The sequence below is a fragment of the Scyliorhinus canicula genome, chromosome 7 (genome assembly GCF_902713615.1).
Source record: "Scyliorhinus canicula chromosome 7, sScyCan1.1, whole genome shotgun sequence".
NCBI lineage: Eukaryota > Metazoa > Chordata > Chondrichthyes > Carcharhiniformes > Scyliorhinidae > Scyliorhinus > Scyliorhinus canicula.
Genome location: NC_052152.1, coordinates 121,616,049 through 121,687,772, shown reverse-complemented (window position 1 = coordinate 121,687,772; position 71,724 = coordinate 121,616,049). Strand labels below are relative to the sequence as shown.

General features: G+C 49.5%; 1 protein-coding gene across 2 annotated transcripts; it reads left to right on the top strand.

Annotated features, from left to right (window-relative positions):
* The first annotated feature begins 14,702 nt into the window (after positions 1-14,702).
* On the top strand, positions 14,703-68,069 carry plcxd2 (phosphatidylinositol-specific phospholipase C, X domain containing 2). 2 transcript variants are annotated; one of them, XM_038802841.1, is made up of 4 exons: positions 14,703-14,980; positions 52,636-53,099; positions 60,493-60,738; positions 66,817-68,069. In XM_038802841.1, exons 1-4 carry the CDS (start codon positions 14,803-14,805, stop codon positions 66,889-66,891), a joined length of 963 nt encoding a protein of 320 aa, XP_038658769.1. In that variant the 5' UTR covers positions 14,703-14,802; the 3' UTR covers positions 66,892-68,069. The 2 variants fall into 2 exon arrangements, with proteins under 2 accessions (XP_038658769.1, XP_038658767.1); XM_038802839.1 differs by having other exon boundaries at positions 14,709-14,980; positions 60,493-60,734.
* The last annotated feature ends 3,655 nt before the right edge of the window (positions 68,070-71,724 follow it).

Here is a 71,724-nt window from a genome sequence, read left to right as displayed (position 1 = left end):
TATGTTCTATGTAAAGAACCTACCTCTGACATCTCCCCGATACTTTCCTCCAATCACCTTAAAATTATGTCCACTCATGACAGCCATTTCCGCCCTGGGGAAAAGTCTCTGGCTATCCACTCTCTCCATGCCTCTCATCACCTTGTACACCTCTATCAAGTCACCTCTCTTCCTTCTTTGCTCCAGTGAGAAAAGCCCTAGCTCCCTCAACCTTTCTTCATAAGACATACCCCCCAGTCCAGGCAGCATCCTGGTAAATCTCCTCTGCACCCTCTCCAAAGCATCCACATCCTTCCTATAATGAGGCGACCAGAACTGGACACAATATGGTAACCAGAACTGGACACAATATTCCAAGTGTGATCTAACCAAGGTTTTATAAAGCTGCAGCAAAACCTCGCGGCTCTTAAACTCAATCTCCCAGTTAATGAAAGGCAGCACACCATACGCCTTCTTAACAACCCTATCAACCTGGGTGACAACTTTGAGGGATCTATGTACGTGGACACCAAGATCCCTCTGTTCCTCCACACTTTCAAGAATCCTGCCTGTAACCCTGTATTCAGCATTCAAATTTGACCTTCCAAAATGAATCACTTCACATTTATCTAGGTTGAACTCCCATCTGCCACTTCTCAGCCCAGCTCTGCATCCTGTCAATGTCCTGTTGTAACCTGCAACAGCCCTCGAGACTATCTACAATTCCCTCAACCTTCGTGTCATCAGCAAACTTACTAACCCACTTCCTCATCCAAGTCATTTATAAAAACCACAAAGAGCAGAGGTCCCAGAACAAATCCTTGCGGGACACCACTGGTCAGCGACCTCCAGGCGGAATACTTTCCATCCACTACCACTCGCTGTCTTCTTTCGGCCAGCCAATTCTGTATCCAGACAGCCAAATTTCCCAGGGAAATTATACAATTTTGTCTTTTACAAAGCATTTAGACAGTTATATGGGAAGATGAGTATAGAGGATATGGGCCAAATGCGAGCAATTGAACTACCTTAGTGGTAAAAACAAACATGGACAAGTTGGGCCAAAGGGCCTGTTTTCATGCTGTAAACATCTATGACTATGACTGGAGTAAGAGAAGAAGAGACAAGTGAGAGGGAGACTGGAGAGAGAGAGCAACTGGAGAGAGAGAAACTAGACCGAGGGAGAGAGAAAATGGACTGAGAGTGAGAGAGAGAAGCTGGACTGTAGGAGAGAAAAAACTGGACAGAGAAAGAGAGAATGAAACTGGACTGAGAGAGCGATAAAGAGAGAGACAGAGACTGGAGTGAGAAAGGAAGAGAGAGACTAGCGTGATGTCAGCTCATTCAGACAATGTCACTTGTCCCAATGTTTCTCACACATGGGTGAGGGGCGGTAGGAGGAGGAGGTGTCTGAGGGGGAGGAGGTGGAGGTCTGAGGGGGAGGAAGGGGAGGGAAGAGGTGTGTGAGGGGAGGGAGGTGTGGGGAGAGAGGAGGAGTTAGGGGAGGGGGAGAAAAGAGGTGTGTGAGGGGAGGTACGAGGTGTGAGGGAGGTGAGGAGGAGGTGCGGGAACGAGGAGTTAGGGGAGGTGTGTGAGGGGAGGGAGGTGGTCTGTGGGGGTTGGATGTAGGAGGAGGAGGAGGTGTGTGTGGGGAGGGAGGTGGTCTGTGGGGGTTGGATGTAGGAGGAGGAGGAGGTGTGTGTGGGGAGGGAGGAGGAGACAGTGTGTGGAGGGAAGAGGTGGAGAAGGTGTGCGAGAGGGTGGAAGTGGTGCGTGGGGGGAGGAAGGGGAGACATAATTCCTGCTGAAGAATCCATTTGGTTCTGGAAAAGGAATGTTATATTTGTGTAATGCGTTATAAAACTTCCCAAGTGAATTCCATCCAGGGAAACGGTGAGCATTCAATCATACTCCTAATTTGAGCCTGTAGATTGTGCATAGATAGTTTCACGAACAAATTGTTTTGAAATTTGGCATTCTTGTCGTAGCCTTGTTGAGTCCAATGTACTTCTGAGAAAATGTCCCTCTTTTCAGCAATATTCTAATTCTCTCCTCCCCTGAACCATTTTGAAATACAATTAAAATTAATTTGCTTATGATATTTCAAATTCTAACAAAGACGTCCCAATTTTTTCATCTGCACAGTTTACAGAGCAGGGTGGCTCAGCGGAAGCACGCTGGGCCCATAATCCAGAGGTTGATGGGTCAAAACCATTCTCTGCTATCCAATCAGCCATCCACTTTGCGATGTCTCTCTGTGGTGGCACTACTGCCACACAGCCCCAGGGACCCAGGTTCAATTCTGGCCTTGGGTGAGTGTGTGGAGTTTGCACTTTTCGAGCGACACGTGGCAGGGAGGGGACTTTTAGGATGGTGGAGGAGAAGAGTTGATGACGGTAGCTGCCAGAGGGTGGGCCAGTTGAGGTGCGGGGCATGGGCCAAGGGCTGCCCTAAGAGAGGCTATGGCTGATTGATAGGGGAGGGTGGTAGGGTGCCCCCGACCAGCTTGGTCATGTGGAATGTTCATGGATTGAATGGGCCAGTCAAAAGAGCCCGTGTGTTCACACAGTTGAGGCAACTGAAGGCGGACGTGGCCATGCTGCAGGAGACACACTTAACGCTGGGAGACCAGGTTAGATTGAGGAAGGGATGGGTCGGGATTGGACTTTAAAACAAGGTGGGTGGCAATTCTGGTCAACACCAAGATGGCATTCGAGGTGGGGAAGATAGAGGTAGACCCGTGGGGGGGGAGGGGGGGGGGGGGTAGATTTATTATGGTTAGCGGGAAGCTGGAGGGAATGGCCGTGGTGCTGCTGAATATATACGCTCCAAACTGGGATAATGTTGAGTTCATTAGGAGGGTGCTGGGAAACATTCTGGACCTGGACTCGCACCGGCTGATTATGGGGGGGTGGATTTCAAAACAGTCCTGGATCCGAGACTGGACAGGTCGAGTCCCAGGTCTGGAAAGGTGTTAGCAATGGCGAAAGAGCTGCGGGAGTTTATGGAGTGCATGGGAGGGGTGGATCCATGGCGATTCGGGAGGCCAAGGAGAAAGGAGTTTTCATTCTATTCCCATGTGCACACAGTGTATTCCCGGATAGACTTCTTTCTGCTGGACAAAACGCTGCTGGCAGAGCTGGTGGATACTGAATATTCAGCTATTGTGGTGTTGGACCGCGCCCCACACTGGGTAGACCTGCGAGTGAATAAAGGAAAGGCCCAGCGGCCGCAATGGAGGTTAGATGTAGGACTAGTAGCGGAGGATGAGGTTTGTGAGCAGGTTAGGGAGGCCATTCAGGGGTGCATAAAGAGTAATGATACAGGTGAGATCTCGGGAGGGGTGGTGTGGGAGGCACTGAAGGCGGTTATCGGGGGGAATTTGTCTCGATTCGGGCTCACAGGGAGAAGACTGAACGGGTGGAGTTGGACAGGCTGGTAGGTGAAATTTTACAGGTGGACAGGACACATGCGGAGTCTCCGGATGAGGATCCTGTAGGAGCTCAAGACATACTACCAAGTTTCCACCAACACGTCACCTGATCCACCAGAGGCCCAAACATCCTGGACCACTGCTACACAAATATCAAACATGCATACCGCTTTATCGCCCGTCCACACTTTGGCAAATCTGACCACAAGGTCCACTTGCTCCCAGCTTATAAGCAAAAACTGAAGCAGGGAGAATCCGTCAAAGAAAGTTGTGCATTGGTGGTCTGAGGAATCAGATGATCTCCTACGGGACTGCTTAGAGTCACTGGACTGGTCAGTATTTTAGAACTCTGCAACCAGCCTGAACGAGTATGCCACTACAGTAACTGACTTCATTGGTAAGTGTGTAGAAGACTGTGTGCCAAAGAAACAAATCCGAGTGTTTCCCAACCCGAAACCCTGGATGAACAGGGATATCCACTGCTTGCTGAAGTCTAGGTCTGAGGCGTTCAGGTCAGGCGACCCTGATTTATACAAGAAAGCCAGATATGATCTAAGGCAGGGGTGGGCAAACTTTTCCGTGCAAGGGCCACATTCAGAAATTCACAATTTTAAAGGGCCGCATAATATATTAAGTAAAATAATTAATATTTAAAATAGCCAAAATAAAAGGTTTTTAAAGAAAAAAAAGCAATTAATTTTTATTAATTAATATTTTAAAGTAGAAACTTTACATGAAACACATTTATTTGAAAAACAAAGTAACTCAGTTTAAAGAAAAAAAAGCAATTAATTTTTATTAATTAATATTTTAAAGTAGAAACTTCACATGAAACACATGTTGTGCCGAGCAATGATCACCCTACTCAAGTCAACGTATCCACCCTATACCAGTAACCCAACAGCCCCCCCCCCCCCCCCATTAACCTTAAAATTAAAAAAAATGTTTTTAAAAAAAACATTTTTTTCTTCTTTTTTATGACTTGATCTTGGTGGACCGCATAAAGACCTTTGGCGGGCCGCACGCGGGCAGTAGTTTGCCCACCCCTGATCTAAGGAGATCCATCAAAGATGCTAAAGACAAGCTCGATTCCCAGACTGGCCACACGGACCCCCAATGAGCTCAACGCATTCTATGCCCGCTTTGAACAAGAGGTCAGCGAGAGCAAGCCTTCCACCCCAGAAGCCTCGGATGAACTTGTATCTAAAATCACCATAGCAGACGTTAGAGCAGCTTCTCAAAGGTCAACCTTCTGAAAGCCACTGACTCGGATGGGGTACCCGGACGGGCACTCAGGTCTTGGCAGATCAGCTGGCAGGGATATTCGCAGACATCTTCAACCTCTCTTTACAGCAATCTGAGGTCCCTATCTGCTTCAAGAAGACGACCATCATCCCTGTACCAAAAAAAAGCCAAGCAGCGTGCCTTAATGACTATCGTCCAGTGACTCTGACATCCATCATCATGAAGTGCTTCGAAAGGTTAGTCATGGGACAAATCAACTCCAGACTCCCGGATTGCCTTGATCCACGACAGTTCGCCGCTGCAACAGGTCCACAGCAGACGCCATCTCCATGGCCCTGCACTCTACCCTGGAACATCCAGATAACAAAGACACCTATGTCAGATTCCTATTTATAGACTACAGCTCAGCCTTCAACACCATCATTCCTACGAAACTCATCTCCAAACTCTGTGGCTTTGGCCTCGGCTCCTCCCTCTGCGACTGGATCTTGAACTTTCTAACCCACAGGCCGCAATCAGTAAGGATAGGCAACAACACCTCCTCCACAATCATCCTTAACACTGGTGCCACACAAGGCTGTGTCCTCAGCCCCCTACTATACTCCTTATACACCTATGACTGTGTGGCCAAATTCCCCTCCAACTCGATTTTCAAATTTACTGATGACACCACAGTAGTGGGTCGGATTTCAAACAATGACGAGACAGAGTACAGGAATGAGATAGAGAATCTGGTGAACTGCTGTGACGATAATAATCTCTCCCTCAATGTCAACAAAACCAAGGAGATTGTCATCGACTTCAGGAAGTGTAGTGGAGAACATGCCCCTGTCTACATCAATGGGAACGAAGTAGAAAGGGTCGAGAGCTTCAAGTTTTAGGTGTCCAGATGACCAACAACATGTCCTGGTCCCCCCCATGCTAACACTATAGTTAAGAAAGCCCACCAACGACTCTACTTTCTCAGAAGACTAAGGAAATTTAGCATGTTACCTACGAGTCTCACCAACTTCTATAGATGCACCATAGAAAGCATTCTCTCTGGTTGTATCACAGCTTGGTATGGAGCCTGCTCTGCCCAAGACCGCAGGAAATTACAAAAGGTCGTGAATGTAGCCCAGTCCATCGCGCAAAACAGCCTCCCATCCATTGACTCTATTCATAATTCCCGCTGCCTCAGAAAGGCAGCCAGCATAATTAAGGATGCCATGCACCCCGCACATACGCTCTTCCACCTTCTTCCGTCAGGAAAAAGATATCAAAGTTTGAGGTCACGTACCAACTGACTCAAGAACAGCTTCTTCCTGACTGCCACCAGACTTTTGAATGGACCTACCTCGTATTACCTTTTAGCCTTACTTAAAACTCCTACACACCACTTTGAACGGTAACTCCCTCAGTCTCCTCTCCTGCCCCCATGCCTGGATCGCGAACACTTCGCTCTTAGCCAAATTTAACTTGTAGCCTGAGAACCGACCAAATTCTTCCAGTATCTCCATAATTCCAGCCATCCCCCCCAGTGGGTCTGTTATGTACAGGAGCAAATTGTCTGTGCAGAGCGAGACCCTATATTCCACCCCCGCCTCTCACTAACCCCTGCCAAACATTCAATGACCTAAGGGCCATTAGTGAGAGGGGGGATGGAATATAGGGTCTCGCTCTGCACAGACAATTTGCTCCTGTACATAACAGACCCACTGGAGGGGATGGCTGGAATTATGGAGATACTGGAAGAATTTGGTCGGTTCTCAGGCTACAAGTTAAATATGGCTAAGAGCGAAGTGTTCGCGATCCAGGCATGGGGGCAGGAGAGGAGACTGAGGGAGTTACCGTTCAAAGTGGTGGGTAGGAGTTTTAAGTATCTGGAGATTCAGGTGACTAGGGACTGGGGTCAGCTCCAGAAGTTAAATCTGGGCAGGGCTGTCGAGCAAATGGAAAAAGTCTTCCACAGGTGGGACATTCTCCCACCGTCATTGGTGGGGAGGGTACAGACTTTGAAGATGACAGTCTTCCCGAGATTGCTGTTCATTTTTCACTGTTTTCCAAATTTTATCCCTAAGGTTTTTTTCAGGAAGATGAACACGGCGATCTTGGGTTTTGTATGGGCTGGTAAGACCCCGAGGGTGAAGAAGGTACTTTTGGAACGGGGGCACAGAAAGGGGGGTTTAGCCCTTCTGAATTTTATAAACTATTACTGGGCGGCCAACATATCGATGGTTAGGAATTGGGTAGTGGGGGAGGGGTCGGTGTTGGAGTGAATAGAGGTAGCATCGTGTAAGGGTACGAGTTTGGAGGCTTTGCTAATGGTGCCGCTGCCGTTCTCGCCGGCTCGGTATTCCACAAGCCCAGTGGTACTGGAAGCCCTGAGGGTGTGAGGACAATGGAGACGGCACATGAGATTGGAGTGATCACCATGGTCTCCGATCTGTGATAATCACCGGTTTGTTCCGGGAGGGGCTGGCCGGGGGCTTTAGGAGGTGGCAGCGGGCAGGGATTGAGAGATTTGGGGATCTCTTCATTGAGGAGGGCTTTCCGAGCCTGGAGGCATTAGAGGAGGAGCTGGAGTTGCTGGGTGGGAACGGGTTTCAGTACCTGCAGGTATGGGACTTTGTCCGGAGGCAGGTTCCAAACTTTCCTCTCCTCCCCCTGAGGGGACTACAGGATAAGGTGATGTCTAAAACGGGGTTGGGGAGGAGTGGGTCTCGGAGATATATAAGGAATTGGGGGAGTGGGAAGGGGTCCCAATCGAGGAGGTGAAGAGGAGGTGGGAGGAAGAGTTGGGAGGGGAGCTGGAAGTCGGACTATGGGAAAAAGCCTTGAGGAGAGTTAATGCATCCTCGTTGTGTGCCAGGCTCAGCCTGATCCAGTTCAAGGTGGTTCATAGGGACCACATGATGGTAGCCCAGATGAGTAGGTTTTTCGAGGGAGTAGAGGACAAGTGCGGACACTGTGGGGAAGTCTGGAAAATCACGTGCATATGTTCTGGGCATGTCCGAAGTTGAGAGGACTCTGGCAGGGATTTGCGGACGTCATGTCAGAGGTCCTGGAAGGGAGGGTGACTCCGAGTCCAGAATTGGCAATGTTTGGTGTATCGGAAGATCCGGGGGCCCGGGGGGGGGGGGGGGGGGGGGGGGGGGGAGAGAGGCTGATGTTCTGGCCTTCTCCTCCCTGGTGGCCCAGAGATGGATTTTGCTGGGATGGAGGGACTCGGAGCTCCCGAAGTCAGGAGTGTGGGTCAGCGATAGGGCAAGGTTTCTCAGGCTGGAAAGGATTAAGTTCACCTTGAGAGGTTCAACGCGGGTTTTCTCGGAGGTGGCAGCCGTTCATTGACTTCTTTAAGGAAAACTGAATGTCAGACAGAAAGCGCGGGGGGGGGGGGGGGGGGGGGAGAGAAAATGGGAGCCATGGCTGTGTCCAATAAAGATGGAATCTAATATACGGGTAGTTAGGAGCTAGGGCGGAGAGGGGGTAGTTGGTTATGTTATTGTGATGTGGTTGCGTGCGTCGGGGCCACGAGGTTGTTTAGAATGTTAATTTGTTAAACTGTGAAAATTACAAATGCTTCAATAAAATATTTTCGGGAAAAAAATGTGGCGGTGGGTAAAGGGTCTACCTTGCCTGCCCAGTGGTCAACGGACCAACTGGTAGACTTTTCAAACAAAATGTTTAGTCAACAGAGGAGGGAGGCCCAGGAGGACCTAGCCAAGGGAGTGGAACCATTGAAAGCGGAATTGACCGTGTGGAGCAGGGTCTGGAATCCCAGGGTCAGGCTATTGGGAAAGTGAAGGAGGCGGTGGGGGAGCACAAGGAGCAGCTGGCCTTGTTGGAGACCGAAATAGGTGTGATGTGGGAGACCTAGAAGCACTGAAGGGAGAACCGCTCGCTCCTGGAGGCTGAACTAAGAATTGTGGGGATGCCTGAAGACATCGAGGGAGCGGAGGCTGGCACCGTATGTGGCAAGGATGTTGGAGAAGTTGATGGGGGAGGGGACCTTTAACTGGCCCCTGGAGGTCGACCGGGCGCTGATGAGGAAGCCTCAGGTGAATGAGCCGCTGGTGGTGGTGGTGGTGCGTCTTTATCAGTTCCTGGACAAGGAGAAGATGCTAAGATGAGCGAGGCAGACTCACCTGGGAGGGGAGCGAGCTTCGGGTGTATCAGGACCTGGGCGCGGACCTGGCGAAGAGGAGAGCTGGGTTTAATCGGGTGAAGGCCGCCCTTTTTAAAAAGAGGGTGAAGTTTTGGATGTTGTACCCGGCTCGCCTCGAGGTGACTTTTAACACCCAAGAATATTTTTTGGAACAGCAGAGGAGGTGATGGAGTTTTTAACAGACAATGGACTGGCAGGAGAAAGAGGACATTGAACTGTGGAGGAGGTGTGAGGGGATGGGTGCTTTTTCTGTCCATTTTTCCCTGTATCTTTCTTTTCTGTTGGTTGTTAGAGAACTTTTCTCCTTTTGAGATGTTTTGGTGCAATCGAGGGTGAGTGCACCTTTTTTTTCTCTCGTTGCATTGTTGTTTGTGAGGTGTGCGAGCTGGGGGGAGGGGAATCAGCAGGGGATTGGAGGCTTAGGTGCCTTGGACGGAGGCTGACAAGCTAGCTGGGTGGGCTAGTTAACAGGAGCGCAGTAGGGGCTGATCAGGTGGTTACTGTAGCAGAGTGGAATGGGGTGTTTGGTTGAAGGGAGAGGGGGAAGGGGGCTGCTGACAAAGTGTTGTTTCTGTGGTGTAGCATGGGGGGGGGGGGGGGAAGTGGTGATGTGGACATCTGAGGGTGGGCCTGGAGGGTCGTGTGGCATGGGATAGGAACTGGCCGAAGAAGAGGCATGGTTGATCGGCAGGGAAGTGGGGCAGGGTGCCCTACGACCAGGTTGGTCACATGGAATGGGCCAGTTAAGCAGTTGCGTGTTTTTGCGCAGCTAAGGAACTTGAAGGCGAACGTGGCCTTTTTACAAGAAACACATTTGAAGATTGGGGATCAGACAAGCTAAGGAAAGGGTGGGTAAGTTTTCCATTCGGGATTAGACCTGAAGACACGGGGGTGGCAGTGCTCGTAAATAAACGGGTGGCGTTTGAGGTGGGGAATATAGTGGCAGATTCAGGGAGAAGATTTATGATAGTGAGTGGGAAGTTGGAGGGGATGCCAGTGGTCCTGGTAAACGTTTATGCCCTGAACTGGACAATGTGGTTTATGAGGATTCAAGAGCCGGTTGATTCTGGGAGATATTTTAACACGGTCATTGATCCAGGTTGGACTGGTCGAGCTTGAGGTTGGGGAGGATGTCGGCGGTGGCAAAGGAGATGAAGGAATTCATGGAGCGTGTTGCGGGGGGGAGGGGGGGGGGGGATGGACCTGTGTCGGCTTGGGAGGCCGCTTTTTGAGGTTGGAAGGATTGGAAGAGGAATGTGAGCTGCCCTTGGGAAAGGGATCCGGTATTTACAGGTGCAGGGTTATGTGAGGAAGCAGGTGCTGTCCTTTCCCCACCTGCCGCTCCGGGGTTCAGGACAAGGTGGTATCGAAAGCAGGAGTGGGTGAGGGCAAGGTATCCGAGATTTACAAGTAATTAATGGACTGGGAGAGAGCTCTGATAGGAGAAGTTAAATAGAAGTGGGAGGAGGAGGTGGAGGGGAAGGGGGGAATGGAGGCTGGGTTGTGGGAGGAGGCTTTGAGGAGGGTGAATGCATCTTCCTCTTGTGCTCGGCATAGCCTTATTCAATTTAAGGTAGTGCATGGGGCACATATGACGGTGACCAGGATGTGTAGGTTCTTTGAAGGGGTAGAAGGGCAGGTGTGTACAGTGCGCAGGGAGGCCCATGAAACATGTTCACATGTTTTGGGCATGTCCGAAGCTGAAGGGGTTCCGGCAGGGGTTCACGAACGTTATGTCTGATGTGCTGAAGGTGAAGGTGGCCCCGAGTCCAGAAGTGTCGATATTTGGTGTGTCAGAAGACCCGGGGTCCAGGGGTCAAGAGGGACCAACGCCTTGGTTTTTTGCCTCCCTGGTAGCCCGGAGACGTATTTTGTTGGAATGGAGGGTCTTGGGGCCCCTGAAGCCGGGGGTGTGGGTGAGCGACCTGGCGGAGTTCCTTAGGCTGCAAAAAATTAGGTTTGCCTTAAGGTCAGTGGATGGGTTTACCCGGAAATGGAAGCCATTTAGCGATTTCTTCAAGGACAGTTAAGATGTCAACAGGGTAGGGTGTGGGGGCTCCACCAACCTCAACATTTCAGCCCGCTCCTACCTCTCTTTATGTGCCTGGATCGAGACAACCTCCCCCCTTACCACCACCTTCAGCACCTCCCACAACGTGGAGGTGGAAACATCCCCCATCTTATTCTGCTCCACATAGTTTCGGATAGCCACCCCAATCTTTCGCAAACCACCTTATCTGCCAATAACCCCACATCCAACCTCCACTGTGGCCGTTGGGGACTCCCCTTTTCCACCCGCAATTCCGCCCAGTGCGGCACGTGATCAGACACTACAATCACCGAATACACCAATCCAACCACCCCCACCAACAGCATCTTGTCCAGGACAAAGAAATCAATCCGAGCGTACACCCGGTGGACGTGGAAGAAGTACGAAAACTCCTTTGCCCTTGGCCTTTCAAACCGCCACACGTCCGTCCCTCCTATGTATTCCATAAACCTCAACAGCTCCTTTTCAATGGCTGACACATTCAGGGACCTGGGACACGACCGATCCAACCTAAGATCAAACACTGTATTAAAATCCCTCCCTCATAATCAGGCGGTGCATGTCCAGGACCGGGATATTTGCCCAAACCCGCCTCAAAAACTCTACATTGACCCAATTTGGGACATACACATTCACTAGGACCACAGACCTCCCACTCATCATCACAAATGTACCCCCCAGAGTATGTCACTATACTCCACACCTCAAACACCACCCTCTTAGTGATCAACACTGCCACCCCTCTCATCTTCATCTCCAACCCTCAATGTAATATCTGCCCCACCCAGCCCTTACTCAACCTCATCTGCTCCCCCACTTCAAATGTGTATCCTGAAGGAACACCACACTGCCTCAAACTCCTAACTCCGAGGCCTCTTAATTGACCCATTTAATCCCCAAACGTTCCACATAATTAATGGGTTGGGGGGCACCCCCCAATCAGTCATAACTTCTCTTTAACCAGCTCCCCTATGTCCATGCCATCCCCCCTTAACAAACTCCTCCCATGTCAGCATCCCCACTCCCCCCGTAAATAAACAGAAAACCAACACACCCCACCCTACCCCACCACTCCCTCCACGATCCTTCCCCCACTTCACTCCTGTTAACTAGCCTATCTGCTAGCATGATGGTCCCCACTCGAGGCAACTGCCTCCCTCCCCTTCCCCCTTACCACCCCTCACCCGCAATTCCCCAAACAGTAAAATACACTTACCCAATCCACACCCAAACACAGTAAATACAACAATCCGCCCGGCATACACACCCACATTTCCTGTACTGGCATCTCCAAAATTCAGCGTTCTCACAAGTCCCCCAGTCCATGGTCTTTCATAAATCTACTCTCCTCCTCCGGCGTATCAAAATAGAGGTCCTGATTCTGGTGTGTGACCCACAGAGGAGCAGGATATAACACCCCGAACTTTACTCCTTTCTTGTAGAGGGCCGCTTTGACCCTATTGAATACCAGCCCACCGCTTGGACAATCCCTCACCCAAGTCCTGGCAGATACGCACCACATTTCTTTCCGAGGTACGCCCTCTCATCACCTCCACCCACCACAGAATCCTCTCCTCATTCAGAAAACGATGCAACCGCACCACCATCACCCTCGGCTGCTACCGCGCCTCAGGCCTCCTCCTCAATGCCTTGTGCGCCCGATCCATTTCAGGAGGTCGGTCAAAGACTCCCTCCCCCACCAACTTCACAAACATGGCGCCCATACTTTGTGGCCTGCGTTCCCTCAATCCCTTCAGGCACTTAATGTCTCTATATTGGCTATGAGATCATATCCATTCACCTCTATTTGCGCCGTCAGTTCATCTACTTTATTCTGAATGCTTTGTGCATTCAGACATAAAGACTTTAGGCTTGTCTCTTTGCCGTTTTTAATCATCCTAACTTTTCTTTGTACTGTGACTGTTTTTGCCTTTCGCTCTTGATTATACTGCCTACCGTTTTTGCATTTTACTGTTCTTTCTTTTATTAATATCCTTGTTTCTCTTTCCCTTGTCACTCTGAACATAGACATAGAACATAGAACACACAGTGCAGAAGGAGGCCATTCGGCCCATTGAGTCTGCACCAACCCTCACTTCCACCATATCCCCATAACCCCTCCTAACCTTTTTGGTCACTAGGTGCAATTTATAATAGCCAATCCACCTAACCTGCGTAGGTCCCCCCCCCCCCCCCCCCCCCCCCGCATTCTAGTTTAAACCCTCCCCAAGCACATGTATCCACTTCAGTATTTATTTTTAAAATATCTGCGAAAATTTTACATTCTTTTTATATTTCTAGCTAGTGCTCTCTTCTCTAATTTTTCCCACCTTATTAATCTCTTTGTCATTCTTTGCTGTTCTTATATTCTGTCTCAGTGGGTGACACGGTGGCACAGTGGTTAGCATTGCTGCCTCACAGCACCAGGTTCGATTCCAACCTCGGCTGGCTGTCTGCACGTTCTCTGCGTGGGTTTCCTCCGGGTGCTCCGGTTTCCACCCACTGTCCAAAGATGTGCCGGTTAGGTGGATTGGCCATGATAAATTGCCCTTAGTGTCCAAAGATGTGCAGGTTACATAAGGTAATGGGGATGGTGCGGAGAGTGGGCCTGGGTAAGGTGCTCTTTCAGTAGGTCAATGTAGACTTGATGGGCCGAATAGCCTCCTTCTTCATCATAGGGATTCTATGAATCTCATTTTCTGTCTAGCCACTTGTCTTTGCACAATTTTTAAGTTTCATGCTATCTTTAATTCTTTCAGCTAACCAGGAATGATGGGTCCTCGGCTGAGGATTTTTCCCTTGGAATGTAGTGTCCTCCTATACCTCCTTAATAATGGATTCCAGCATTTTCCCAATGACAGACGTTAGACTAATTGGCCTATAGTTTCATGCTTCCTGCCTCCTCTCCTTTTCTGAATTGAGGTGTTAAATTTGTAGTTTTCTAATTTATTGGGACTTTTTCCACAATCGAGGGAATTTTGAAATATTGTATCCATGCAGCCACTTCCTTTAAGACCTGAGAATGCAGGCCATCAGGCCCAAGGAGGCTTGGAACTGCTGCTACCTGTTCCAGTGGTTACACTGCTGCCTCACAGCGCCTGGGACCCAGGTTTGATTTGGGTGACTGTCGGTGTGGCGTCTGCATGTTCTTCCCGTGTCTGCGTGGGTTTCCTCCGGGTGCTCTGGTTTCCTCCCACTGTCCAAAGATGTGCAGGTTGGGTGGATTGGCCGTGGTAAAATTGCACTGTATGTTCGGTGGGAATACAAGAATAGGGATTGCGTTTAGGTAGGGTGCTCTTTCAGAGGATCAGTGCAGACTCGATGGGCTGAATAGCCTCCTTCTGCAAAGAGGAATTCTGCGGTTCTATGACTTGTCTGCCTTTATTTAGCCCCAAGTGTTTCAAACTCCGTTCTCGCATGAATGGTTTGACTCTGCCTCCCCTTGATAAATGGAGTAAGCAGTCTTACGACACCAGGTTAAAGTTCAACAGGTTTGTTTCAAACACGAGCTTTCGGAGCGCAGCTCCTTCCTCAGGTGAATGGAGAGGTATGATCCAGAAACATTTATATAGACAAAGTCAGAGATGCTGGACAATGCTTGGAATGCTGTGGTGTTGTAAGACTTCTTACTGTGCTCACCCCATTCCAACGCCGGCATCTCCACATCTTGAGAAATGGAGGCCAGGAATGAAACCAAGAGATAGAGTAAAGGACAGGCGCAGAAAGACACTGGAGCTGGCTTTGTGCTGGGCGCAGCAGGGGCTCCAGGATCTGGGCATCTGAAGTACTTGAGCAGAGAGTAGGAGATGCGGTGTAATCCTTTGGGACAGAGAGTATTACAGGATTAGAGTGGGGAGGTGCACTTGTTTCAAGGAGTTTGAGTTGAGCTCCTCCTGTTCCGCCTGTGTGTGTGTGTGCTGCCAGCCTGGCTGAACCCGAGCTGGGCTGATGGCCGGGGCTGGCTGGTCTTGGCTTGTCCGGGCGATGCTGCAGCTCCGGGGCTCGCTCTCTCCCCAGGAACCCGATCCCGATCCGGAGCGGGGCTCGGGCTCTCCACATGCCGACTGGATGGGGAACCTCCCGCACTCACTCAGCGCCCTGCCCCTCGCCAATCTGGCCGTGCCAGGTAAGGGGGAGCCGGGGCAGCAAGATCCAGCTGGCCCGGGGAGGGGGGAATTGTCTGGGGGCTGGCCTGGGGTTGAGGGGTGGCTTGAATGTCCTTGGGGGTGGGATGTGTCCGTGAGGCTGGGATTGTCTGGGGACTGGGATAATACTTGTGAACTGGGGTGTGTCTGTTGGTCTGGAGTGTGTCTGTGGGGCTGGGGTGTGTGGGTCAGGAGTGTGTCTGTGGGGCTGGGGTGTGTGTGTGGGGCTGGGGTCTGTGGAGCTGGGGTGTGTCTGGGGGTGGGGTGGGGCTGGGGTGCGTCTGTGGGGCTGGGGGGTGTCTGGGGGTGGGGTGGGGCTGGGGGGTGTCTGGGGGTGGGGTGGGGCTGAGGTGTGTCTGTGGGGCTGGGGGGTGTCTGGGTGTGGGGCTGGGGTGCGTGCGTGGGGCTGGGGTGTGTCTGGGGTGCGTGCGTGGGGCTGGAGTGCGTGCGTGGGGCTGGGGTGTGTGGGGCTGGTGTGTGTCTGTGGGGCTGGTGTGTGTGTGGGGCTGGTGTGTGTCTGTGGGGCTGGTGTGTGTGTGGGGCTGGGGTGTGTCTGGTGTGCGTGCGTGGGGCTGGGGTGTGTGTCTGGGGCTGGGGTGTGTCCGTGGGGCTGGGGTGTGTGCGTGGGGCTGGGATGTGTGCGTGCGTGGGCTGGTGTGCGTGCGTGGGGCTGGGATGTGTGCGTGCATGGGGCTGGGGTGCGTGCGTGGGGCTGGGATGTGTGCGTGGGGCTGGGATGTGTGCGTGGGGCTGGTGTGTGTGTGCGTGGGGCTGGTGTGTGTGTGCGTGGGGCTGGTGTGTGTGTGCGTGGGGCTGGTGTGTGTGTGCGTGGGGCTGGTGTGTGTGTGCGTGGGGCTGGGGTGCGTGCGTGCGTGGGGCTGGGGTGCGTGCATGCGTGGGGCTGGGGTGCGTGCATGCGTGGGGCTGGGGTGCGTGCATGGGGCTGGGGTGTGTGGGGGTCTGGGATGTATCTGTGGAGCTGGGATCAGGATTGCCAGTGGTCTGATTAGGATTTGTTTTCCCTCAGTGGGAATCTTCCGAACTCTCTGCCCAGGTGGAGGCAAGGTCATTGAATATTTTTGAAGGCGGGGCTAGATAGATTCTTGATTACCAAAGGGTGAAAGTGGGATTGAGGGTACAATCAGATCTGTCAAGTGGCCTACTCCTTCTAATTCATAGGTTATAAGACCATAAGACAGGAGCAGAATTTAGGCCACTTGGCCCATCTAATCTGCTCCGCGATTCAATCATGGCTGATATTTATCTCATCTCCATTCTCCTGCCTTCTCCCTATAACCCCTTTAATGATCAAAAACCTATCTATCTCTGTTTCAAAGACACTCAGCAATTTGGCCTCCACAGCATTCTGCAGCAAACAGTTCCACAGATTCACCACCCTCTGGCTGAAGAAATTCCTCCTCATTTCTGATCTAAAGGATCATCCCTGAGATTCTGTCCTCTGCTTCTAGTTTTTCTTACAAGTGGAAACATTCTCTCCACATCCACTCTATTCAGGCCTCACAATATCCTGTAAGTTTGAATAAGATCCCCCCTCATCCTTCTAAACTCCAACGAGTACAGACCCAGAGTCCTCAACCGTTCCTCATACGACAAGCTTTTCATTCCTAGGATCATTCTTCTGAACCTCCTCTGGACCTTTTCCAACGGGCAGCACATCCTTCCTTAGATACAGGGCCCAAAACTGCTCACAATCACGAGGGGACATAGCTTTAAATTGAGGGGAGATAGATATAGGACAGATGTCAGAGGTAGGTTCTTTACTCAAAGAGTAGTAAGGGTGTGGAATGCCCTGCCTGCAACAGTAGTGGACTCGCCAACACTAAACTCATTCAAATGGTCATTGGATAGGCATATGGACGATAAGGGAATAGTTTAGATGGGCTTTAGAGTGGTTTCACAGGTCGGCGCAACATCGAGGGCCGAAGGACCTGTACTGCGCTGTAATGTTCTATGTTCTATACTCCAAATGGGGTCTGACCAGAGCCTTATACAGAGCCTTATACAGACTCAGAAGTACATCCCTGGTCTTGTATTCTAGCCCTCTCGACATGAGGGCAGCACGGTAGCACAAGTGATTAGCACCGTGGCTTCACAGCTCCAGGGTCCCAGGTTCAATTCCCTGCTGGGTCACTGTCTGTGTCGAGTCTGCACATTCTCCCCGTGTCTGCGTGGGTTTCCTCCGGGTGCTCCGGTTTCCTCCCACAGTCCAAAGATGTGCAGGTTAGGTGGATTGGCCATGCTAAATTGCCCTTAGTGTCCAAAAAGTTAGGAAGGGTTATTGGGTTACGGGGAATGGGTGGAAGTGAGGACTTAAATGGGTCGGTGCAGACTCGATGGGCCGAATGGCCTCCTTCTGCACTGTTTGGTCTATGTTCTATGTTCTCTGAATGCTAACATTGCATTTGCCTTCCTAACTGCCGACTGAACCTGCACATTAGCCTTAAGAGAATCGTGAACAAGGACTCCCAAGTCCCTTTGTGCTTCTGATTTCCTAAGCATCTTCCCATTTAGAAAATAGTATATGCCTCCATTTCTCCTTCCAAAGTGAACAACCTCACACTTTTCCACATTGTATTCAATCTGCCACTATTTGCCCACTTTCCTAGCCTGTCTAAATTCTTCTGAAGCTCGCCTGCTTCCTCAATACGACCTGTCCCTCAACAGATCTTTGTATCATCTGCAAACTTAGTAACCGTGCCTTCAGTTCCTTCCTCCAGATCATTAATGTTCTTAGGCAAACGGAGAGTCCTCCATCACACTCTTGATTTGTGCCCTGGGCAGTCTTTGAGGAGCCAGGAGGTGTGTTACTCCCCTCAGGATTCCCAGCCTCTGACCTGCTCTGGGTAGCCAGCTGCCCAGCCAACTGATCAACCAATTGGTAACATAATGTTGGAAATATTTCACAGTAAGCTCCTGTAAAAACAATGAGTTAAATAACCAGGTAATCTGTTTTTGTAATGTTGAATACACCAACATTATGTTGATGTCCAGCAAGTCTACATCTGGTTTTAGTTATCGATATTATTAGTTGCAAGGTGTACTAGCCATCATTTTAGCACAGGCACTTGGGAGGGCCAAGCCAGAGAACCATTCCACCCCCCACTGCTGCCATATGTCTGCACACAACCACTTCTGACTGAGATACGTTTCCAGCATCTGATTAAAGCCTGGAAATCAGGATGTCACAGAGCAATGGGCAAGAACACTTGAGCGAAAAGGTCAGGAACTCGGGATGTGAGCGCTGTATGTGAGCGCCCTGAATCAGGAGTGTCAGTGTGGGCGCCCTGAACCCGGGAGTGTGGACCCCCTGAACCCGGGAGTGTGGACCCCCTGAACCCGGGAGTGTGGACCCCCTGAACCCGGGAGTGGGACCCCTGAACCCGGGAGTGTGGACCCCCTGAACCCGGGAGTGTGGACCCCCTGAACCCAGGAGTGTGGACCCCCTGAACCCGGGAGAGTGGACCCCCTGAACACGGGAATGTCAGTGTGGACACCCTGAACCCGGGAATGTGGACGCCCTGAATTCGGGAGTGTGGGCGCCCTGAACCCGGGAGAAGGGAGTGTGGGCGCCCTGAACCCGGGAGAGGGAGAGTGGGCGCCCGGAACCCGGGAGAGGGAGTTTGGATTTGCTGAACCCGGGAGAGGGAGTGTGGGCGCCCTGAACCCGGGAGAGGGAGTGGTGGACGCCCAAACCCGGGAGAGGGAGTGTGGGCGCCCTGAACCCGGGAGAGGGAGTGTGGTGGCCCTGAACCCGGGAGAGGGAGTGTGGGCGCCCTGAACCCGGGAGAGGGAGAGTGGGCGCCCGGAACCCGGGAGAGGGAGTGTGGCCGCCCGGAACCCGGGAGAGGGAGTGTGGCCGCCCTGTACCCGGGAGAGGGAGTGTGGGCGCCCTGAACCCGGTAGAGGGAGTGTGGGCGCCTGAACCCGGGAGAGGGAGTGTGGCCGCCCTGAACCCGGGAGAGGGAGTGTGGACGCCCTGAACCCGGGAGAGGGAGTGTGGGCGCCCTGAACCCGGGAGAGGGAGTGTGGGCGCCCTGAACCCGGGAGAGGGAGTGTGGGCGCCCTGAACCCGGGAGAGGGAGTGTGGGCGCCCTGAACCCGGGAGAGGGAGTGTGGGCGCCCTGAACCCGGGAGAGGGAGTGTGGACGCCCTGAACCCGGGAGAGGGAGCGTGGACATCCTGAACCCGGGAGAGGGAGCGTGGGCGCCCTGAACCCGGGAGAGGGAGCGTGGGCGCCCTGAACCCGGGAGAGGGAGCGTGGGCGCCCTGAACCCGGGAGTGGAGCGTGGACGCCCTGAACCCGGGAGAGGGAGCGTGGACATCCTGAACCCGGGAGAGGGAGCGTGGACACCCTGAACCCGGGAGAGGGAGCGTGGACACCCTGAACCCGGGAGAGGGAGCGTGGACGCCCTGAACCCGGGAGAGGGAGTGTGGACCCCCTGAACCCGGGAGAGGGAGTGTGGGCGCCCTGAACCCGGGAGAGGGAGTGTGGCCGCCCTGAACCCAGGAGAGGGAGTGTGGGTGCCCTGAACCCGGGAGAGGGAGTGTGGGCGCCCTGAACCCGGGAGAGGGAGAGTGGGCGCCTGAACCCGGGAGAGGGAGCGTGCACGCCCTGAACCCGGGAGAGGGAGTTTGGATTTGCTGAACCCGGGAGAGGGAGTGTGGGCGCCCTGAACCCGGGAGAGGGAGTGTGGACGCCCAAAACCCGGGAGAGGGAGTGTGGGCGCCCTGAACCCGGGAGAGGGAGTGTGGTGGCCCTGAACCCGGGAGAGGGAGTGTGGCCGCCCTGAACCCGGGAGAGGGAGTGTGGACTCCCTGAACCCGGGAGAGGGAGTGTGAATTTGCTGAACCCGGGAGAGGGAGTGTGGGCGCCCTGAACCCGGGAGAGGGAGTGTGGGCGCCCTGAACCCGGGAGAGGGAGTGTGGGAGCCCTGAACCCGGGAGAGGGAGTGTGGACACCCTGAACCCGGGAGAGGGAGTGTGGACACCCTGAACCCGGGAGAGGGAGTGTGGGCGCCCTGAACCCGGGAGAGGGAGTGTGGACACCCTGAACCCGGGAGAGGGAGTGTGGGCGCCCTGAACCCGGGAGAGGGAGCGTGGCCGCCCTGAACCCGGGAGAGGGAGTGTGGGCGCCCTGAACCCGGGAGAGGGAGTGTGGGCGCCCTGAACCCGGGAGAGGGAGTGTGGGCGCCCTGAACCCGGGAGAGGGAGTGTGGGCGCCCTGAACCCGGGAGAGGGAGTGTGGGCGCCCTGAACCCGGGAGAGGGAGTGTGGACGCCCTGAACCCGGGAGAGGGAGCGTGGACATCCTGAACCCGGGAGAGGGAGCGTGGGCGCCCTGAACCCGGGAGAGGGAGCGTGGGCGCCCTGAACCCGGGAGAGGGAGCGTGGGCGCCCTGAACCCGGGAGAGGGAGCGTGGACGCCCTGAACCCGGGAGAGGGAGCGTGGACATCCTGAACCCGGGAGAGGGAGCGTGGACACCCTGAACCCGGGAGAGGGAGCGTGGACACCCTGAAACCGGGAGAGGGAGCGTGGACGCCCTGAACCCGGGAGAGGGAGTGTGGACCCCCTGAACCCGGGAGAGGGAGTGTGGGCGCCCTGAACCCGGGAGAGGGAGTGTGGCCGCCCTGAACCCAGGAGAGGGAGTGTGGGCGCCCTGAACCCGGGAGAGGGAGTGTGGGCGCCCTGAACCTGGGAGAGGGAGAGTGGGCGCCCTGAACCCGGGAGAGGGAGCGTGGGCGCCCTGAACCCGGGAGAGGGAGTTTGGATTTGCCGAACCCGGGAGAGGGAGTGTGGGCGCCCTGAACCCGGGAGAGGGAGTGTGGACGCCCAAAACCCGGGAGAGGGAGTGTGGGCGCCCTGAACCCGGGAGAGGGAGTGTGGTGGCCCTGAACCCGGGAGAGGGAGTGTGGCCGCCCTGAACCCGGGAGAGGGAGTGTGGATTCCCTGAACCCGGGAGAGGGAGTGTGGACGCCCTGAACCCGGGAGAGGGAGTGTGGGCGCCCTGAACCCGGGAGAGGGAGTGTGGGCGCCCTGAACCCGGGAGAGGGAGTGTGGGAGCCCTGAACCCGGGAGAGGGAGTGTGGACACCCTGAACCCGGGAGAGGGAGTGTGGACACCCTGAACCCGGGAGAGGGAGTGTGGGCGCCCTGAACCCGGGAGAGGGAGTGTGGACACCCTGAACCCGGGAGAGGGAGTGTGGGCGCCCTGAACCCGGGAGAGGGAGCGTGGCCGCCCTGAACCCGGGAGAGGGAGCGTGGGCGCCCTGAACCCGGGAGAGGGAGTGTGGGCGTCCTGAACCCGGGAGAGGGAGTGTGGGCGCCCTGAACCCGGGAGAGGGAGTGTGGACGCCCTGAACCCGGGAGAGGGAGTGTGGGCGCCCTGAACCCGGGAGAGGGAGTGTGGGCGCCCTGAACCCGGGAGAGGGAGCCTGGACATGGGAACCCTGGACCTGGGAGATTGGCAATGTGTGCTCCCATTATCCTGAGTATCTATGTTACACTTGCTATCAATTCCTCTGTAACAGGCTGAATTAAATTATACACTCCTGGCAAACTGCTGGTGATGTCCAGCCCTCCAATGCAATCAATCAGAAGTCTTGCGCAACCTACTTTAGATGCAAACCGATGCTGCTGAATGTGGATAAATATCAGTGCGCTGGTTCATAGCTGCTTCCTGCTGAGGGAAACCCGGCTGCTTTTTCCAGGTGGGGCTCTTCAGCTCCATTGTGAAAAATAACTCAAAAGGAAATGTGCAACTTCCATGGCAAATAGGACGTTAAATTATCAAATACCAAAGATGTGTGTCATGCCAGAAGGGTGGATAGAATATAAAGAATGATTCAAAGGTGAATAGGAAGGAGATAATAGTGTTGGAGAGAAAGCTCGCTAGAAATATCAAAACAAATAGTCCGAATTTCTCCAGATATTTAAAACAGAAGTCAGTGAGGTCGGAGTTGGCTGCCTAGGGAGCGATTCTGGGGAATTAATAATTGATAATCAGGAAAAGGTGGATCAATTGTACCGACATTTTCTGTAGGGGATACAAATAAGAACAGAGAAGAAAAAAGAGACAGGAAGTTGAAAAAAAAATATTATCATTATCTGGGAACGGGCACTGTTAAAATAATTGGAACTACAGTCCCCAGGTCCTGATGGACTTTATCCTAGATCTTAAAAAAGTGATTGTTTGCAGGATAGGGTGGTCTCCGGCACCTGGGTAGGGGGAGGGGAAGGTGTCGGACATCTACCAGGAACTTCAGGAGGCGGAGGAAGCCCCATTGGAGGAACTTAAGGGCAAATGGGAGGAGGAGCTAGGCAGGTAGCTGGATGCGAATGCCCTAAACAGGGTCAATTCCTCTTCATCATGTGCCAGGCTTAGCTTAAACTAGTTTAAGGTGGTCCACCGGGCACACATTTTTAAAAAAAAAATAATTTTTATTGGAATTTTTTACAGAAAACATAAAATATAACGACAAACAATGAAATGCAACAAAATAACCCATAATAACTGTAACACCCCCCCAGACCGTAACGGCGCATGTATCACATCCCCCCCACCCCCCCAACCCCAATGAACAACAAGAGAACTTAAAAATAAATTAAAATTAAATAAACAAACATAGTCATCGTCTCCCCCCCCTTTTCCCACCCCCTTCCCCCCCTTTTTCCCTCCCCCTTCCCCCCCCCCTCCCCCCCCCCCCCCCCCCCCCCCCCGGGTTGCTGCTGCTACTGTCCCCGTACCCTATCGTTGAGCCAGAAAGTCGAGGAAAGGTTGCCACCGCCTAAAGAACCCTTGTACCGATCCTCTCAGGGCGAATTTGACCGTCTCTAGCTTAATAAACCCCGCCATGTCATTGATCCAGGTCTCCACGCTTGGGGGCCTCGCATCCTTCCATAGTAGCAAGATCCTTCGCCAGGCTACTAGGGACGCAAAGGCCAGCACACCGGCCTCTTTCGCCTCCTGCACTCCCGGCTCCACCCCATCCCCAAAAATCGCGAGTCCCCATCCTGGCTTGACCCTGGATCCCACCACCCTCGACACCGTCCTCGCCACCCCCTTCCAGAACTCCTCCAGTGCCGGGCATGCCCAGAACATATGGGCATGGTTCACTGGACTCCCCGAACACCTGATTCACCTGTCTTCACCCCCAAAGAGCCTACTCATCCTAGACCCGGACATGTGGGCCCGGTGCAGCACCTTGAATTGGATGAGGCTAAGCCGCGCACACGATGAGGAAGAATTAACCCTTTCCAGGGCATCAGCCCACGTCCCGTCTTCGATCTGTTCCCCCAGCTCCCCCTCCCACTTAGCTTTCAGCTCCTCTACTGACGCCTCCTCCACCTCCTGCATAACCTTGTAGATATCAGATATCTTCCCCTCTCCGTTCCAGACCCCGAAAGCACCCTGTCACTCAACCTCCCTCGCGGGAAGCGAAGGGAATCCCTCCACCTGCCGTCTAGCAAACGCCTTTACCTGCAGATACCTGAACATGTTTCCCGGGGGGAGCCCAAATTTCTCCTCCAGCTCCCCCAGGCTCGCAAACCTCCCATCAATAAACAGGTCCCTCATCTGTCTGATGCCCGCTCTGTGCCAACCCTGAAATCCCCCATCAATGTTCCCCGGGACGAACCTATGGTTCCCCCTTAACGGAGCCTCCATCGAGCCCCCCACTTCTCCCCGATGTCGCCTCCACTGCCCCCAAATCTTGAGGGTAGCCGCCACCACCGGACTCGTGGTATACCTCGTGGGAGGGAGCGGCCATGGCGCCGTTACCAAGGCCCCCAGGCTTGTATCTCCCACCGGGCACACATGATGGCAACCAGGATGAGCAAGCTCTTTGGGGTTGAGGATAAATGTGTGAGGTGTGCGGGAAGCCCTGCAGATCATGTCCATATGTTCTGGGCATGCCCAGCTCTTCAGGGATTCTGGCAGGGTTTTGCGAAGGCAATTTCCAAGATCTTGGACACGCGGGTGGTGCCGAGTCCAGAGGTAGCGATCTTTGGTGTGTCAGACGATCTGGGAGTTCAGGGAGTGAAAGAGGCCGACGTACTGGCTTTTGCCTCTCTGGTAGCCCGGAGATGGATCCTTTTAATGTGGAGGGACTCGAAGCCCCCGAGTGTAGAGACCTGGGTTATTGACATGGCTGGGTTTCTCAGTCTCGAGAAAATAAAGTTTGCCTTGAGAGGGTCCATGGCGGGGTTCTCTCGCAGCCGTTCCTCGAATTTCTAGGAGAGCAGTAAAGGTCAGCAGCAGCAGCAACCCGGGGGGGGGGATTGTTATGTAGTATTATTCTTTTCTCTGATATGCAAAAAAATTAAGTTTTTGACAAACATTTGAATAAAAATAATGTTTTAAAAAAGTGACTGTTGAGATGGTCACATGAGCAGCACAGTGGTTTGCACTGTTGCTTAACAGCACCAGGGTCCCAGGTTCGATCACCACTTGGGTCACTGTGTGCAGAGTCTGCATATTCTCCCCGTGTCTGTGTGGGTTCCCTCCGGGTGCTCCAGTTTCCTCCCACAAGTACTGAAAGACGTGCTGTTAGGTAATTTGGACATTGGCCAGCAGCGCGGGTTCAATTCCTGTACCGGCCTCCCTGAACAGGCGCTCGAATGTGGCGACTAGGAGCTTTTAACAGTAACTTCATTGAAGCCTACTTGTGACAATAAGCGATGATTATTATTATTAGCAGGGCTAGAAGATTGCTGCCTCACGACGCCGATGATCCGGGTTCTATCCCGGCCCCGGGTCACTGTCCGTGTGGAATTTGCACATTCTCCCCGTGTTTGCTGGGGTCTCACCCCCACAACCTAAAGATGTGCAGGGTAGGTGGATTGGCCACGCTAAATTGTCTCTTAATTGAAAAAAATAATAATTTGGTACTCTAAAAATGTTTTAAAGGTTGGAAAGTAAGTTGTGAAGAAGACATTGGGAGCCTGCAAAGTGGTAGAGATGGGTTAAGTGAGTGGGCAAATATCTGGCAGATGGAGTATAATATGGGAAAATGTGAACTTGATATGAAGAACTTAAAACAAGAAATAATTTAAATGGTGAGAGATTGCAAAGCTCTGAGGTATAGAGGGATCTGGATGTCCTCATGCATGATTCACAAACAGTTAGTACGCAGATACAGCAAATGGTTCGGACGGTAAGTGTGATGTGGTTTATTGCAAGGGAATGGATAATAAAAGTAGGGATGTTTTGTTGCAGTTTTACAGGGTGTTTGTGAGACCACACCTGGAGTGCTGCATTCATTTTTAGTCTCCTTGTTTAAGAAACAATACAAGTGAATTCGAAGCAGTTTGGAGAAGGTTCACTCGACTGAGAATAGTGGGAGTTTGTCTTTTGAGGAAAGGTTGGGCAAGCAGCCAAGGGAGTTTAGAAGAATGAGAAGTTATCTTATTGGGACATATAAGACCCTGAGGGGTCCTGATAGGGTGGATGCTGAGAGGACTAGAACTCGGGGGACATAGCTTAAAAATAAGAGGTCTCCCATTTAAGAGGGAGCTGGGAAGACATTTGTTCTCTTGAGGGTTGTGAATCTTTGGAACTCTTCTTTCCCAGAGGGCGATCGAGACAGACTCATGAATATTTTTAAGGCAGAGATGGACACATTCTTGACTAACATTGTGGATAGCACAATTGCTTCACAGCTCCAGGGTCCCAGGTTCGATTCCGGCTTGGGTCACTGTCTGTGCAGAGTCTGCACATCCTCCCTGTGTGTGCGTGGGTTTCCTCCGGATGCTCCGGTTTCCTCCCACAGTCCAAAGATGTGCAGGTTAGGTGGATTGGCCATGATAAATTGCCCTTAGTGTCCAAAATTGCCCTTAGTGTTGGGTGGGGTTACTGGTTATGGGGATAGGGTGGAGGTGTTGACCTTGGTTAGGGTGCTCTTTCCAAGAGCCGGTGCAGACTCGATGGGCTGAATGGCCTCCTTCTGCACTGTAAATTCTATGATATTATCAAGAGTAGGCAGAATGTTGAGTTGGGGCCTCAATCAGATCAGTCATGATCTTATTGAATGGCAGTGCGGGCTCAAGGTGCGAATTGCCCTGGCCTCTGACCACCTCCCCTGGCTTCTGACTTTTGCATCTCCTGCCCGATGGAAGAAGTTGGAAGAGTGAATAACCCGGGTGGGAGGGTCTTTGATTATGTTGCCCGCTTTCCCAAGGCAGCAGGAGGTGTAGATGGAGTCAATGGATGGGAGCCGGGTTCCTTGTGATGGACTGGGCCGAGCAGTTGCCATACCGGGCTGTGATGCAGCCAGATCGGATGCTTTCTATGGTCTATCATTAAAGTTGGTAAGAGTCAATGTGCACATGCCGAATTTCCTTAGTTTCCTGAGGGAATATCGGTGCTGTTGTGCTTTCTTGGTTGTAGCGTCGATGTGGGTGACCAGGACAGATTGTTGGTGATGTAAACACCTAGGAATTTGAAGCTGTCAACCATCTCCAGCTCGGCACCATTTGATGTAGACAGGTGTGTGTACGACACTTCACTTCCTGAAGTTCCTGTAAAGCACCTTGGGGTATTTCATGATGTTAAACTGCTATATAAATATCAGTTGTTCAAAAGTTGATGTCACAGCTGCTAATGTGGAGTGAAATGTTTTGCATAGTGAGAAATCTCTTAACACTTTGCTTGAATGTACTCCTTAATTGTTCTGATTCTTATGGGCTGTCATATTGAAACTATTTTTGCAGATGACACATCCAATGTTGTCAGAAGCGATTAGAAATGAGATTACCTAAATCCCACATTGAGTGGTGTCATTAAGGCAACAGCCATCTGTTCTGGAATACTCTGGGAACTATATACTCATTGAGACGGTTAATATGGTGTGAACTGCAATGTGTTTTCATATTTTAAAGGCATATAAGAGGACCAGGTTTTCAAATTTATAAGTCAGTGGCCCAATTGGCCATGAAGAGAAGGGAACTGAATACAAAGTAGGGAGGTTATGCTTCAGTTATACAGGGCATTGGAGAGACCACATCTGGTCTCCATATTTAAGGAAGAATGTAAATGCATTGGAAGCAGTTTAGGGAAGGTTTACCAGACCAAAACTTGAATGGGTGGGTTGTCTTGTGAGGTAAGGTTGGACAGGCTGGGCTTGTATTCACTTAGAATAGGAGGCAACTTGCTTGAAACCTTTAAGATCCTGAGGGTTATTGACAGGGTGGATGTGGAGAGGATGTTTCCTCTTGTGGGAGAATCTAGGATTCGGGGTCACTGTTTAAAAATAAGGGGTCACTCATTTAAGACAAAGATTAGGGGAATTTGTTTTTCCCTTCAGAGGGTCAAAAGTCTCTGAAACTTTCTTCCTCAAAAGGTAGTCATGATGTGGAGCTGTCAGGGCAGCACAGTGGGTTAGCACTGCTGTCTCACGGCGCCAAGGTCCCAGGTTCAATCCCGGCTCTGGATCACTGTCCGTGTGGCGTTTGCACATTCTCCCCATGTTTGCGTGGGATTTGTTGCTCGGTCTGGTGAGTGTGCTTTACACTCAATTTGCTCTGTTTTATTCCTTAGCTCTAGAGTCGCCAGGTATCCTTATGATACCGCCACGAGGTTCAAGTTCAGATCAATGACTCAATACACCAGTTAGTAAGGTTCAATCAAACACATTTATTATTACACAGTAAATCGATACTCATGCAACTAATACTGGCGGACTAAACTATTCCTATCACTATGAGCCAATACTTATCTTCGATAAGGGAACCCACTGGATCAGGGAACAATGGCCTCTTGTTCTGAGACTGCAGGCTTCCCAGTTGGTACAGGCTAAGGGGTCAGGAGTGTCTATTCTCGTAGCGTGCGTTGGTTGGACACTTACTTGTTGGTGTAGCTGTTGGCCAGGCCTTTTCTTCTCACGTTCTGCTGGGAGGGCCGGCTAAGAGAGCGAACTGGACTTGGGACCTGACTTTTATAGGTCCCAGGGGCTTCGCGCCCTTTTGAGCGGTCCCCGAGCTTACTGTCAATCGATTGGATCTCATACCAATCGACTGGTATGAATCCCCCAATACTGAGGCTGTCCCTCGATCACTGGGCGGTTCTTCCTGGCTTGTTTGTCTCCTTTATTTCAGATTCCCGTTGGCGCCGGGAAGTCTGACCTGCTATAGAATGTCCCAATTGTAGCTAATCGTTGTATCCATTGTTCCCGGGGATCGCTTCATTAATATGCAAACTGCTGGTTTTGGTGCTGTCTGCTTTCTTTGCAGACAGAATACACAGGAAGATTCTGCAACCTGCTTGTCTTTCTTAAAGTGTCCAATTTTCCCTACGTGCTTTGTAAATCGCCATTTTGGGTCGGGAAGTGCCCAACTTCGGTGGCTACAGTTTTGCCCATACAACCCAAAGATGTGCAGGTTAGGTGGATTCGCCACGCTAAATTGCCCCTTAATTGGAAAAAATCAATTGGATACTCTAAATTTTTTTTTTTTAAATTATGTGGAGATGCCGGCGTTGGACAGGGTGGGTATAGTAAGAAGTCTTACAACTTCAGGTTAAAGTCCAACAGGTTTGTTTGGAATCACTAGCTTTCGGAGCGCAGCTCCTTCCTCCGGTGAGTGAAGAGGTGTGTAGTGGAAGCAGAGTCGGAATAATTTGAAGACAGAGCAAGATAGATTCTTGATAAACAAGAGGGTGAAAAGTTATCGGGGGTATGTAAGAATGTGGAGTTGGGGTTACAATCACATCAACCATGATGGACTGAGTGGCCTATTCCTTGGTCTACTCCTAGGTTATATGAGGTGAGCCGGGCAGCCAATGGGAGTTGCCAAGCTGGTGTCAGCGGCAAAGGCAAATGCAACCATGTTGGGGCTGCTGCTGCCTTGCTGAAGGGAGCAGGCATGTCCCCACAAGGACCAGGAAGATAAAGATGACGTATGGTCGCCAGGGATGTCAAGTGGAGGGACAGCATGAGACCCGGTGCTCATTTGATTCCTCGATTTTCTCAAAAAAGCACAGATGGAGATCAGCTTGTTGGTGCAACCCCAACAGCTGTGCACTAATGCACACCAGAGTGTTCAGCTCCATCTGGAAAAAGCATTGAAAGTCTTGCTCTAATTCTGGTAAAATGGATTGTTCAGGAAGAAGCAACAGATCTATTTTCTGTCCATCAGGTTTAGTAATTAATGAAATTGAGTTGGTGCCTCATGGCCTGGCTCCTTCTGCCTGAACCTCTTTCTGAAATCTGTTTGAAAACCTTGACATTTTCTGCTCACTTTGTCCTCTGACGTGTTTCTAATACTCGGGTACTGTCTGACAACCTTCTCGTATTCTCAGCTGTGTTTTGTGTCATCGGTATTTCTCACACATTGAGCTGAATTCTCCGGTCCTCTAACCACATGTTTCTGAATGGCGTGCCGTTCACTGGCGCCATTTGTCTATGGGTTTCCCATTGAGGCCACCCCACAATTGGACTTTCTTATTTACACCCCTGCTGCCCCCGGTGCTAGAATCTATGTGCCGGGATGGGTGTTTGGTGTCGGCCACGTGTGCTCCGGGTTTGCTGTTGTGGCTGCCCCCATGTGTGCCTTCGCCCATTGTCCCTTCCGGCTCCCCTGTCCTGCTTGCCCTGTGTTCGCCTTGGTGAACCCCTCTCCCAACATCTCTCTGTTCCTTGTCTGGTTCAGTCCTCTGAACCTGGTCACCAACAGGTTTTGGAATAGGCTGGCTTATAGCCTCCATGTCCGGTGGAAGTCTTTCTCTGATCCCCAAACGGTGTATTTCTGCTAGGCCGGACAGTCAGTCTGCTAGGCCGGACAGCCAGCCTGCTAGGCCGGACAGTCAGTCTGCTAGACCGGACAGTCAGTCTGCTAGGCCGGACAGTCAGTCTGCTAGGCCGGACAGTCAGTCTGCTAGGCTGGACAGTCAGTCTGCTAGGCCGGACAGTCAGTCTGCTAGGCCGGACAGTCAGTCTGCTAGGCCGGACAGTCAGTCTGCTAGGCCGGACAGCCAGCCTGCTAGGCCGGACAGTCAGCCTGCTAGGCCGGACAGCCAGTCTGCGGCCTTGGGTGGTGCTGCTGATCGCCAGCTGAGAGGAGTCTTTGACAGGTGAGGAAAGCAATGGCTAGGGCATCTACCCCTCTCCCCATAAAGAGCTTTGGCTGCTCCGAAACCCCAACGGACACCAGTGGGCACGGCTCCACCCTTACCTCACAACCTTAGGCATCGCCTCAAAGAAGGCTGTCCAGTTCCCGACGGGTCTGGGGCAAGACCAGAACATGTGGGTGTGGTTGGCCGGGCCTCACTGGCACCATTCACATTTGTCCTCCACCTCCAGAAGAACCCGCTTGTTCGCGTTCTAGTTAGGTGTGCCATTTTCACCACCTTTATCTGTGTAAGGCTCAGCCCAGTGCACGAGGAGATGGCGTTCTCCCTGTACAGTGCTTCGATCCAGAGTCCTCCCCCTATCTCTATGCCTAACACTTCCTCCCACTTCTCCCACGTCTCGTTCAGTGGTGAGCGTACCTCCTCTAGTAGCTGTCCATACATGTCCGCGCAGTTACCACCCCTAGTTCACCCACGGTCAGAGGTCTGTCTAGTGGGGCAACACGGTGGCACAGTGGTTAGCTCACAGCACCGTGGTCCCAGGTTCGGTCCCAGCTCTGGGTCACTGTCCGTGTGGAGTTTGCACATTCTCCCTGTGTTTGCGTGAGTTTCGCCCCCACAACCCAAAGATGTGCAAGGGAGGTGGATAGGCCACTCTAAATTGCCCATAATTGGAAAAAATTAATTGGGTACTCTTAAATTTTATTAAAAAAAGAAGTCTGTCCAGTAGGGAACGTTATTGTTTCCTATCACAGGAAGTTCCTTATTTGTATGTATCATAGCATGTTCCCTTCTGGGAGCTGGAGCTTATCCATGAGTTCCCCAAGGTCACTACTCTACCATCTATAAGACCATAAGACATAGGAGTGGAAGTAAGGCCATTCGGCCCATCGAGTCCACTCCGCCATTCAATCATGGCTGATGGGCATTTCAACTCCACCTACCAGCATTCTCCCCGTAGCCCTTAATTCCTCGCGACATCAAGAATTTATCTATCTCTGCCTTGAAGCCATTTAGCGTCCCGGCCTCCACTGCACTCCGCGGCAATGAATTCCACAGGCCCACCACTCTCTGGCTGAAGAAATGTCTCCGCATTTCTGTTCTGAATTTACCCCCTCTAATTCTAAGGCTGTGCCCACGGGTCCTCGTCTCCTCGCCTAACGGAAACAGTTTCTTTGCGTCCACCCTTTCTAAGCCATGTATTATCTTGTAAGTTTCTATTAGATCTCCCCTTAACCTTCTAAACTCCAATGAATACAATCCCAGGATCCTCAGCCGTTCATCATATGTTAGACCCGCCATTCCAGGGATCATCCGTGTGAATCTCCGCTGGACACGCTCCAGTGCCAGTATGTCCTTCCTGAGATGTGGGGCCCAAAACTGGACACAGTACTCCAAATGGGGCCTAACCAGAGCCTTATAAAGGCTCAGTAGCACATCGCTGCTTTTATATTCCAACCCTCTTGAGATAAATGACAACATTGCATTCGCTTTCTTAATCACAGATTCAACCTGCATGTTTACCTTTAGGGAATCCTCGACTGGCACTCCCAGATCCCTTTGTACTTTGGCATTATGAATTTTCTCACCGTTTAGAAAGTAGTCTATGCTTGGATTCTTTTTTCCAAAGTGCAAGACCTCACATTTTCTCACGTTGAATTGCATCAGCCATTTCCTGCACCACTCTCCCAAACTGTCTAGATCCTTCTGCAGCCTCCCCACTTCCGCAGCACTACCTGCCTGACCACCTAACTTCGTATCATCAGCAAACTTTGCTAGAATGCCCCCAGTCCCTTCATCCAGATCATTAATATATATGGTGAACAGCTGCGGCCCCAACACTGAACCCTGTGGGACACCGCTGGTCACCGGCTGCCATTCCGAAAAAGAACCTTTTATCCCAACTCTCTGCCTTCTGTCAGACAGCCAATCCTCAACCCATGCCAGTAGCTCACCTCGAACACCATGGGCCCTCACCTTACTCAGCAGCCTCCTGTGTGGCACCTTATCAAAGGCCTTTTGGAAATCCAGATAGACCACATCCACTGGGTTTCCCTGGTCTAACCTACTTGTCACCTCCTCAAAGAATTCTAACAGGTTCGTCAGGCACGACCTCCCCTTACTAAATCCATGTTGACTTGTTCTAATCCGACCCTGCTCTTCCAAGAATTTAGAAATCTCATCCTTAACGATCGATTCTAGAATTTTACCAACAACCGACGTTAGGCTAATTGGCCTATAATTTTCCATCTTTTGTCTTGATCCTTTCTTGAACAAGGGGGTTACAACAGCGATCTTCCAATCGTCCGGGACTTTCCCTGACTCCAGTGATTTTTGAAAGATCTCAACCAACGCTTCCGCTATTTCTTCAGCCACCTCTCTCAGAACTCTAGGGTGTAGCCCATCGGGGCCAGGAGATTTGTCAATTTTAAGACCTTTTAGCTTTTTTAGCACCATCTCTTTTGTAATGGCAACCATACTCAACTCAGCCCCCTGACTCTCTATAATTTTTGGGATATTACTCATGTCTTCCACTGTGAAGACAGACGCAAAGTACTTATTAAGTTCTCCAGCCATTTCCTCGTCTCCCATCACTAGCCTTCCGGAATCAGTTTGAATTGGCCCAATGTCTACTTTGGCCTGTCGTTTGTTTCTTATGTATTGAAATAAACTTTTACTATCATTTCTTATATTACTGGCTAGCCTGCCTTCATATTTGATCCTCTCCTTCCTTATTTGTCTCTTTGTTAACCTCTGTTTGTTTTTGTAGCCTTCCCAATCTTCTGATTTCCCAGTGCTTTTGGCCACTTTGTAGGATCTCTCTTTTTCTTTGATACATTTCCTGACTTCCTTTGTCAGCCATGGCTGTCTAATCCCTCCCCGGATAATCTTTCTTTTCTTGGGGATGAACCTCTGTACAGTGTCCTCAATTATGCATACAAACTCCTGCCATTTTTGCTCTACTGTCTTCCCCACTAGGGTCTGCTTCCAGTCGATTTTCGCCAGTTCCTCTCTCATGCCCTCGTAATTACCTTTATTTAACTGTAACACCATTACATCCGATTTTGCCTTCTCTCTTTCAAACTGCAGACTGAACTCAACCATATTATGATCGCTGCTTCCTAAGTGTTCCCTTACTTTAAGATCTTTTATAAAGTCTGGTTCATTACATAGCACTAGGTCCAGAATAGCCTGCTCCCTTGTGGGCTCCATGACAAGCTGTTCCAAAAAGCCATCTTGTAAGCATTCCATGAATTCCTTTTCTTTGGATCCACTGGCTACGTTATTTACCCAATCCACCTGCATATTGAAGTCCCCCATGATCACCATGACCTTGCCTTTCTGACATGCCTTTTCTATTTCCCGGTACATGTTGCGCCCCTGGTCCTGACCACTGTTAGGAGGTCTGTACTTGACAGGTTCCACTTGTTGCTCCGTGTCCAGTCGTAGGCTATTTGGATCCCCAGGAATCTGAATTTGGCTTGGGCCAGCTTGAGCGGCAGCTTCCCCAGCTCTGGTGCCCCCCCTCCCGCCTCTCACCCAATCGGTTCACTGGGGAAGATTTTGCTCTTATGCAGGTTAAGTTTGTAATCTGAGAAGGCTTCGAACATGCTTAGGAGTTCCATTATTCCTTCCATGGTGATTAGGAGGTTTGGGACGTAGAGGGACAGGCCATCAGCATAGAGTGAGACTCCAGATGCCTCTCCGTCCCTTCGTCGATCTGAGAGCGATGGCCAGTGGCTCGATTGCCAGCACAAATAGCAGCGGGGACGAGGGGCATTCGTGCCTCTGTGCAGCTGCAAGTATTCAGAGCTGGTGGCATTTATATACTTGCCATGGGGACGCTGCACAGCAGTTTCACCCATGAGGTGACCCTGGCCCAAACTGTTCCAGTACCTCCATGAGGTACCTGCATTTGACTGTTATGGGCCAGGGTTTAGAAAACTCCAAAGTATATCATGTTCACCTGACCTACAACTGTTTATTGATTTTGGTTATGATGGACACAAGGGCCTGCCTTTCGGGTGTTATGCAACAGATGCCTTAAGTATTTTAAATCAAAAACAGAGTTTATTCTACGAATTCAGTTAACATTTTTATAAACACACACAGTAAATATTTTTATCAATTACAAACATAAATACCCCACACAGCTACAGTACTCTATATAAAACCCTTAATACATTTCCCTACTGTTTCAATTTAATGAAAACATCCCATAAACCAGAAAACCCTTTTCCCAAACACCAGGTTTGAATTTCTTCTAGAAAGTAGTTATCTCTTTTAAGTTATCAAGTTATGGAAACAGTTCTTAACATGCAGAGAGAGAGATACAAGACAAGACATTTCTTTCTGAATCCAGCAGCCAAATGTGAAAACGAAAGCCACATAACAGCGCCAAACCAAAACCGAAAGTAAAACCTAAGAGCCACAGCCCAGCTCCGCCCACACAATGACATCACTGAAGCCATTTGATAAGACAAAACATTTCTTAAAGGGACACTCCCATGACACGACTCTGCAGAAGGCCTTCTCTGCATCCAGAGAGATGATCACTTCTGGTGTTTCCTCCCCGGGTGGGATCATAATCACCTTCAGCAGGCTGCCTGCCCTTGGCCAAGCCCATCTGATCCTCCGGGTCTGTCTCTTGCACGCAGCTGTCCAGCTGCCTCGCCAGGGCCTTCGCTAGAACTTTGGTGTCAGTGTTTCGGACTGAGATGGGTCTGTATGACCCACACTCCATCGGGTCTTTGTCCTTTTCAGGAATCAGGATTGTGCCAGTGTGGATGGCAGGGTTCCCTCACGATACCGAGTCGTTAAACATCTCACGCAGGTGCAGGGCCAGTGCTGTCACAAATTATTTATAGAAATCCACCTGAAATCTGTCCGGCCCCAGTGCCTTCCCTGATTGCATGGAGTTGATACTCTCCATGACTTCCCTAGTTCTAGTTGTGCCTCCAGACCCTGCTTCTTTTCCTCTCCCTACGACTGGTATGTCTAGCCCTTCGAGGAAACCGTTTAATCTTCGAGTCCCCCTCCAGGGGCTCAAGGTTTTTCAGCTCTCAGTAGAAATTCACAAAGGCCTCATTGATCTAGTTTGGCGCTGCGACTACCTTGCCTCTCCTGCCCTTTACCTGTGCTATTTCCCTGGTGGCAGCCTGCTTCCCCATCTGGTGAGCCAGTGGGCGACTGGTCTTGTCTCCATGCTCATAAAAGGTCCCCTGTGTCTGATGGAGCTGGTTCACTCCTTTCCTGATGGAGGGCAAGTCAAACTCCTGATGGAGTGTGTTCGGAGATGACTATTGCGGAGTATTCCGGACTCCTACCATCCCTCGAAGCAGCGATTTTCTCGCTACAAAGAAATCAATTCGGGTGTAGACTTTGTGAACCTGGGAGAAGAAGGAGAACTTCCTCTCCCCCGGGTGTGTGAACCTCCCTGGGTCCACTCCCCCCATCTGCTTCGTAAAGGTGCTGAGCTCTCTCCCCGTGGCTGATTGTGTCCTTGCTTTGGGGCTGGATTTGCCTGTCCATGGGTCCTGTACGCAGTTGAAGTCTTCCCCCATGATGAGTGGGTGGGCATCTAGTTCGGGGATTTCTGTCATGGGCCTCGTGATAATGTCTGCATCATCCCAACCCCCCCCCCCCGCCCCTCAGGACGCACCATTGTCAGTAAATTAAGGAACATTATCATTGACAATGGTGCATGTGTATGCATTACTGTTTTCCCAGCCTGTTCTGCCTCTCCCGGCATGGTGAAATAGTATTCCCTATTTTTTAGATGGCCCAAAATCTTGCCGGGTACAGCATCCTGAAAAGCACCTTGCTCCTAAATAGAACTGCCGTGGCTCCATTGAGCTTGGCCAGGTCAACCCCAATGGGTCTTGATGAACACGGATTGTATGCCCTTCCCACTTGCAGGACCGCGTGTTCCCTGCCTATGTCAAGATCCGTTCCTTGTCCTGGAATCGGTGGAGCTTGGCGATTATCGCCTGTGATGGTTCCTCTGATGTGGACCTCTGCCGGAGTGACCTGTGGGCCATGTCCACCTCCGGGGGCTTGGCCAAGATTTCACCCCTGACCAGCTTTCCCAAAATCTGCGCCATATATTCCATTGGGTTCCTACCCTCTGTGCCCTCCGGCAGCCCAACAATCCGAAGGGTTTTGTGGCGAGACCTGTTTTCCTGGTTTTCCACCTTCCCTTTGAGTGCTCCCTCAGCCGTCACCAACCTTGCCGCCTCTGCTTCGAATGAGGTGATCCAATCATTCTGGTCTGTGGCTGCCTTCTCTTGTTCCTGCACCGTTGCCTCCTGCATCTCCTGTCGCTGTTCTGTCGTCTGCAGCGCCTCCTTAAAGGGGGCCAAAGTGTCTGCTACTACCAACTTCACCGTTGCCATGAGGTCCTCCTTATTGGAGTCCCTAAAGTTTTAGGAATTCTCATGTCAGGAGCTCCATCCATTGCCCTCAGCAGGAGGGCTGGCGGTTGTATCGGTGACTCTACTCGAACCGCCATGTCCTGCTCTGCCTCACTCCCCATGCCTGTGGCCTCTGCCTTCCTCTCCTGGCTCTTAGAACATAGAACAGTACAGCACAGAACAGGTCCTTCGGCCCTCGATGTTGTGCCGAGCAATGATCACCCTACTCAAACCCATGTATCCACCCTATACCCGTAACCCAACAACCCCCCCCCCCTTAACCTTACTTTTTAGGACACTACGGGCAATTTAGCATGGCCAATCCACCTAACCCGCACATCTTTGGACTGTGGGAGGAAACCGGAGCACACAGAGGAAACCCACGCACACACGGGGAGGATGTGCAGACTCCGCACAGACAGTGACCCAGCCGGGAATCGAACCTGGGACCCTGGAGCTGTGAAGCATTTATGCTAACCACCATGCTACCGTGCTGCCCTAGGATAAATCCCATCTGGCCCAGGGGACTTATCTATTTTTACACTTTCCAAAATTGCTAACACCTCCTCGTGAACCTCAATCCCATCTAGCCTGGGTTTTTTTGTCCTTTCGGCCCCGTGGCTGGTTTGAGGGCATTTCTTCAGGTGCTTTATGTTTCAGGGTGGGGGATGTTGTTTGCTTAGTGACCGATTTCCGGGTAAAAGTACCTAGGTTGGAGTCTCTAGGGTGGGAGCCACCTTTAATGCGACTGCTCAGCACATCCCCGCCACCGGGAGTCCTCTAACTAATGTTTTAATGTTATAGACTCGAGTGAAATAGAAAGTATTTCGGAAGAATTGCTATATCAATTATCAGTTTGAAAATGGCAGGTTATTTTCTGCAGCCTGGTATCTTTAACCATTCAAAACTCAGCTGCCCTTGTCCTGAACCACACCTGGTCCAATTCACCATCACCTCCTGTGCACGCTGACCCACACTGGCTCCCAGGCCAGCTAACACCTCAGATGTGAGATGCTCATCCTTGTGTTCAAATCTCTCGATGATCTCTGCCCTCCTTGTGTCTGTAAACCTCCTTCATCCCCGCAATCTTATGAGAACTCTCAACTCTAGCCTCTATCGTTAAATGGATATTTTTCGTCAGTGTTTACACTGGAGAAAGCCAATGTTGTTGAGGAGAATACTCAGGTACAGTCGACCAGGCTAGATGGAACTGAGGTTCACGAGGAGGTGTTAGCAATTTTGGAAAGTGTAAAAATAGATAAGTCCCCTGGGCCCGATGGGATTTATCCTAGGATTCTCTGGGAAGCCAGGGAGGAGATTGCAGAGCCTCTGTCCTTGATCTTTATGTCGTCTTTGTCGACAGGAATAGTGCCGGAAGACTGGAGGATAGCAAATGTTGTCCCCTTGTTCAAGAAGGGGAGTAGAGACAACCCTGGTAATTATAGACCTGTGAGCCTTACTTCGGTTGTGGGTAAAATGTTGGAAAAGGTTATAAGAGATAGGGTTTATAATCATCTTGAAAAGAACAAGTTGATTAGTAATACTCAACACAGTTTTGTGAAGGGTAGGTCATGCCTCACAAACCTTATTGCGTTTTTTGAGAAGGTGACCAAACAGGTGGATGAGGGTAAAGCAGTTGATGTGGTGTATATGGATTTCAGTAAGGCGTTTGATAAGGTTCCCCACGGTAGGCTATTGCAGAAAATACGGAAGTATGGGATTGAAGGTGATTTAGCGGTTTGGATCAGTAATTGGCTAGCTGAAAGAAGACAGAGGGTGGTGGTTGATGACAAATGTTCATCCTGGAGTTCAGTTACTAGTGGTATACCGCAAGGATCTGTTTTGGGGCCACTGCTGTTTGTCATTTTTATAAATGACCTGGAAGAGGGTGTAGAAGGATGGGTTAGTAAATTTGCAGATGACATGAAGGTCGGTGGAGTTGTGGATAATGCTGAAGGATGTTATAGGTTACAGAGGGACATAGATAAGCTGCAGAGCTGGGCTGAGAGGTGGCGGATGGAGTTTAATGTGGAAAAGTGTGAGGTGGTTCACTTTGGAAGGAGTAACAGGAATGCAGAGTACTGGGCTAATGGCAAGATTCTTGGTAGTGTAGATGAACAGAGAGATCTCGGCATCCAGGTACATAAATCCCTGAAAGTTGCCACCCAGGTTAATAGGGCTGTTAAGAAGGCATATGGTGTGCTAGCCTTTATCAGTAGGGGGATTGAATTTCGGAGCCACGAGGTCATGCTGCAGCTGTACAAAACTCTGGTGCGGCCGCACCTGGAGTACTGCGTGCAGTTCTGGTCACCACATTATAGGAAGGATGTGGAAGCTTTGGAAAAAGTTCAGAGGAGATTTACTAGGATGTTGCCTGGTATGGAGGGAAGGTCTTATGAGGAAAGGCTCAGGGACTTGAGGTTGTTTTCGTTAGAGAGGAGAAGGCTGAGAGGTGACTTAATAGAGACATATAAGATAGTCAGAGGGTTAGATAGGGTGGACAGTGAGAGTCTTTTTCCTCGGATGGTGATGACCAACACGAGGGGACATAGCTTTAAATTGAGGGGTGGTAGATATAGGAAAGATGTCAGAGGCAGTTTCTTTACTCAGAGAGTAGTAGGGGTGTGGAATGCCCTGCCTGCAACAGTAGTAGACTCGCCAAATTTAAGGGCATTTAAGTGGTCACTGATAGACATATGGATGAAAATGGAATAATGTAGGTCAGATAGGCTTCAGATGGTTTCACGGGTCGGCGCAACATCGAGGGCCGAAGGGCCCGTACTGCGCTGTAATGTTCTATGTTCTATGTTCTTGTTGATCTCTCACATCCTTTGATCCACCACCTCTCAGCCCAGCTCTGCAGCTTATCTATGTCCCTCTGTAACCTATAACATCCTTCAGCACTATCCACAACTCCACCGACCTTCATGTCATCTGCAAATTTACTAACCCATCCTTCTACACCCTCTTCCAGGTCATTTATAAAAATGACAAACAGCAGTGGCCCCAAAACAGATCCTTGCGGTATACCACTAGTAACTGAACTCCAGGATGAACATCCCACATCTCTCTTCCATACAGCCCCCCCCCCCCCCCCTCCATACAGCTCCTCTCACAAAGGTTCTCCCAGGTTTCCAGACTTGAACCTATTTTCGTTATCTTGGCTGATTGACCACTCCAGTTTATACAAAAGAACAGAGCTATGCCATTTAATTTTTTAAAAAGTATTTTCATTCCAAAGTTTCAACTTCTTACATTTTACAACAATAACAAACACACCCAGCACACTAAACCCCCCCACCCACTCAAACCTCCCACCTCCCTCAGCAGTCAATGATAGAATTTACAGTGCAGAAGGAGGCCATTCGGCCCATCGAGTCTGCACCGGCTCTTGGAAAGAGCACCCTACCCAAGGTCCAGTAAGAAGTCTTACAACACCAGGTTAAAGTCCAACAGGTTTGTTTCAAACACGAGCTTTCGGAGCACGGCTCCTTCTTCAGATTCACCTGAAGAAGGAGCCGTGCTCCGAAAGCTCGTGTTTGAAACAAACCTGTTGGACTTTAACCTGGTGTTGTAAGACTTCTTACTGTGCTCACCCCAGTCCAACGCCGGCATCTCCACATCATGGCTACCCAAGGTCAACACCCGCCCTATCCCCGTAACCCAGTAACTCCACCCAACACTAAGGGCAATTTTGGACACTAAGGGCAATTTATCATGGCCAATCCACCTAACCTGCACATCTTTGGACTGTGGGAGGAAACTGGAGCACCCGGAGGAAACCCACGCAGACACAGGGAGGATGTGCAGACTCCGCACAGACAGTGACCCAAGCCGGAATTGAACCTGGAACCCTGGAGCTGTGAAGCAATTGTGCTATCCACAATGCTACCGTGCTGCCCAGAATAAATAAATAATCTTTATTGTCACAAGTAGGCTTATATTAACACTGCAATGAAGTTACTGAGAAAAGCCCCTAGTCGCCACATTCCGGCACCTGTTCGGGTACAGGGAGGGAGAATTCCAAATTCTCAGCTGGTACGGGAATTGAACTGGTGCTGCTGGCCTTGTTCTACATCACTAACCAGCTGTCTAACCTACTGAGCTAAACCAGCTAAACGGTAGCCAACTCTCCAAAATGGAGAAAGAACAAGCCTCAACTTTTGTAGAACCTATTCCCCCCCCCCCCCCCCCCCCCCCCCCCCCAAGAGCAAATTTCATTTTTTCCAGGGCCAAAACTCCAGCAGGTCCCCCCACCACACCAAGACACAGTGGAGAAGCTGGCCACCACCACAAGACCTGCCTGCAAGCGATCAGTGACGCAAAGGCTAAAGCATCTGCCCCACACCCGCCTGTAGCAACGGCCAGTCCGACACCCCGAATATGGCTTCTAAGGGACCGGGCTCCCTGAGAACCCCTGAAATGGTGCTCAACACCTTTCTCCAAAACCTTTCCAGCTTCGGGCAGGACCAAAACATATGAATGTGATTTGCGGGGCCCCTCCCACATTGCTCACAGACATCCTCCACCCCCTCAAACAGCCGGCTCATCCTTGCTTTTGTCAGTTGCACCCTGTACACCACCTTCAGCTGTATCAGCTCCAGCCTCGCACACAAACTCGAGGTTTGACCCTCTGTAGCACCTCACACCACAATCCCTCCTCCAATGCCGCCCTCACCTTTTTCTCCCATTGAGCCTTAACCCCCGGGACTGCCTTATTCCTCCTCCAAAATCCTCCTGTAAATCGCTGAGATGAACCCCTCTCCAAATCTCCCGTTGACAGCACCCCCTTCACCAATGAAGAGGAGGGTGCTATCGGGAAGGTTGGGAAGACCTTCCTCGCAAAGTCCCACACCTGTATGTACCTGAAATGCTCGCCCGTACCAACCCAAACTTCTTTCTGAGTTCCTCCAAACTCGCAAACCGCCCTAAAGAACAAATCCCGATCCCCCTCTCCCGTCCGCGGAACCAGCCATTCATCCTCCCCTGTTCAAATCCGGGATTTCCCCTAATCCCCCCGACCCCACTCCCAACCTACAATGCTGCCGAAACTGCCTCCAAATCTTCAGCTTAGCTACCACATCACCGGACTTTGCGAATACTTCCCTGGAACCATCAGGAGCGGTGCCGTTGCCACGCCTGCAACCCCTACCCCCTACATGAGCTCACCTCCATCCTTACCCACCCAGCCTCTGTCCACCTATTCTTACCCTGAACCTTCTCTGCATTCGCCGCCCAATAATAGTACATCACATTCGGATTGCCGTCCCTCTGCAGTACCATCTTCCTTATCTTGGCCACCTTCCCCACCCAGACAAACGAAGAGATCAGCCTATCCATCACCTTGAAAAACGCCTTGGGCAGGAAGACTGACAGGCACTGAAACAGAAACAAACATTGCGGTAAAATGTTCATCTTCAATGCCTGTACTCGGCCTGCCAGCGACAGAGGAAGATTATCCCACCTCAACAAATCAGCCTTCACTTTCCCCACCAAGCTAGAGAAATTCAACTTCTGAAGGCCTGCCCAGACCCAGGCCACCTGAAGCCCCAGATACCTAAAGTGAAATGCTGCCACAGTAAATGGCAACACCCCCACCCCATCCCCGACTCTGGAGTGGAAACCACTAAATACTCAGTTTTTCAGTTTATACCCTGAAAACGCCTCAAATCTTTGAAGCAAACCCATTATGTCCCCCACCGAGGAGCCTGGCTTCGAGATGTATAACAACAAATTATCCGCATACAAGGACACTGTATGCTCCCCCCCCCCCCCCCCCCCCGCCCCCCCACTATCCCCTTCCAGAACTCCGAGCTCCTCAGCGCAATGGCCAATGGCTCTATCGCCAATGTAAACAGGAGGGGGGGTCATGGAACACCCTGCCTCGTTCCCCTGTGCAATGAAAAATACCCTGAATTCATATCATTCGTGCGCACGCTCATCATCGGCTCCTTATACTGCAACTGCGCCCGTGTCACAAACTTTGGCCTAATCGCAAATTTCTCCAACACCGCAATCAAATAATTCCGCTCCACCTGATCAATGAACGACTTCTCCACATCTAATGCCACCACCATCTCCGTTCCTTCTGCCGGAGAAAGCGGCACATTTAGCAGCCGCCTCACTTTCGATGACAACTGTCTGCTCTTAACGAATCCCATCTGATTCTCCCCAATCACCCTCAGATGACACCCCTCCAACCTTAAAGCCAGCACCTCTGCCAATATCTTGGTGTCCACATTCAGCAGATATGTGGACCTGTACGACACACACTCCACCCAGTCCTTATCCTTCTTCAGCAGCAACAAGATGGAGGTCTGTCCCATTGTTTTCTGCAAAACCCCCCTGACCATCGTGACCTCGCGGCAGCTTATCCTTAACATACTTGTAATATTGAACCGGGAACCATTCCGGCCCCGTCGCCTTCACCGCCTGCATCTTCCCGATTGCCACCTTCACTTCCTGTACTTCCACCGGTATTGTCAGCAGTTTTGGGCCCCATATCTAAGGAAGGATGTGCTGGTCTTGGAAAGGGTCCAGAGGAGGTTCACAAGAATGATCCCTGGAATGAAGAGATTGTCATATGAGGAACAGTTGAGGACTCCGGGTCTGTACTCGTTGGAGTTTAGAAGGATGAGGGGGGGGTCTTATTGAAACTGCGAGGCCTGGATAGAGCGGACGTGGAGAGGATGTTTCCACTTGTAGGAAAAATTACAAACAGAGGACAGAATCTCAGACTAAAGGGACGATCCTTTAAAACAGATGAGGAGGAATTTCTTCAGCCAGATGGTGGTGAATCTGTAGAACTCTTTGCCGCAGAAGGCTGTGGAGGCCAAATCACTGAGTGTCTTTAAGACAGAGATAGATAGGTTCTTGATTAATAAGGGGTTATGGGACGAAAGCAGGAGAATGGGGATGAGAAAAATACCAGCCATGATTGAATGGCGGAGCAGACTTGATGGGCCGAGTTGCCTAATTCTGCTCCTATGTCTTATGGTCTTCTCTATTTCACCCAACCTGGGACACTCTAAACCCAAAATCTCCCCCATCTCCTGCTCATCCTCTAGTGGCTCTGATTTTTACAAATCCCTATAAAACTCCTCAAACACCCTGTCAATCCGCTCCGGGGCCACCACCCGTCCCATCCCAAACACAAACTATCTCCTTTGTGGCCTGCCTACGAAGCTGACCTGCCAACATGTGACCCGCCTTCTCTCCGTACTCAGATAGCCTCCCTCACCCTCATGAGCTGATGCACCACTTTCCCCATAGACAGCAGGTCGAACCTCGCATCCACTCCTTCCTCTTTGCAAAGAGTCTCAGATCCGGGTCTCCCACATACCTCCCATCCACCTCCAAAATCTCTTCTAACAATCGTTGACCTTCCTCCGTCTCCTCTCTAGCCACCTTAGCCTTAAACAAGATCACCTCCCCCCTCACTACTGCCTTCAGGGTCTCCCAAATCACCGACGGTGAGACCTGCCCCGGACAATTGAATCCCGCTTACTCCTCAATTACCTTCCCTATCTTGTCACAGAAATTCCGGTCCGTCAACAGCCCCATATCCATCCTCCTCCCGAGCTTCTGGGCCAACCACTTCTCCAGTACCATGTCCATCCAGTGTGGAGCGTGATCCGAGATCACAATTGGTAAATACTCTGCCCTCTCAACTCCAGCCAACAGCGCCTTCCCCACCACATCTTGTGCACCAGGGAGGAAAATGAATACTCCCGATCCCTCTTGTGTAAAATTCTCCCCCACCACCCCCCTCCCCCCGCTGGGGTCAGCCAATGCGGCTGGGACCGACCTGAACACCCTCAGCTCCAGCACTGTAATCCAATCTCCTCCCCAAAATCCGAGATTGCAGCCAGCGTTTTCTTCACGAATTCCGCATCATCCCAATTGGGGGCATAAATGCTGACCGGCGCCATCAACCTCCCCTCCAACTCACTCGTTACAATCATGTACCTGCCCCCTGATCCACTACCACCATTTCCATCTGGAACCGTACCCACTTGCCCACCAAAATCAGCACCCGCCAAGCCCTACTATCCAACTCCGACTGAAACACATGGCTCACCCAACCCTCCCTTAGCCTCATCTGGTCCTTCACCCTCAGATGGGTCTCCTGCAGCATCACCACATCGGCTTTTAAACATTTCAAATGCTCAAAAACTCTTGCTCTCTTCACTGGTCCCACTAACCCCCTCACTTTCCACATCACCATTCTGACCGGGGGTCTCTCAACCCACCTGCTCCTCCTATCCGCCGCCGAGCTATGTCATTTATATGAAACTAATCTTCCATTGACGAACATATCGGTCATCAGACTGCGATGGGTGAATGGCTGGTCAAAAAAGGTTGTCCTGAATGACAATGGATCTTGAGTTGATCATCCTGGCTGAACTGGGGCATCCCTTGCAGTCCCACTAACCAGTTTAAATCTGAATGGGACAAGGTAACACAGGACGTGGGCCTATCACTCTGCCTCTGCTGCTTGCAGTCTTTTCCTTCAGTCTGTTTAACCCTAAACTGCCTGCTACATCTTAGACCCAAGTTCCTAATATCTCCCCCTCATGGCATTATTGTGAAAGTTTATTGACTCGTTCATCTTACAGCTCTCCCACTCAACCCAGTATCCCAGCTGTCCCCTATGTATGTGCTCTTTGGAAACGCATGATGAAATAGTACAATAAATTAACAGTTAAATTAACTGTTACAAAAGCAAAACTGTAAAAGAAACTTACCTAATTAAAGTAAAATATAATTCCTTGGGCTCACAATGCACTCAAAGCCAGCGGTCTTCCCCCTATTTATATGTGCTTGTAGACCATACCATCATCTGTTTCTCTGATCCTGTCTAATTTGGGGCAGCATGGTAGCATAGTAGTTAGCACAATTGCTTCACAGCTCCAGGGTCCCAGGTTCGATACCCAGCTTGGGTCACTGTCTGTGTGAAGTCTGCACGTTCTCCCCGTCTGTGCGTGGGTTTCCTCCGGGTGCTCCAGTTTCCTCCCACCGTCCAAAGATGTGCAGGTTAGGTGGATTGGTCCATGCTAAATTGCCCTAGTGTCCAAAATTGCCCTTAGTGTTGGGTGGGGTAACTGGATTATGGGGATAGGGTGGAGGTGTGGGCTTGGGTAGAGTGATCTTTCCAAGAGGTGGTGTAGACTCGATGGACCGAATGGCCTCCTTCTGCACTGTAAATTCTATGAAAAAAAAAATTCTATATTACTACGGTTATTAATAGTGACAGCCTCTAACTGGGATCTGCCTCGCTCTTTGGATAGTCTCTGTCCTGAAGCAAGCCCTTTGTTTACTGTTTAGTCTTGGTGGTAGATGCAATAACATGATTGGGTTGGTATTGTCCCTGGCCTCTTGTCTTTTCTCCACACTGTGCTGATGATCAGGGTTGTGAGTTAGCTGATTGAAACTGACAGAGTGGCTGGGGAGGAAGTGACGATACCTCTGGAAAATGAACAGAGTTGAAACGGAGGACAGTCTTCAGACATCCCAACATTAAGCTGAAAGGAGTTGCGACTCCTCTGAATCTGAACGTCAGACCATCAGCAGCGTGAAAAGCCAGAGGAGAGTTTGGAAGAATGAGGATTGGGCGTCATCAGCAAAACTATCTGTGGCAGTAAAGGGGAAAAGGAGCAACCAAGGACAGATCACGAGGGTATTATTGCAGGAAGAGAAGCCAATACAGGAGATTCTCTGCCTACAGTAGGAATGGAACTTTTTTGGATGTTTTCTACCATAATTTTGTCACTTTCATGAGGGAGTCTTAATTCCCCAGACCTTTGAGAAAGTTGAAGATTGAACTAAACTTTTGGCAATGTGAACTGATCACGAAGCTTCAGCTCCCTCTTTGCACACTTCTTTGCACAATGTGGGAGTCAGTATACCGGAGTTATATTGCTGGCTGGTGTCTCATTCTCTTGACAGCACAGCTGTGCACAAGTGCATACCTCTGCTTACCATGGTCTAAATACCAGTTTTCAGAATGTTTTGCTCCATGATAGTCAGATGTTTTGTCAACTAACATTAAGAAGTTACCAAGTTGTAATTTCGTCAAGTTTATTTCTAGTCTCATTTGAGGCCTAAACCCCCTACCTGAGTGAGATCCTGCTGTAAGGAGATTTTGCATTATTGGAACCCATACTAAATGAGTTCAAACTGTTCATCAGCTAAGATTCTGTAGAATAGTTACGCTACTATTCATGCAGTATTGTTGTTGTTTCGCTCAGTTGGCTAGACAGCTAGTTGGTGATGCAGAGCAAGGGCAACAGCACGGGGTTCAATCCCTGTCTTGGCTGAGGTTATTTATGAAGGCCCGCCTCCTCAACCTTGCCCACTCGCTTGAGGTGTGGTGATCCTCCGGTTAAGTCACCACCAGTCCGCTCTCTCTGAGGGGGAAAGCAGTCTGTGGTCATCTGGGACTACAGTGACTTCACTTATTGTACAGTCAGATTCATAACAAAACCAATAGTTCCCAAACCTGGTCGGCCCCAGAAGATGTATCTACCTATGCAATGTCTGTCAGTTCTCATTCCTGAACTGAAGTTGCCAGGAGCTTCAAACTGCCTTTTACAGTGTGAAAGCTACAGTCTGGCCATAGGACAGTTACCAAATAAAACATTCAAGAGGTGGAATTAATAAATTAACAAGATGCCATTTAACAGGGATAGCCTTCTAAGGTTGCTTTTGCATGTGATCAGTTACACAGACAATATTTGGGTATTGTGCATCATGCATTGACAGTAACTTCTTTCCATTCACTAGACAGTAGGACAATGTTTCACTTGCAAAGAAGTCCTTTAATGCTCCACTGAGCTTCGAACAGTTATAAAGCCATGACAGCCTCCTGATTCAACTGGAAGATGGAAAACAAATAGCCTTCAAAATGTCATGGTGTGTCCATAACTACTCAGCCTGATTAAACTAGCTGCTCTGGAACAGGATACATCAGTGGGATAATTAGTCAGTGGCATAATTGGGGCAGCATGGTAGCACAGAAATTGTCAACTCATTCACACGGTGTCTGGATTTGTACTTTCAGCAGTACTTCGGTGCAGACTCGATGGGCCGAATGGCCTCCTTCTGCACTGTAAATTCTGGCCTCACAGCACCAGAGATCCGGTTCAATTCTGATCGTGGGTGACTGTGTGGAGGTTGTACCTTCTCCCCGTATCTGCCTGGGTTTCCTCCGGGTGCTCCGGTTTCCTCCCACAGTCCAAAGATGTGCAGGTTAGGTGGATTGGCCATGATAAATTGCCCTTAGTGTCCAAAACATTAGGTGGGGTTACGGGGACTGGGCTGGGGGGTGGGCCTCGGGTGCTCTTTCAGAAGGTCAGCGCAGACATAATGGGCTGAATGGCCTCCTTATGCACTAGATATTCTGTGATTCTAGTGCCACGAGGAGAGCGACAATTCAAGTTACTGAGCAAATTATTGTATAATTACAGCACAGAATGTGGCCATTCAGCCCTTCATGTTTGCTGGCTGTCCTAAAGAGCAATTCATGTACTACCATTCCTCCACCACCCCCCTCCCCCATACCCCGCCACATTCCTCCTTTTCAGATACTTAGAAAATGTAGAAACATGCATAAGTACAGAAAGAGATCACACTGCCCATCGTAGCAGTACGGTAGCATAGTGGTTAGCACAATTGCTTCACAGCTCCAGGGTCCCAGGTTCGATTCCCGGCTTGGGTCACTGTCTGTGCGGAGTCTGCACGTACTCCCCGTGCATGCGTGGGTTTCCTCCGGGTGCTCCGGTTTCCTCCCACAGTCCAAAGATGTGCAGGTTAGGTGGATCAAAGAACAAAGAACAAAGAAAATTACAGCACAGGAAAAGGCCCTTCGGCCCTCCCAGCCTGCGCCGATCCAGATCCTTTATCTAAACCTGTCTCCTATTTTCCAAGGTCTACTTCCCTCTATTCCTGCCCATTCATATACCTGTCTAGATGCTTCTTAAATGATGCTATCGTGCCCGCCTCTACCACCTCCGCTGGTAAAGCGTTCCAGGCACCCACCACCCTCTGCGTAAAAAACTTTCCACGCACATCTCCCTTAAACTTTCCCCCTCTCACCTTGAAATCGTGACCCCTTTAACTGACACCCCCACTCTTGGGAAAAGCTTGTTGCTATCCACCCTGTCCATACCTCTCATAATTTTGTAGACCTCAATCAGGTCCCACCTCAACCTCCGTCTTTCCAACGAAAACAATCCTAATCTACTCGACCTTTCTTCATAGCTAGCACCCTCCATACCAGGCAACATCCTGGTGAACCTCCTCTGCACCCTCTCCAAGGCATCCACATCCTTCTGGTAATGTGGCGACCAGAACTGCATGCAGTATTCCAAATGTGGCCGAACCAAAGTCCTATACAACTGTAACATGACCTGCCAACTCTTGTACTTAATACCCCGTCCGATGAAGGCAAGCATGCTGTATGCCTTTTTGACCACTCTATCCACCTGTGTTGCCACCTTCAGGGTACAATGGACCTGAACTCCCAGATCTCTCTGTACATCAATTTTCCCCAAGACCCTTCCATTAACCATATAGTCCGCTCTTGAAGTTGATCTTCCAAAATGCATCACCTTGCATTTGCCTGGATTGAACTCCATCTGCCATTTCTCTGCCCAACTCTCCAATCTATCTATATTTTGTTGTATTCTCTGACAGTCCTCCTCGCTATCTGCAACTCCACCAATCTTAGTATTATCTGCAAACTTGCTAATCAGACCACCTATACCTTCCTCCAGGTCATTTATGTAGATCACAAACAACAGTGGTCCGAGCACGGATCCCTGTGGAACACCACTAGTCACCCTTCTCCATTTTGAGACACTCCCTTCCACCACTACTCTCTGTCTCCTGTTGCCCAGCCAGTTCTTTATCCATCTAGCTAGTACACCCTGAACCCCATACGACTTCACTTTTTTCATCAACCTGCCATGGGAAACCTTATCAAACGCCTTACTAAAGTCCATGTATACGACATCTACAGCCCTTCCCTCATCAATTAACTTTGTCACTTCCTCAAAGAATTCTATTAGGTTTGTAAGACATGACCTTCACTGCACAAAACCATGCTGCCTATCACTGATAAGTCTATTTTCTTCCAGATGTGAATAGATCCTATCCCTCAGTATCTTCTCCAACAGTTTGCCTACCACTGACATCAAGCTCACAGGTCTATAATTCCCTGGATTAGCCCTGCTACCCTTCTTAAACAAAGGGACAACATTAGCAATTCTCCAGTCCTCCGGGACCTCACCCGTGCTCAAGGATGCTGCAAAGATATCTGTTAAGGCCCCAGCTATTTCGACCCTCGCTTCCCTCAGTAACCTGGGATAGATCCCATCCGGTCCTGGGGACTTGTCCACCTTAATGTCTTTTAGAATACCCAAAACTTCCCCCTTCCTTATGACAACTTGACCAAGAGTATTTAAACATCCATCCCCAGCCTCAACATCCGTCTTGTCCCTCTCCTTTGTGAATACCGATGCAAAGTACTCATTAAGAATCTCACCCATTTCCTCTGAGTCCACGCATAAATTCCCTCTTTTGTCTTTAAGTGGGCCAATCCTTTCTCTAGTTACCCTCTTGCTCCTTACATACGAATAAAATGCTTTGGGACTTTCCTTAACCCTGTTAGCCAAAGATATTTCATGACCCCTTTTAGCCCTCTTTATTGCGCGTTTGAGATTCGTCCTACTTTCCCGACCATGATAAATTGCCCTCAGTGTCCAAAATTGCCCTCAGTGTTGGGTGGGGTTACTGGGTTATGGGGATAGGGTGTGGGCTTGGGTAGGGTGCTCTTTCAAAGAGCGGGTGCAGACTCGATGGGCCGAATGGCCTCCTTCTGCACTGTAAATTCTGTGATTCTGTGTCTGTGCCAACTGAAAAGGTGTCAGCCAGCCTATTCCCGCTTTCCAGCATGTGGTCCATATGATGCTGGAAGTACAATTCCAGACACCGTGTGAAGAGTTGACAGCTTCTGTCTCCACTGCCCTGTTAGGCTGTGAGTTCCAGACACCACAACCCTTCGCATGAAATTCCTCAACTCCCCTCCATTCCTTCGACTAATCTTTAAATCTATTCCCCCAGTCACTGACATCTCTGCTGAACTAAATAGGACATTCCCATCTACTCTTTCCAAACCCCTCACAATGTTGTACATCTCAATCAAACCTTCCCTAAGCCTCCTATGTTCCAAGAAGAACAACCCCAGCCTATCCAATCTCTCCTCCACAGTTTCAATTTTCCGATCCTGGCAACAAACTCGTCAATCTCCTCTCAACTAATCTACTAATATAGAATATGAAGTAAAGCAAGCCTGACTAATGATGATACATCCATTCTAATTTACTTTTATGGCCTTAGTTTCATATTGATTCCAACTTTCTAACTGGAGACATTATCTGAAAACTCCTTTAAGTTATCTTGTAGCAGATGGTAGTTATACTTTTGCATGAGTGAAGCCCCGGTAGCAGCTCTCCTTCCTGGAATGATTGAGCACTTTTTGGTAGCTGGTACATGCTCTTTGTACTGTGTGGTGAAACGGGCCTTTCATCTAGAAGCCCCAGGCTGCAAAGGACTCCATTGCACAGGACGCAATCAGAAAGACAGCACTCCCGTTCCGGGGTGCCTCTCAGTGGAAATGCAGCTCAGGGAAACAAGGTGATGATGTTACAGTCCATCTGTGACTTGTACTTCTATCTGTTGAGCTGGGTTTTGGGTACGGTCCCTTTGAAAGCGGGCGCACACTGGATATTTTCTGGCATAGGCTTGATGGGCTGAATGGCCTTCCACACTCTAACCATTCTGTGATCGAGTGAGGTCAAGAGCGATGCAGCACAGAAATTGGCACACTCCTTAATCCCCATCGTCAATTCTCAGTCATGCGTTTCTTCAAAAAATATTTTAAACAATTACACAATAAAATCAACCCTAAACAACTCCTAGGGACCCTCCCCCCACTCTCACCTTCCCCCTCCCCTAGGAGTTGGCAATAACAAGCTCCCAGAAATGCAATACAAACAGACCCCATTTCTTGTGGAACCCCCCCCCCCCCCCCCCCCCCCCCCGGTGCAAATGTCACCTTTTCCAAATAGGAGAATTCCATTAGATCTCAGCCATACTGAAGCACAGAGTGGAGATGCTGACCTCCACCCCAAGAGGACATGCTTGCAAGCGATGAACGAGGCGAAGGCTAAAACATCTGTCCCCGCACCCGCTTGCAAGTCTGATACCCCCAATGTGCCCCCCAGGGGACTAGGCTCTAAGTCCATATGCAGGATTGCCAATGTGATGCTGAAGACTGACCCCAAAATTCTCCAACTTCGAGCAGGACCAGAACATGTGTATGTGATTGGCTGGACCCCCCCCCCCCCCCCCCCCCCTGCTCACAAATATCCTTCACCCCCTCAAACAGTCGGCTCATCCTCTATTTCCGTCAGGTGAGCTCTGTGCACTCTATTTTGCTGTATCAAACCCAGCCTCACTCACGAGATCAAGGCATTCACCCTCCACAGCACCTCCCACCACAATCCCTCCTCCAGCACCATTCCCAGCTCCTCTTCCAATTTGGCCTTAACTCCCTCTAGAGAAGCCCTCTCCTCCTCCAAAATCCTCCCAGATATTGCCGAGACGACCCCCCCCCCCCCCCCCCCCCCCCCCCCCGCAACCCCATTACCGACATCACCCCCTCCTGTAACGAGAAGGTGGTGCTACCGGAAAGATCGGACAGAACCTTTTCACAAAGTCCCACACCTCCATGTACCTGAAACCGTCCCCTCGTGGCCCCCAACTCCAAACTCAATCGTTCAGTCACGCTTTTCAGTCCGTGTTTGCTGTTGTAAATTGCTATGTCAACATTTTCCATTCCATTTTTCCATTTCAACTGTCATAATTCTGTGTCCACTAGGGGGCATGTTTCCGCCATGGCTCAACTGAACCTTCAACTTGTATTTCTGTGGAGCTGGTGTGGGTGGGGGGATTCTCCTGCTTATCAGCTGCTAGAAGCAAATGGGCAATGCAAGTACAGAATGCAAACAGTGGTTTTAAGCAAGTGGAGCATTTTGAGAACATTAACAAAACTTTCTCCTGCCTCCATGTTTTCTTTCCAGGATCTCATGATTCCTTCAGTTTCTGGATAGATGAAAAATCTCCTGTTGGCCCGGATCAGCCAGTCATGGTGAGACACCTGGCTGGAATTTTCCGATCTTTCTGGAAGAAGATGATGAAGAAGTGGTCGGTGACACAGAGCTTGACCTTTCGGGAGCAGCTGGAGGCCGGCATTCGCTATTTTGACCTTCGGGTTTCCACCAAACCTGGAGAAGATGATGAGCTTTATTTCATCCACGGCCTGTTTGGCAGCAAGGTTTATGACGGTCTGATAGAAATTGACAATTTCTTGAAAGCTCATACCAAAGAGGTGATCTTTCTGGATTTCAATCATTACTATGAAATGCAGGATTCAAACCATGCATACCTTATCCAAATACTTCAGAAGACCTTTGGATCCAAACTCTGCAGGGCCAATTTAGTTGAGGAAATAACACTCCAATATTTATGGGAGCATGGATATCAGGTTAGTGTTTCCAGGTTCAATTCCAATCCAATATGGCATCAATGCTACAGAGATTGCTGTTGGTTATGTAATAACAGGCAGTGTAGTAATAGAACACACAGTAATGTCACAGTGACAGCCTACAGACTTTTTTAAAAAAGTATTTTTTTTCTAGACGGCACGGAGCACAATGGTTAGCACTACTGCCTACGACGCTGAGGATAAAAGCAAATTACTGCGGATGCTGGAATCTGAAATGAAAGGGACAATGCTGGAAAATTTCAGCGAGTCTGGCAGCATCTGTAGGGAGAGCAAAGAGCCCAACAGACGCTGCCAGACTAGCTGAGATTTTCCAGCATTGCCCCTTACGACGCTGAGGATCCGGGTTCGAATCCCGGCTCTGGGTCACTGTCCGTGTGGAGTTTGCACATTCTCCCCTTGTTTATGTGGATTTCACCCCCACAACCTAAAGATGTGCAGGTTCGGTGGATTGGCCACGCTAAATTGCCCCTTAATTGGATTTTTTTTAAAATTGGATACTCTAAATTTTTTTTTTTTAAGTAATTTTATTCAGATTTTTAATATTTTAACATTTGAAAAACATACAACATAAAAATAAACCTATCACAAACCACCCACCCCTCCCTCCAAACTGCTTCCCTCCCCCACCCTTACAGTTGATGATAACTAGCTCTCCCAAATCATAGAATAGAATCCTTACAGTGCTAAAGGAGGTCATTTGGCCCATGAAATCTGCGCCAATCCCTGGAAAGAACACCCTACCTAAGCACACAGCCCCACCCTATCCCTGTAACGCCCTTTCCCTGTAACCCAGTAACCTCACCTAACCTTTTGGACACTAAGGGCAATTTATCAAGGCCAATCCACCTAACCTGCATATCCTCTACCCCATCAAAATGCGGAATAAACAAACCCAATTGCTTGTGGAACCCCTCATTTGCCCATCTTAGGGCAAATTTCACCTTCTCTAAATGCAGGAACTCCATTAGATGCCCGAGCCACACTGAGACACGGTGGAGAAGCTGACCTCCACCTCAACAAAACCCATCTGCGAGCAATCAGCGAGGTCAAACAAATCAAACCCCCACTCCCGTCTACAGCTCCAGCAGGTCTGACAACCCGAATATGGCCCCAGGGGACCAGACTCTAAGACCACATTCAAGGCTGCCAATGTGGTGCTGAAAAACAACCTCCAAAATCACCCCAACTTTGGGAGGACCAGAATATGATCAGCTGGACCTCTCCCACACCGCTCAAAAATATCCTCAAACAGCTGGCTCATCCTCGACTTCGTCAGGGGCACCCCCTGCCCACCTTTAGCTGTATCAACCCCAGCCTCGCACACGAGTTTGAGATATTCACCCTCCGCAACACCTCGCACCACAACCTCTCCTCGAATGCCATCCCCAGCTCCTCTTCTAACTTGACCTTCACCTCCATCCAGAGACATCTTACAGAGTCATGGAGGTTTACTGCATGAAAACGGGCCCTATGGCCCAACTTGTCCATGCCGCCCAATTTTTATCACTAAGCTAGTCCCAATTGCCCACATTTGGCCCATATCCCTCTATACCCAGCTTTCCCATAAAAGACAAAATTGTACCGGCCTCTACTACTGCCTCTGGCAGCTCGTTCCAGACACTCACCGCCCTCTGTGAAAAAATTGCACCTCAAAAATCCTCCCAGAGATCACCAAGGTGACCCTACCCTCAAACCCGTCACCAGCAACACCTCCTCCAGTAACAAGCAGGAAGATGCGACCGGAAAGGTCGGAAAGACCTTTCTCACAAAGTCCCCCACCTTCAGGTACCTAAAACCCTCCCCAACCTGCTGGAATTGTTTCCATATGTTCAGCGAGGCCTCCACCACAGGACTCCCCGAATGGCTACCTGGGACAGTCGGGAGCGGTGCTGTTACCAGCGTCTGCAAACCGGAAACCCTACAGGAACCTTCCTCCATTCTCACCCACAAAGTCTCCGTCTCCGTACTCCGACTCTGCATTCGCCACCCAGTAAGTCAGGAATGCCCAACCACCCCCGACTGCTGCCCTCTCTGAAGTACCATCTTCCTAATCCGAGCCATTTTACCACTCAGACACACGATGAAACTAACATAACCACCCACTTAAAGAACGACTTTGGCAAAAAGACCGGCAGGCACTGAAATAAAAAATAAGAACTGCAGCAAAATATTCATCTTCACCTCTTGCACCCGCCTGGTCAATGACAGGGGAAGACAATCCTACCTCAGTAGATCCACCCTCCCGACCAGAGTCATAAGTTCAACTTACGAAGCCGGGCCCAATCCCGGGCCACCTGCATTCCCAAATACCTAAAATGGGTCGTTGCCACCCAAAATGGTAACCCCTCCCACTCTGCCTCCCGCCCCTGGAGAAGACACCACAAAACACTCACTTTTACCCAAGTTCAGCTTGTAGCCTGAAAATGCCCAAATCTCCATGGCAGTCCCATTATATCCCCCACTGAAGAGCATGGGTCTGAAATATACAACAGATCATCACAGCATACAGGGACACCCTGTGCTCCACATTCCCTCACTATCACCCTCCATTTATCAGAGCACCTCAACGCTAGGGCCAAGGGCTTTATCGCCAGAACAAACAGAAGGGTGGGGGACAAGGGGCATCCCTGCTCGTTCCCCTGTGTAATGGAAAGTAACCTGAATTCATTTCATTTGTTAACACACTGATACACCAATTTCACCCATGCCACAAACTTAGGCCTAATTCCCAACCTCTCCAACACCGCAAACAGATGGCTCCACTCCACCCGATCAAACACCTTCTCCACATCCAGCGCCGCCACCACCTCCAACTCCCTCCCTTCTGCTGGAGTAAGCATCACATTCAACAGCCGACGTACATTTGACGACAACTGCCTGCCCTTCACAAACTCCGTCTGATCCTCCCCAATCAGCTTCGGAAGGCACTCCTCCAAGCTGAGCGTCAGCCCCTTCGCCAATATCTTGCCATCCACATTCAGCAAAAATATGAGCCTGTTCGACCAACACTCCACTGGATGCTTGTCCTTTTTTAAGGAGCAATGAAATGGATGCCTGATCCATCGCCTCCGGCAATGCCCCCTTGACCATCGCGTCTTCAAATATTTCCACCAACAGCGGCACCAATTTATCCTTAAACTTTTTATAAAATTCCACCAGGAAACTATCTGGCCCCAGTGCCTTGCCTGTCTGCATTCTCCCTATCACCACCTACCCTTCTTCCACCCCCAATTCTGCCCTCTCCTACTTCAAGACACTCCAATCTCCTAAAAACTCCCTCATATCTGACTCATCCTCCAGAGGCCTTGTCTTATACAAATCCCCGAAGAACTCTTCAAAAACTTTGTTCAGCTGCTCTGGTGGCACCATCCCTGACCCAAACAATGTCTCTTCCCAAAGCTTTGACAAAGAGTCACCAAGACTCAAAACATTAGCTCCCTTTTCTCTCCACAGATGCTGTCAGACCTGCTGAGATTGTTCAGTATTTTTTGTTTTTGTTTCAGATTCCAGTATCTGCAGTAATTTGCTTTTATTTCTTCCCATGCCACTGACGGTGAGATCTGTCCATTCCTATTGAACCCTACGTAATCCTCAATCACCTCCCCCATTTTGATATGAAAATTTGGGTCTGTCTACTGTCCCACATCGAACTTCAATGCCGACCTCTGAGCTGATCCCTTCTCCATGTCCACCCAGTGGGCATAATAACGATCGCCGAATACTCTGCCTTCCTCACCCTGGCTAACAACGCCTTCCCCATCACAAGAAAATCACCCGTCCCATCTCCTTCATAAATGCAGATAACACCTTTGCCGCCCCCAAGAGGGTCAGCGAACATGGCTTGGACCGATCCGCCTTCAGATCCGACACTGTATTCAAGTACCCTCCCAGTATTAACTGGTGCGTATCCAAATCCGGAATGGCAGCCAACAGGCTGGATTCTCCTATTCTGGGGCGATGTCCCCACGCCGGTGTGAGAGCGGTCCCATTTTGGCCCCCGATTTCCCCATTTGGCTGGGGGATAGCAGGATGGCAGCGTAGAGCAATCCGGCTCTAGCTGCCGATAAACCCCGGAGAATTGCCGGCTCTGTGGTCGTCCATTGGTACAGCAGCGGCCTGCAGCAGCCGTGCTACATGGCGGCAGCCACTCGCAGACCCGGCCCGCGAAATAGTCCCCCCTTCGGCCGGCTCGTGTGCCCCCCCCCCGCTCGTGGATCAGCGGCTGTGTCCAGCAAAAAAGTTTTTTGGAGACTTGTCCCCAAATAACTGGGTAGGAAGGGCCAAAAACCAGAATCTCTAGCAGGAGCTGCCCAACATGTGACCTCCATCTACACATGTCGCCACCGGACGTCCCAGCCTACACACTAATATCAGCTCACAAACCCTTTCAAAAGTATTTCCCCAAAATTGCCCAGAAACACTGTTTCTATGACTGTTTATTCTTACCCATGGAGCGAGAAATTCAATTTAAAATAACCCGCCAGCAAGATCTTTTTTAATTTAAAGGGAAAGTTTAGTTTATTGCTACACTTTACGGGATATGGATGTTGCTGACGAGGCCATTGATTATTGCCCATCCCTAATTGCCTTTCAGAAGGTGGTAGTGAGCTGCCATCTTGAACTGCTGCAGTCGCTCAGGTGTAGGTACAACCTACACTTAGAACATAGAACATAGAACAGTACAGCACAGAACAAGCCCTTCGGCCCTCGATGCTGTGCCGAGCAATGATCACCCTACTCAAGCCAACGTATCCACCCTACCCCATTAACCTTATTTTTTAGAACACTAAGGGCAATTTATCATGGCCAATCCACCTAACCCGCACATCTTTGGACTGTGGGAGGAAACCGGAGCACCCGGAGGAAACCCACGCACACACGGGGAGGATGTGCAGACTCCGCACAGACAGTGACCCAGCCGGGAATCGAACCTGGGATCCTGGAGCTGTGAAGCATTTATGCTTAGGGAGGGGAGTTCCAGGGCAGCATGGTGGTGCAGTGGTTAGCACTGCTGCCTCATGGCGCTGAGGCCCCAGGTTCGATCCCGGCTCTGGGTCACTGTCCGTGTGGAGTTTGCACATTCTCCCCGTGTTTGCGTGGGTTTCACCCCCTACAACCCAAAGATGTGCAGAATTGGCCACACTAAATTGCCCCTTAATTGGAAATAATGAATTGGGTCATCTAAATTTATTTTATAAAAATGAAGGTTGGTGGAATTGCGGATAGCGATAAGGACTGTCAGAGGATACAGCGGGATTTAGATTGTTTGGAGACTTGGGCGGAGAGATGGCAGATGGAGTTTAATCCAGACAAATGTGAGGTAATGCCTTTTGGAAGGTCTAATACAGGTCGGGAATATACAGTGAATGATAGAACCTTCAAGAGTATTGACAGTCAGAGAGATCTAGGTGTACAGGTCCACAGGTCACTGAAAGGGGCAACACAGGTGGAGAAGGTAGTCAAGAAGGCATACGGCATGCTTGCCTTCATTGGCCGGGGCATTGAGTATAAGAATTGGCAAGTCTTGTTGCAGCTGTATAGAGCCTTAGTTAGGCCACACTTGGAGTATAGTGTTCAATTCTGGTCACCACACTACCAGAAGGATGTGGAGGCTTTAGAGAGGGTGCAGAAGAGTTTTACCAGAATGTTGCCTGGTATGGAGGGCATTAGCTATGAGGAGAGGTTGAATAAACTCGGTTTGTTCTCACTGGAACGACAGAGGTTGAGGGGCGACCTGATAGAGGTCTACAAAATTATGAGGGGCATAGACAGAGTGGATAGTCAGAGGATTTTCCCCAGGGTAGATTACTAGGGGGCATAGGTTTAAGGTGCAAGGGGCAAGGTTTAGAGGAGATGTACGAGGCAAGTTTTTTACACAGAGGATAGTGGGTGCCTGGAACTCGCTGCCGGAGGACGTGGTGGAAGCAGGGACGATAGTGACATTTAAGGGGCATCTTGACAAATACATGAATAGGATGGGAAGAGAGGGATACGGGAAGTGTAGAAGATTGTAGTTTAGACGGGCAGCATGGTCGGCACAGGCTTGGAGGGCCGAAGGGCCTGTTTCTATGCTGTACTTTTCTTTGTTCTTTTGTTCGCGTATTTTGACCGACCGACAGTGAAGGAAAAGTAATATATTTCCAAGTCAGGATGGAATATAACTAGGAGGGGAACCTCCAGGTGGCGGTGTTCTCTGATATCTGCTGCCTTTGTCCTTCCAGATGGTAGCTGTCGTGGGTTTTGTAGGTGCTGTCTCAGAAAGCTCAGTGATTTGCTTTAGGAAAAATTATATCGCTCACACACCATAGAGAAAGATAACAATAATATAGGTAGGATATTGATATGGATAGAGAATTGGCTAATGGGCAGGAAACAATGAATGGGGATAAGGGTTTTTTTTCAGGTTGGTGACCTGTAACCAGTGGGGTTACTCAGGGATCAGTGCTGGGACTGCAGCTGTTTACAATATATATTAATGACTAGGAGGAAGGAAGCGAATGTGTTGTAGCCAAATTTGCAGACAGAAGTAAAATGTATACATCTTCGGGTAAGCGTTCTCCAAGTAGAAACTTATAGCCAAGTTCTGCACACGTGAGTACGGCCTCAACCGGGACCTTGGATTCATGTCACATTACATTCACCCCCCCACCATCTGGCCTGGGTTTGCAAAATCCTACCAACTGTCCTGGTTTGAGACAATTCACACCTCTTTAACCTGGGATTACCCCTCTCTCTGGATCTGTAAAAACTTAATTAGCCTGGGGCAGCAGGGTAGCATGGTGGTTAGCATACATGCTTCACAGCTCCAGGGTCCCAGGTTTGATTCCCGGTTGGGTCACTGTCTGTGTGGAGTCTGCACGTCCTCCCCCTGTGTGCGTGGGTTTCCTCCGGGTGCTCCGGTTTCCTCCCACAGTCCAAAGATGTGCGGGTTAGGTGGATTAGCCATGCTAAATTGCCCGTAGTGTCCTAAAAAAAGTAAGGTTAAGGGGGGGGTTGTTGGGTTACGGGTTATGCATGGGTTTGAGTAGGGTGATCATGGCTCGGCACAACATTGAGGGCCGAAGGGCCTGTTCTGTGCTGTACTGTTCTATGGTTCTATACCTGCAATGCTCGCATTCAAAGTATTGTATTGCATCTTGACTTTGTCGATATATATGTTTCTGGAACCCACCTCTTCATTTACCTGAGGAAGGAGCAGTGCTCCCAAAGCTAGTGATTTGAAACAGACCTGTTGGACTTTAACCTGGTGTTATAAGACTTCTTACTGGTTTAGCTAGTTAGTGCTGAGTGATGCTCTAAGCAGTCTGTTGCTAGCGATTCCCATGTAATCTGTCTTGCTAACTCTTGTTCTCTTGTCCTGAAACAAAACCAGGTTCTTGTGTTTTACCACCACCCCATGGCCCACGACTTTCCCTTCCTCTGGCCAGGGAACCAGATGCCAGCCCCCTGGGCAAACACTACTGACGCACAGAAGTTGGTGCAGTTCCTGGAGACGACGTTGAATGAGCGGGCAAAGCGAGGAACCTTTCACGTGTCGCAGGCCATCCTGACACCTCAGACCAGGACGGTCATTCGAGGACTGATTGTTGGACTGCGCGATTCTCTTGTCGCAAGGCTGGTTTGCAATCTGCTTCTGTTCTGAGGGCTCACCTTCACTTTTCTTCAAACCATCTTACTAAAGAAAATGAGAAAGAAAGGCAGAATACAGAGTTGAGAGTCAGGATCCATTCCTCTTTTCCCCATCAGGATATTAGTGCTGTTAGGTTCTCATATTCAATTATTATTTCAGAGAATTACAGAATCACGGGATGGCTATAGCACAGAAAGTGGCTATTTGGCTCATTATGTGTACACCAGCGAGAAAATGCTGGAAAATCTCAGCAGGTCTGGCAGCATCTGAAGGGAAAGAAAAGAGCTAACGTTTCGAGTCCAGATGACCCTTTGTTAAAGCTTAAAGACATAGAAAGTGGGAAATATTTATACTGTGGAGTGAAAGAATGAAAGATAAGTCATAGCCACAGAAACCACGAGAACAGGGTGCTAATATGCCACGGGAAAGAGTGCTAATGGCAGTCCCCAGAGAGAACAAAAGGTGTGAAAGTCCAAACAGCAGAGAAGCTAAGATCAGAGGGTAAACTGTGACCAATGTAGGGGGGAAGCAAAGGGAGAGAAGTTAAGGAAAGGAGATAAGATAGGTGGGGGATATATATAAAGAAAGAAAGAAATGGTAAATGACAGTTGAAATAAAATGCAATGAAAACAAAGGGGTCGAGGTGGGATATAGCTAATCATCTGAAGTTGTTGAATTCAGTGTTGAGACCGGACGGCTGTTGCATTCCTAACCGGAAGATAAGATGTAGTTCCCCCAGTTTGCACCAGCTCTCCAAGTGAGCAGTGCATGCAGGGCCATTCCTCCCGCCTTCTCCTCCTAACTCTGCACATTCTTCCTTTTAAGATAACAATCTAATTCCCTCTTGAAAGCCACGGTTGAACCTGCCTCCACCACACTCTCAGACAGTACATTCCAGATCCTAACTACTCGCTGAGTGAACCTGCCTCCACCACACTCTCAGACAGTACATTCCAGATCCTAACCACTCGCTGTGTGAATCTGCCTCCACCACACTCTCAGACAGTGCATTCCAAATCCTAACCACTCGCTGTGTGAATCTGCCTCCACCACACTCTCAGACAGTGCATTCCAGATCCTAACCACTCGCTGAGTGAACCTGCCTCCACCACACTCTCAGACAGTACATTCCAGATCCTAACCACTCGCTGTGTGAACCTGCCTCCACCACACTCTCAGACAGTGATTCCAGATCCTAACCACTCGCTGTGTGAACCTGTCTACACCACACTCTCAGACAGTGATTCCAGATCGTAACCACTCGCTGTGTGAACCTGCCTCCACCACACTCTCAGACAGTGATTCCAGATCCTAACCACTCGCTGTGTGAACCTGTCTCCACCACACTCTCAGACAGTGATTCCAGATCCTAATCACGCGCTGCGTGAATCAGTCTCCACCACAGTCTCAGACAGTTTGGGCAGCACAGTAGAATTGTGGTTAGCACAATTGCTTCACAGCTCCAGGGTCCCAGGTTTGATTCCCGGCTTGGGTCACTGTCTGTGTGGAGTCTGCACTTTCTCCCCGTGTGTGCGTGGGTTTCCTCCGGATGCTCTGGTTTCCTCCCACAGTCCAAGGATGTGCAGGTTAGGTGGATTGGCCATGTTAAATTGCCGTTAGTGTCCAAAATTGCCCTTAGTGTTGGGTGGGGTTACTGGGTTATGGGGATAGAGTGGAGGTGTGGGCTTGAGTAGGGTGCTCTTTCCAAGAGCCGGTGCAGACTCGATGGGCCGAATGGCCTCCTTCTGCACTGTAAATTCTATGAAAAAAAAGTACATTCCAGATCCTCATGTCGCTGTTGCTCCTTCAGCCAAATTTCCTTAAATCCCCTGGCTCCCAATTCTTCCACCAATGGGAACAGTTTTTCTCTACCCATTCTTCTGTGACTGGCATAGTGACCGTGTCAATGGACTAGTGATATGTGGCCCAGGCTAATGCTCTGGGGACATCCCACATGGGATTTGGTGGAATTTAAATTTAATTCATAATACTGGAATATAAAAGCTAGTCTCAGTAATGGTGACCATAAAACTATTATCAATTGCTGTAAAAACCCATCTGGTTCACTAATGCCCTTTAGGGAAGGAAATCTGCCACTCTTACCTGGTCTGGCCTAATTGTGACTCCAGACCCACAGTACTGTTGTTGTCTCTTAACTACCCTTCTGAAATGGCTGAGCCAGTCACTCAGTTCAAGGGCAATTCGGGATGAGCAACAACTGCTGGTCTTGCCAGTGATTCCCACATCCCATGAAAGAATAAGTAAAAAGAAAACTGTCCCCACTTCTCATGCTTTTGAGTACCTCAATCAAAAAAAACTCTATTTTGCTGTAAACATTGGCAGCATTTGAAGAGTAGAGTGAACATGGTGACAGCAAGTGAAGTTTGTTACAACTAATTGTATTGCTCCTTTAACATACTAAAATCACCCAAGACATTTCACAGGAGTGATTTGGAATGATTTGAGTATAAAAACTGGCAAGTCATGCTCAGGTTGTGTAGAACCTCGGTACGGTCACACTTGAAATATTGCGCACAATTCTGGTCGCCACACTACCAGAGGCTTTGGAGAGGGTGCAGAGGAGGTTTACCAGGATGTTGGTCTGCAGGGTTTTAGCTATGTGGGGAGGCTGAATAGACTCGGACTGTTTTCATTAGAAAGACGGAGGTTGAGGGGCAACCTGATAGAGTCTACAAGATTATGAGGGGCATGGATAGAGTGGATGGGCAGGCACTCTTTCCCAGGATGGAGGGGTCAGTCACCAGGGGCATAGGTTTAAGGCCTGTGGGGCAAAGTTTAGAGGAGATGTGCGGGTTGTTTTTTTACACAGGGTGGTGAGTGTCTGGAACGAGTTGCCAGAGGAGGTTGTGGAAGCAGATACATTAATGGTGTTCAAAAGGCATCTCGACAAATACATGGATAGGATGGGTATAGAGGGATATGGCACAAGGAAGTGCTGAGGGTTTTGGCAAAGGTTGGTATCATGACCGGTACAGGCTTGGAGGGCCGAAGGGCCTATTCCTGTGCTGGTTTAGGGGGGAGCTCAAAAAAGCAATTAAGAGATCAAAGAGAGGGCATGACAAAGCACTGGCGGGTAAGATTGGGAAAAATCCCAAGATATTCCATAAGTATATCAAGGGGAAGAGAATAACCAGGGACAGAATAGGACTCATTAGGGACCAAGGGAGTATTCTGTATGTTGAGCTGGATGACATTGGGAGGGTGTTAAACGAGTACTTCACATCTGTCTTCACTTTGGATAAGGAGGATGTAGGTTCAGAATTTAGACAGAGAGACTGTGAGGTTCTTGAGCTGTTTGACACGGGAGTGAGGAGGTACTGGAGGTTCTGGTTGGCTTAAAAGTGGACAAACCCCCAGATCGAGATTTGTTGTATCCCAAGATGCTGTGGGAGACGAGGGAGGAAATTACAGAGGCTCTGACTCAAATTTGTAATTCCTTTCTGGCCACAGGAAAGGTACCAGAGGGTTGGGTGACAGCTAATGTGGTTCCACTTTTCAAGAAGGGTGGTAGAGATAAGCCAGGAAATTACAGACCAATGAGCCTCACATCAGTTAGAGGGAAACCATTGGAGAAAATTTTTCAGGAAGAACCAATCTCCACTTGGAGATGCAAGGCTTGATCCGGGACAGTCAGCATGTCTTTGTCACAGGGAGGTCATGCCAACAAATTGGATTGAATTTTTTGAGAAAGTGACCAGGTGTGTAGATGAGGGTAGTATAGTCGATGTAGATTATATGGCTTTCAGCAAAAACTTTGAGACGGTCCCACATGGGATCCAGGGTAACGTGGCAAGTTGGATCCAAAATTAGTTTGTTGAAGGGTAGCACGGTAGCACAGTGGTTAGCACAGTTGCTTCACAACTCCAGGGTCCCAGGTTCGATTCCCCGCTAGGTCACTATCTGTGCGGAGTCTGCGTATTTTCCCCATGTCTGCGTGGGTTTCCTCCGGGTGCTCCAGTTTCCATCCCACAGTCCGAAGATGTGCTGATTAGATGGATTGGCCATGACAAATTGCCCTTAGTGTCCAAAAAAGGTTAGGTGGGGTTATTGGGTTACAGGGATAGTGTGGAGGTGTGGGCTTAGGTAGGGTGCTCTTTGTAAGTGTCGGTGCAGACTCGATGGGCCGAATGGCCTCCTTCTGCACCATAAATTCCATGATTCTATGAGACTGAGGGTGGTGGTAGAAGGCTGTTTGTGTGAGTGGAAGCTGGTGTCCAGTGGCGTACCACAGGGATCCCTTATTGTTTGTGATATATATATAAATGATATAGAAGAAAACGTGGGAGAGAAGATAAATAAATTTGCAGATAACGTGAAGATTGGACAGGTGGCTGACAATGAAAAAGATGGTTTGAGGTTACAGGAGTATATAGACCGATTGGTCAGATGGGCAGATTAGTGGCAAATGAAATTTAACCCTGAAAAGTGTGAGGTGGGGCTGCACGGTGGCCTAGTGGTTAGCACAACCGCCTCACGGCGCTGAGGCCCCAGGTTCGATCCCGGCTCTGGGTCACTGTCCGTGTGGAGTTTGCACATTCTCCCCGTGTCTGCGTGGGTTTCGCCCCCACAACCCAAAAATGTGCAGGGCAGGTGGATTGGCCACGCTAAATTGCCCCTTAATTGGAAAAAATAATTGGGTAATCTAAATTTATTTTAAAAAAAGTGTGAGGTGATGCACTTTGGAAGAAGTAACACGTCAAGGGAGTGATCAATGAATGGAAGCTTGGAGAGATCTTGGGGTTCTTGTCCCCAGATCCCTGAAGATGGCAGGACAGGTTAATAGGGACACTTGCCTCCATCAGTTATTCAAGCGGGGAGATTATGTTGGAGCTGTGGCCTCACCAGGACTTTGGTGAGACCACAGCTGGAGTACTATGTTCAGTTCTGATCACTGCACTATAAGAAGGATATGATTGCACTAGAGAGGGTGCAGAGGAGAGTCACCAGAATGTTGCCAGGGATGGAACATTTTAGCTATGAAGAGAAGTTGGATAAGCTCGGGTTGTCTTCTTTGGGACAGAGAAGGCTGAGAGGGGACCTGATTGAGGTGTATAAGATTATGAGGGGGATGGAGAAAGTGGATAGAAAGCAGTTATTCCCCTTAGTTGAAGGGTCAATAACAAGAGGCCATAATTGCGTGTGTGCGTGGGTTTCCTCCGGGTGCTCTGGTTTCCTCCCACAGTCCAAAGACGTGCAGGTTAGGTGGATTGGCCATGCTAAATTGCCCTTCGTGACCAAAAGTGGTTAGGAGGGGTTATTGGGTTACTGGGTTATGGGATAGGGTGAAAGTGAGGGCTTAAGTGGGTCGGTGCAGACTCGATGGACCGAATGGCCTCCTTCTGCACTGTATGTTCTATAATTTGAAGGTGAAAGGCCGGAGGTTTAGAGAGAATTTGAAGAAAAATCTTTTCACCCAAAGGATGGTGGGAGTGGAGAATGCACTGCATGTCTGAGGCCAACAAGGCTATGCTGGAATAGTCGAGTCTGGAGATAAAGACATGGGTGGGAGTAGTAGAGTCAACATCAGGGAGCATATAGCAATGAACTCACCACTTTGCATTATGAAGTATTGAACAATCATGTTCCATAGGGCTGATATGTAAATGGTTGACAAGTAAATGGAATACAGTTAGCAGGAATCTTCTGGTGAGTATGGCTTTGAGGGAGAAGTTTGCTTTTTCGATGCGACTAACTTTTGAATCTGTCAGTCACAGCATGTCGGTTCTGGGCCCATCCACTAGGTGGACCACTCTATATTCAAACAAAGTGGAAAAAGTAAAGGCGGAAAAAACCTACCATCAAATCCAAAAAAAAGTTAATATCTCAAACCCAAAACCTGTGATTCTCGCATGGCTACTTCCAATCTTTAGCCTCGCATCAAGAGGATCTCGGGAAATACTCCTTACAGGGAGGGGAAGGAAAATCTGATGTGAATCACCTCAACCAATCTCACATGGAAGGAATGATTTAGATGTGGAGATTTGTGCATTAGCTGCACTTGTAAGTAATGGTAAACGTTTAACTTTATTTATCTTTTCCTTGCAGAAATCTTCCAACAATAATGAATTGGGTCAAATCTCAAAAGCCTGGTGTGAATGGTGTCAACATTATCACGTCTGACTTTGTGGAACTGGTTGACTTTGCTACGACTGTGATCAAGCTGAACAACTTGCTGCTGCATGACAGGACCAAACGTGGACTAATTTAGCACCCTTCCTTATTCGATCCAGAATGGAAAATATCACGTTGCTCATAGGGAGTCAAGGCCAAGTCTAGTTTTCAGCTGTATTAGACTGGTTCAGTGCAGACTGACAGGATTCAGTACTCCCATCTTAAAGCCATACATTCAGTCTTTTTTGCATTTCTATTCAAAAATCCTAAGTCCCCATTAATAATGAGAACCACTAATGAAAGCCAGTCACGCCATATCTAGCGGTAGCACTGGAGCACCTCCACTGGTGGGAAGATGTAATTATAGTGTGGCGCGTTTACATGGGCAGGGTCTATTGTGGCCACGTAGAAATTTATAATAGAAGTCTATGGATGTTATGATTTTAATATATATATATTTATATTTTGGAATAACAATGATGATTACTATTAAAACCACAGGGTGTTTTTGCAGAGAAATTGATATTTTTTAAAAATTGGAATGTGTGAAAACAGTGAAACATACATTACTTGAATCTTTGGCCACTAGTTGGAATTGAACATTTGTGTGTGTATATATCATCAAGTTAAACATCAACAGCTAACAAATTAAACAGGGAACAAAATACCTGAATGCCTCACCTAAGATGCTTGCAACTATTCAATTTTACTCAAAGGAGGATAAATAGAATGAATGTAAAATTGATGTTCCACACTGCAGTAAATTCATTTCAGAGTGGATTGCAATGGGATTGTGTCAAGTCCAACATGGTGTGATCAAGTCAGAGTATCTTTTTTGTGTGTGTTCTCAGTGCAGCACCGGTGGAGAGCTCCTTTAACTTGTGCTTAGGAGCATTGGCTTGCACAGGACAAGGGTACAGGGAGGCTGGCTGTATCCATTCTGGTCCATCTATTCAGTGTAAATTAGGAAAATATTTGTGTCCATTGTTAACCAGTTGTGCTTGGAAAATTCACTTTTTGCATTTAGCAGCGGAGAGGTTTGAGTACAAAACCGTCTTAAGCTCTGTTTTAAATTTCGTTTTTAGAACCTAGAACATAGAACATGACAGCGCAGTACAGGCCCTTCGGCCCTCAATGTTGCGCCGACCTGTGAAACCACTCTAAAGCTCATCTACACTATTCCCTTATCATCCATATGTCTATCCAATGACCATTTGAATGCGTTTAGTGTTGGCGAGTCCACTACTGTTACAGGCAGGGCATTCCACGCCCGTACTACTCTCTGAGTAAAGAACCTACCTCTGACATCTGTCCTATATCTATCTCCCCTCAATTTAAAGCTATGTCCCCTCGTGCTAGACATCACCATCCGAGGAAAAAGGCTCTCACTGTCCACCCTATCTAATCCTCTGATCATCTTGTATGCCTCAATTAAGTCAGCTCTTAACCTTCTCTCTAACGAAAACAGCCTCAAGTCCCTCAGCCTTCCCTCATAAGATCTTCCCTCCATACTAGGCAACATTCTGGTAAATCTCCTCTGCATCCTTTCCAATGCTTCCACATCATTCCTATAATGCGGCGACCAGAATTGTACGCAATACTCCAAATACGGCCGCACCAGAGTTTTGGACAGCTGCAACATGACCTCATGGCTCCAAAACTCAATCCCTCTACTAATAAAAGCTAACACACCGTACGCCTTCTTAACAACCCTCTCAACCTGGGTGGCAACTTTCAGGGATCTATGTACATGGACACCGAGATCTCTCTGCTCATCCACACTTCCAAGAATCTTACCATTAGCCCAGTGCTCTGTCTTTCTGTTATTCCTTCCAAAATGAATCACCTCACACTTTTCTGCATTAAACTCCATTTGCCACCTCTCAGCCCAGCTCTGCAGCTTATCTATGTCCCCTGGACATTTTCCCCTGGTGGTTTGTGTTCCTGCCTCACAGCAGGATAGAAGTCGGTTAAACTACCTCGGAGAGTGAGAAAGGAGGACTCTCCTCCTGCTGAACGTATCTGGCCAGGCACTTCCTCTGTGTGCAACTTTTCTGATGGTGTTGAAGTTGGAATACAAACCTCCAGATGAAGCGCGAGTACAGGTGCGGTGGGTCAAATGGGGGTCTACTGTGTTGCGATTTCTATGAAATACATTTGCAATGTTATGATGCATTTGGTGAACTTAATGCTAGAGTGTCAAATACTTAGCCCTCATGCAAAACTAAAATTGCTGCAGTTGTTTTTGTGAAGGGTTGGCACTTAAGGAAGGAACCTTCCTGGTCGGTGAGGTGACAGGCGTTAGGAATATTTTAAATGTTGTTTGTTATATTTATTTAATTGCTACATCTTGGGCTTTTACAAAGCGATGCAATTGCAACAAAGAATATTGGTACTGATCTTATGAATGTGCCCAAAGGTTGCTGTGGTTTCATCCCTACTGCAGAGATTTCAGAGTAATTACAGGCTGCCCTTGCCCACAACCATCGCCCATTATTACCAGTGGGCAGGAAATAGTGTGCCCATAATTCCGCGAAGGCACAGTGGGCAGGCAAACTGGGCTTCAGGATCACTGGATCTGCCAGCCTGCAGGAGGTTGTGCACTGACCTCCTGCAACCGACCCCTCAACACCAGAGCTGCCACTCCAAGCAGAACCCCAGATGCCCATCCAGTCGGTGTGCTATTTGCTCTCACCAGTTAGAAAGCAAACCAATTCTTTCTTACCTGATTGTCCGTTACAATTGGATAATGTCTAATACCCTTTCACTTTAACACTGGGCGAAAACATTTGAAATTGACCACTGGAGTTGTATATGGTTAGTTTCACCAATCAGTTCTGGTGTATATAGAATCCCTACAGAGCAAAAGGATGCCATGTGGCCAATCAAGTCCACACCGACTCTCCAAAAGAGCATCCCCCCCCAGGCCCAATACCCCGCCCCACCCAACCTTTGGACACTATGGGGCGATTTAGCGTGGCCATTCCACCTAACCTGCACCTCTTTGGACAGCGGAGCAAACCGGAGAACCCAATGGAAACCCACGCAGACACGGGGAGAACGTGTAAACTTCACACAGACAGTCACCCGAGGTCGGAAACGAACCCGGGTCCCTGGCGCTGTGAGGCAGCAGTGCTAACCACTGTGCCACCGTGCCGCCCAATGCATAGTATTGCTGGTACTTGAATAATTAGATATTTACTGGTGAGTGGTAGTTGTAAAGAAATTGATTTCAGGAGTATATATATATATATATATTGTATTTTTGAGAATCTGAAATGATGGTCAGTTTCCAAAATATTTTTGATGTAAATTTCTGTCATTTATACCCATCAACTGAAAAATTACATCGTGGTCATTCAATTAAACATTTTGAAAGGCAGTGGCATAAGGTTTTCACACTCTTTTATTGTTGATTGTTCACTGTTACAGATTCGAAGCATACTCTCCGGTTTCTGGCAGCTGGTGCCAATATCACTGGACTAGTTATCCAGTCATACAGGGGACTTGTGTTCCTCTACATCTTTTTCAATCATGGGATGTGGGCAATACTGACAAGACCAGCATTTATTGCCCATCCCTAATTGCCCTTGAACTGAGTGGCTTGCTCGGCCATTTCAGAGAGTAGTTAAGAGTCACCCACATTGCTGTGGGTCTGGGGTCACATGTAGGCCAGACCAGGTAAGGGCGACAGATCTCCTTCCCTGAAAGACATTAGTGACCCAGATAATTGACAACGGTTTTATGGTCATCATTGGGCTTTTAATTCTAGATTTGCATTGAATTCAAATTTCACTATCTGCCATGGTGGGATTTGAACACTTGTGCCCAGAGCATTAACCACTCCGCTACAACCTTCTCATCTGTTGGTTTCCTATAGACTACACCAAGCAATGAAATACCAATATTGTTTCTTTGCTCTTACCAAATAGAGTTTGTCCTTGACCCCTCTAGGCCCTCTTCAGTCTCTAGCACTGCAATGCTCTCCTTAATCCAAAGAAAAAGAAAAATACTGTGGATTCTGGAAATCTAAAATAAAAACAGAAAATGCTGGAAAATCTCATCAGGTCTGGCAGCATCTGTGGAGAGAGAAACAATGCAATCTGTTTCTGCAACCCACCAACCTTATTGACCACATTCTGTAAGTTCACATACATGTGCAGTAACCCTGATTTAGACTTTATAACATTCCCTCTCATTTTGACTCCACCAAATGCCTTACTATTTCCTACTCAGTACAACCTGCCTCTCAGTATCCTGGTGTTCCTCCCTGAAATTATCCCCTGGTTTACTCCTGCCGAGTTAGTTTGATCCTTTGCCAATTGCACAAGCAATTTGCTTCGCAAGGAAATTGATCCCGGCTCCGCTAAGGCGCAACCCAGCATGTAAAGGTTCCATACTTCGAGGAACTGATACCACAGTTCCAGGACTTTGTACTTGCTTAAACTCCCTGCACAACGACCCCCTCTTTCTGTGTTGTTGGTACTGACGTGGACCATGACTATTGGCTGTTCATCTTCCACCACCAGAGCGGTCTGCAGCCACTCAGTGACATCATTGGAACCAGGAGACAACTTTTGATTTGCGCTGAAATGCCTGTCTGTTCCCTTGACTGTTGAATCACCCAACACTCTTCTTTTTCCAATCTCCTTTCCACTTTCCTGTACAGCTGAAGCAGACACCGTATCAAGGACTGAATTTTCACTGCAGTCCCAAAAGGCACCATCACTCAAACTAATACTCAGAATGGATTGGAGAATGATATGCTCTGTGCTACCTCGACTGCCAAACAGTCAGCCATTCCTTCTCTCATTGCATACCCTGAAACAGGGGGGTGACATC

Bases quoted from the DNA above. Each gene is read 5' to 3' on its own strand.
- plcxd2 (XM_038802839.1), top strand. From the start codon at position 14,803: ATGGCCGGGGCTGGCTGGTCTTGGCTTGTCCGGGCGATGCTGCAGCTC. The intron at 14,981-52,635 runs GTAAGGGGGAGC...TTTTCTTTCCAG, and splicing joins CGCCAATCTGGCCGTGCCAG to GATCTCATGATTCCTTCAGT. The intron at 53,100-60,492 runs GTTAGTGTTTCC...AAACAAAACCAG, and splicing joins TATGGGAGCATGGATATCAG to GTTCTTGTGTTTTACCACCA.